Source organism: Cannabis sativa, chromosome 2 (genome assembly GCF_029168945.1).
Source record: "Cannabis sativa cultivar Pink pepper isolate KNU-18-1 chromosome 2, ASM2916894v1, whole genome shotgun sequence".
NCBI lineage: Eukaryota > Viridiplantae > Streptophyta > Magnoliopsida > Rosales > Cannabaceae > Cannabis > Cannabis sativa.
The window spans coordinates 79,310,138-79,371,085 of NC_083602.1; the positions used below are offsets into that span (position 1 = coordinate 79,310,138).

At 36.6% G+C, this 60,948-nt stretch overlaps 2 protein-coding genes across 2 annotated transcripts; both read right to left on the minus strand.

The window, feature by feature from the left end:
- Window positions 1-45,371: 45,371 nt before the first annotated feature.
- Window positions 45,372-46,879, minus strand: LOC115720197 (uncharacterized). The gene is made up of 2 exons (XM_030649354.2): window positions 46,784-46,879; window positions 45,372-45,878 (listed from the first exon to the last, which is right to left on the minus strand). The coding sequence occupies exons 1-2, from the start codon at window positions 46,877-46,879 to the stop codon at window positions 45,372-45,374; spliced, it is 603 nt and encodes a 200-aa protein (XP_030505214.2).
- Window positions 46,880-47,319: 440 nt separating this feature from the next.
- Window positions 47,320-52,100, minus strand: LOC115719476 (uncharacterized). Its single transcript, XM_030648538.2, has 11 exons — window positions 50,886-52,100; window positions 50,523-50,725; window positions 50,234-50,431; window positions 50,072-50,143; window positions 49,866-49,961; window positions 49,392-49,471; window positions 49,163-49,238; window positions 48,836-49,046; window positions 48,459-48,758; window positions 48,276-48,365; window positions 47,320-48,171 (listed from the first exon to the last, which is right to left on the minus strand). The coding sequence occupies exons 1-11, from the start codon at window positions 51,487-51,489 to the stop codon at window positions 47,432-47,434; spliced, it is 2,670 nt and encodes an 889-aa protein (XP_030504398.2). The 5' UTR covers window positions 51,490-52,100; the 3' UTR covers window positions 47,320-47,431.
- Between the last annotated feature and the right edge of the window lie 8,848 nt (window positions 52,101-60,948).

Here is a 60,948-nt window from a genome sequence, read left to right on the forward strand (position 1 = left end):
GGTTCCTTTTATCATTATCTTTATTAATTGTTCCAGGTTACTTTTATAGTTACTTCTATAGTGTCCAAAAAGTATCAGGATATTTTTTTTTTACTTTTTTTCACTATATTTTTTTTTTTGTTATTGCTTTTTTTAAGGTTCCAAATTCACTATATGGTCTTAAAAAGTATCACTTATATGACTACTAGGTTACTTTTTTTTTTTTTTTAATATATTGAAAATTAACATTTTATTTTTTTCTTCATATTAATTAGGGTAAATAGCTAAATATATATGTTATTTCATTATGTGTGGCACTAGCAAACTTAAAATCCAAATTTAAAAAAAAAATAAAAAGTTAAGATCAATGACAAAACTTCATAAATATTTGTGTAGAATATTAAAAGTTATAAAAAAACTTTAGAAATTTGTTATTGGGTGTCAAACAAAAAATTAGACTATTACTAATTGTTTCAATAAAAAAGAATTTGATTATTGCTAAAAAAAAAAAAAACCAAAGGAGAAAATCTTGGCTTAAGCAAAACAATGGAAAAAAATGGGGGTTCTCTACTTGCCAAATCATTAGTTGAGAGAGATTATATATATTAATTAGTTATTTCCATATTTTAAATTTTTTATTCATTTTTCCAGATTTTATAAAATTTCTTTAGTTCTCCATATATTTCTAAACTACTTACAAAAAAGCCATATTTATAAAAAAAACCCAAATTTATTTTAGCAATCTAGTCCATTTACTTAGTAAAAACTTAAATGGGCTCCCTATATGTATCTAAGCCCAAAAGCAAACATATCGGCTCACACAGGTCAAATGATTTGGATGGACCCTATCATGTTACTAGGTTTACACAGATGAAAGAAGTACAAAATTTACCTGTTACAAATTATTTATAAGATCTATCGTCAATTGGACTATGATTAAAATCAGATCATTGGATCATGATCTGTCAACAAGTTAATCATAGCAATTTAGATCAGATAAATAATAGGTTTGTTAAAAAGTTTTGAATCAACAATATTAATAAACAAACATTGTCCATGTAACAGATGTGAATCAAGATATTAATATAATTAAATTATTATTCTTAAACTAACCAAATAAAGGAAACTAATTTTAAAATATCTAGGTTTATTTGAATCAAATTAAATTAAATATCTAATAAGATCAATGATTTAAAAAGAAAGAATCTCCAATATCACTTTCAGATCTTATAATTTAATAAAATAAACCAATTTTAAAATAGATTTGGTTAAATAATAATTACCATAATTATATGTCAAAATATCTCAAATTAAGCAATATTCAAATCTCTACAAAAATATCTATATTATTTAAATATTTAAGATATGATTTATAAATTTCTAATAAGGAAAAAATGATATATATAGAAAAAATATTATTTTTAAACTTATAATTTATAAATAATTAAATATTTAACAAAATAACAAATTTTTGAATTTGAAAATATTATGGTAAGTATATCTATAAAAATATTTATGTTAATTTCAAATTTATTAATTATTTAATTTACCATATAAGATAATTTTAATATAATATTTTAAATAAAAAGACAAAGTTATCTTTTAATTTAAAATATCTTAAATATCAAAATATCTAATCTTATAATTAAATAATAAATAAATATTAAAGAACTTAACAAATTTTTAAATCTAACCATAATTGGAAATATTTAAAAAATTGAAAACAATCCAAAATAGAAATATTTAAAATTGGAAAAATTCCAAATTGAAAATATTTAAAATTAGAAACATTTCAATTTAGAAATATTTAAAATTGGAAAAATGAATTTTTGGGAAACAAACCCATGAAAAAATTGGATTTTTGGGAAAAAATCCCAAAAATCGCAATTTTTGGGTTTTTGCTGCCAGTAGGCTGCAATTACAGCCAAAATAGGCTACATGACACCCAAAACGCGCGCGGAGCAGGGGATGACGCCGAGAAAACTCAGTGCTTGCAGGGACTTCGACCGAGAAGCCTCGGTCAGCTGGAGGGTGCACCCCCAGACTTAAGCGCGCGGATGGAAAGGCTGATCCGAGGGTCTGGTGCGCATGAGCACCACCCTTGAGAGCCTTGAATCCCGATTTTCAAAAATTCATATCTTTCTCAATTTTTATCGGAATCGAGTTCCGTAAAAAACAAAATTGCTTAATTTTTCACAAAGAATCCAAATAAAATATTTTCAAAAACTGAAAAAAATATTTTTCATGGAAAACGAAACTGTACAACATCAACATTCATCAAACAACACATAAACCAACATGAAACCATCCAAATCAACACAGAAACATGCAATCATCGTTTTAATTCATATTACATGAAAGTAAATCATTACCATGGCACTGATACCAGTTGTTGGAAATTATTTTACCAGGATCTAGATTTACTAACAAGTATGTTGGATTAACAACCTAATATGAATTCTAAAACAATGAAAATAAACACATATAAAGTTAGAAAACCTTACAGTGGGTGCAGCGGAATAATATGACTCCTTCCGTTCAGATCTCTAGCCCTTGATTCCTTTCTGTAGCAGAGCATCACCAAGATCTGAACCTGGATCTTCTTTTCTCTTTCTTTGATGCAGAAATTCCATAGTCTTCCATACTATGATTGAGATGCCACTTGATGTGTGTGGGCACTACTCATCTCACAAGGATTTCGAAAATTCTCTCTCTTTTCTCTCTCAATTTCGTGTCTTATTGTTCATATGATGTGCAAGAGAAGAGAACAAGGGCTGCTATATATAGGGAGAAGGGAGAGCACAACTTTCCAAATAAAACAGTTTCCTTAATTACTGTGTAATCAATCAACTGCCTTATTTAGTGTGATCCACCACTTTCCTATTATAGCTAGGCTTTGATTAGCAATTACATGGCAATTAAAAATGAAAATAATAATTGGGAAATACAAAGGGAGTGCTCGGCCATAGAGGGAAATGGGCCTCACTTGGATTTTGCAGTTTCCTCAATTTTATTTCTATTTCTCCAAAAATGCCATTTTTCCAATTCTAATCATTTAAATGCCAAAACTAATTATTTGATAACTAAAATAGATTATTAAATAATATTGTCATTTAAAATAATTATTAATTATACATAAAAAGTCTCTTAATTAATAATTAAACCTAGAAACCCTTTTATTTACGATTTCATCCTTAAACTGTGAGAATTCATAAAGTAAACATAGTCTAACTTTTAGAATTATAATTGATTAATTAAAATCAATTAACTGAGTCTTACAAGCAGTATGGCCTCAACTAGTATGGGGACCATGCGTCTATATAACCGAGCTTCCAATAAGTCGAACCGAATTTACCAAGTAAATTCCCTAACTTATTAATTCCTCATTGAATCCACACTTAGAACTTGGAATTGCACTCTCAGTCATATAGAAACGCTCTATATGTTCCACGATATAGACACGTCATTAGTTATCCATTGTTATAACCCTAATGTGATCAATGATCCTCTATATAGATGATTTACACTGTACAGGATTAAATTACCGTAACACCCTACAATGTATTTTATCCTTAAAACACTTAACCCTGTATAAATGATATTTCACCTAAGTGAAATGAGATCTCCACCATTTATCTTCGTTTGGTTAAGCTCGAAGGAAATCATCCTTTACTTCTATTTGCCAAATAGAAGCTATAGATTCCATATTTATGTTAGCGCTCCCCCACTCAATTGCATTACCGTGTTCCCAAAATGTACGTATCACCCTGATACAAAACTAGGCTTAACTAACAAATCAAAGAACACGAATAACACTCTTGAAATTGAGCCTAACCATATCAGGATTTCGATCATGTGATCTAGGATCAACATGTGATATTGAATTGAATAGATATTACGGTAAATTTTAACATATCTAATCAAAGTTCAATATCGGTCCCTTCCGTTGTATACTCCATACATCCGATACTGGTAAACTTTGCCAATGTCCTGGAAAGGACATAACACTTTTCCAAGGTGTAAGAATACCTATCGCTGATTATACCATGTCAGTCTAAATCCAGTGTTCTGACAAATCAGGGAATCAACTTTTGAACATATAATAAAGATTATATTCCACTGTGCTGACAACACTATAATCTTTAACCAACTCATATGTTCTGGACTTAAAAAGAATTCATACATTATATACACATATAATCATGAAATAAATCATGTGAACCATGCAACATAAAATGTTATTTCTGATCTTTATTAATAAGTAAATTTGATTATATGAAATGAGTTTTATTTAGGGCATAAAACCCAACAGTGACAACGTACTTGAAACTCTTATGATCAGTATAAATCTCACACTTTTACCGTAAAGATGATGTCGCCATATCTCTAAAGCAAAACCACCGCAACATGACCTATCTCATGAGTTGAATAGTATTGCTCATAATCTTTTAGTTGACAAAAAGCATAAACTATGACTCTGTTAGCTTGCGTCAGAACACATCCCAAAGCTTGTCTGGATGCATCACAATAAACCACAAACTTCTCTGGATCTGATGACAAAGCTAACACCGGAGCTGTTATCAAACGTTGCTTCAACTTCTGGAAACTTGTTTCACACTTATCTGACCACACAAATCTCTGATTTTTCTTGGTCAATTCGGTTAGGGGCATAAAAATTTTAAAGAATCCTTCGACAAAACGTTGATAATACCCTGCTAAGCCAAGAAAACTTCGAATTTCCGTCACAAACTTGGGCCTCGGCCAATTCTTCACTGACTCCACCTTGTTTGGATCAATCATAATCCCATTCTTCCCAACAATATGACCCAGAAAGGACACCTCAGACAACCAAAATTCGTACTTTAAAACTCCGCATACAATTTGTGGTCCCTAAGTCGCTGTAATACCATCCGAAGATGATGCTCGTGCTTCCCTTTTGATTGAGAGTATGCAAGAATATCATCGATAAACACTATAACGTAGTTATCGAGGAAATCCTTGAATACTCTATTCATAAGATCCGTAAAGGCCACAAGAGCATTAATCAATCCAAATGATATTACCAGAAACTCATAGTGCCCATATCTGGTTCTAAAAGCAGTCTTCGGTATGTCTTCCTCTCGAATTCTGAGTTGACGATAACCAAATCATAGATCAATCTTTAAAAATACTGCCTTTCCCTGAAGCTGTTCAAACACATCATCGATTCTAGGCAACGGGTACTTATTCTTAATCATCAGCTTGTTTAGTTCCCAATAATCAATACACATTCTGAGGGAACCACCTTTCTTTTTCACAAACAGAACCGGAGCTCCCCAGGGCGATACACTGGGTCGAATAAACCCAATGTCAAGCATCCCCTGAAGTTGTAACTTAAACTCCTTGAGTCTCGCTGGAGCCATTCTATATGGAGCTTTAGAAACAGGTTCGACTCCAGATGCCATATCAATTACGAAATCAATTTCTCGTTGTGGCGGCGCGGCAACCCCGACAACTACTCGAAAAACACGTCGAGAAAATCTTCCACCGCCCTGACTGCCTCACGCCCAGATGTTTCAGGTTTCCTGAAATCAATTACCATTGCTAGAAATTCTACACAGTCACTGCATGGTAAATCTCTAACCCTTAATACAAAGATAACCGAGATCCAAGACCCCAGGATTGATCCATCCTAAACAAATGGATCTTCACCTTCGGCTGAAAAAGTTACCATTTTCTGCTTACAATCTATACTGGCCGAACACTTAAACAAAAAATCCATTCCCATTATAATGTCAAACTCAATAAATTCCAATTTTATAAGGTCAGCGCTCAACTTCCTATCTTCGATCCTAACCAGCATAGACTTAAAGCGCCTATTAGAGATAACCAACGCCCCACTAGGCATTAGGGTTCCAAACCCTATTTCTAAAATATCACAAGGCCTTACCCAAAAAGATTAATTATTCACATAACTATGTATGAACGTATAGCTCCCGAATCAAACAACACAAAATAAAAGAAGTCGTTTACAGGGAGCTGACCTGCCACCACAGAAGAGCTCGCTGCGTCATCAGCTTGAACATTAGCATACACCGGAGTAGGAACAAATATCGCTTCCTGCTCTTGCTCTACTTTCTCCACCTGTGAGCAATTTCTCTTAAAATGCCCAACCATACCACATTGAAAACATACTTTTCGGTTACATTCTCCGCAATGGTGTTTCATGCAACGTGGGCACTCAGGGTAAGAATAACCCTGGCGCCCTCCTTTGGCTTGAAACCTTCGAAACCGCTTATTCTGTCTTAAACTCACCACTGATGACGTAGGTTTCCTCTTCCGCTCAATCATGGAGTTCCTACCACTTCCACCATAATCTGGAGTCAGGCAGGTAATATCCTAACCCTCTGCCATAATCTCCTGAGGTCTCGGAATAATTTTCTCAGGGTTTTCAGCCCAAAAAACATTCTTCATATTTGAATCTCCCTGAAGGACTGAAGGTTCATGGATCCGATTCTTTCCATGCAATGATTCCACTTGATTACCAGCCATTCCATGCTTCGCTGGTAATAGCGAATCAAAAATGATTGACATTTGTTGTAAAGATACTACAGGAGACCTTTGTTGCTTCAACCTCTGAATCTCTTCTTCATGTCGTTGAATCACAACTTCCATTTTTACAAACCTTTGCTCCAAATCCAACGGAGCCTGTGATTGATAACCATCACTCCCGTCGGAAACCCTCCAAGGACTTTCACCTTGGTTATGGGGACAACTTGGACTCCATTCTCTCCAACCGTTACTAGCCCTGGCCACTTTATTCTGACTTTCCATATTGCACCAGGTGTCCATTCTATAAGACTAACCTGTCAGTTAGTAAGTCAGTCTGGTCAGGCAATAACCTATTTACATACTTACTACCGCACTTACGGATTTTAAGGCAATGCACTTTGAAGTAATTAATTAGTTAAAATCTATTATGCTTCCTAACATGCTTTCACATTCACAATTATTTAAAATACTAGACAAGTACGGGCTTACTGAACCGTGAACCGAGCTTTCTCTGATGAAGATTGTACATGTCTTAGCAAGCTTCGGTAGACAAACCTGGCGGCTCTGATACCAAAATTGTAACGCCCTAATGCTAAGGCACGCTACAGTGCTTTTTCAATTATAGTGCAATCTTCGCTAATCGAAGAGTTTTCTTGAAAAACATGTCAAATTAAAACTTTTGTATTAATTAATAAACTTTATAATATATTAAAATATTTACAAGTACCGGGATCCCGTTTTCAAACTTTTAAAGGTAATATTTCAAAATACACATTGTTCAGGTCGCACAGCGACTATCAAAATACAATTCCCAGATGTCCCGAGACCGAACACTCCAGGTCGCGCTGCTTTGACATGTACAATCCCATCCGAACTCAAGTTCACTCCAGTTCAGTTATCGCCTTTCCTTTACCTACACATGAAAGTAGAACTGTGAGTCAACAGAGTCAGTAAGAAAAGCATATAACATATCATACAACTTTTGACTTGTAACTAGGCGCCCGTACACCTATTTACAAGGCTTAACAAATGATTAAAAACGTTCTTAATGGTTGGTGCTAATGACCATGATATCACCCACTACTAGCACTATGATCGCACTGCGGGACCGGCACTATGTTCGTGCCGCCATGATAGCATCAATAGCACCCAAGAGTACAATTGGCCATGATATCACTCTTAACCAGTACTATGCCCGTACTGCTGAACCGACACAATTGTTGTGCCGCTATGATAGCGCCAATTAATACTCTCTGGGGTGAATATCACTCTTAACCAGTACGATGCCTGTACTGTCGAACCGACACAATTGTTATGCTGCTATGATATCACCCAAAACATGTACAGTCATACATACATCATGCATATATCTCATATAACACGCTATATACAGTTCTTACCTGTTTTCCGAATTTAAGTGTGCTGGCCGACCTGAACGGAAATTCTCGCACTAGATGGATGCCCTAATCACATTAATTGTAACATTGATGAGTGACTCACTAAATCACTCTCTGGGGACTTAGACTTGAACGTAAAAGTTTCCCTATCGCTAAACAACATGGCAATACTCCAAATATCTCAAAATTGGGGAAAACTAGGGTTCGGAAAATTCTCCCAACTGGCAGACCAGTCCCAACCGGAAGTCCAAAAACTGGACACCAACCGGTCGACTGGTTGGTACAGGTCCCCCAGAACCGGTCGACCGGTTCTGTGCTGGGAACACAAAAACCAACCCCCTTAACTCAATTCAATCCCAAACTTAACCAAATTGTCCAGGGTACCTATACAATGCATAACCAACCATTTCCAACCAGAATTTCACAGAATAAACCAAAGAAACTCAACTTTCCATTAAAGCTCAAAGCTTGAGTTTCAAAACTCAAGCTTGCTTAAAACTAATACCAAGCATTAAAATCAACTACCAGAACCCTTAATCAACCAATATTGAGCATGAAAACCTAACCATAACCATTTGTAAACTTAACAGCCACCATAATTCAAAATCATGCTTGAAACGAAAGTAAATTCAACTAAAAACCCATAACTCAAAAGATAAAGGTTTCTAGGGTTTACCTCACTTACTAAAACCTTGAATCCTTGATAAATTCCAGAGAAATGGAAGAGGAAAAATTGAACCTTGCCCTTGCTTCGTCCCAGTCGAACGGAAGAGAGAGAGAGAGAGTTAAAGAAACAAGTCTCTTTTCCTTTTTTTTCTTTCTATTTCTTGATTTTTCTTTAAATGGAAAAAGGGTTTAATTAACTAATTCATGCTGAGTATTCACTTGCTAGGTGTCATTCACCTAGGGCAGCTACCTATCTCTTAACCAAATAAAATGACTAAAATACCCCTTAACTTAAAACTAGGGTATTTCTAAAACTAGGGGTAAAATGGTCAAATCCCATAACCGCGATCAATCCCGATAATTTATTTTCTCTACAATATTCCCCGTTAAGAAATAAAGTTCTAAACTTACCCATGTGATCAATCTAGCCATCCATCGCATTTTCCGTTGTCGCCGAGCAAAAATTACAAAAATTGAATATTTCACATATTAATCAAACAATACCCCTAGAGTTTAATAAAATCTTCGAAATTGAGAATTACAACTCTAATATTTACTTTTAAATATTGGGGTCCAAAATAATTAAATTCATAAATAATAATAAAATAATAGAAATTAGTGCTAATTGCCTTTTCTAATCCAATTTACTAAGGCGGTCATTACATGTATAGTCTCGAATTAACTTATCAGCTTGATTATTACTCAGCACCGAACCTGACCGAATAATTTTTATATGGATTCTGGTTCTTTTATGCACTTTAGAACCTTATAGGGTGTTATAAAAATCCAGAAAAGCTTTTGTGACTCCCTCTTAGTTATCCCTCTAATTGTTGGAATATATTTTACCTAGATCTAGATTTACTAACAAGTATGTTTATTAACATCCTAAATATGAATTTCTAAAACAATGAAATTTAAACACATATAAAGTTGAGAAACCTTACATTGATTGCAGCGGAATAATATGACTCCTCCCACTCAGATCTCTTACTCTTGTTCCTTTTTGTCACAGAGTATTATCAAGATCTGAGCTCGATTGTCCTTCAGGTTGTTGAATTCTTCACAGTCTTACACACTATTATTGAGTAGTAGACTTAGTATGGGTGGGCATGCACTCACTCACTATATGCTCGAAAATTGATGAAGAACAATGAATGGGATTCGAAATAGAGGAAGGAAGAAGGTGGTCTCAAAACTCTCTAGTTGTTTGACAGAATGTAAACTAAGTTATGAGAGATTAGTTGGATAATGAGACCATCTTATTCGTTTATACTATTTCACTTAGGGTTAGGATTAAATTATATAGAGTAAAAAATAATAAAATAATAGCAAAAATAAACCTTAAGTGGCCGGCCATATAGATGGACCCCGCTAGTTATAATTTTGCCATTTTTTTTCAACTGTTTATCTTTTATTTCACAAATGCCATATTTTCCAATTTTAATCCTATAAATGCCAAAACTATTTATTTAATCATTATAATTAATTATCAAATAAAATTATCATATATATATTATTTATTAATTAGACTCTCTTAATTAACAAATAAACCTTAAATTTACTTTTCTTCACAATTATGTTATTACTTAGTGAAAATTCATAAATAAGACAGTCTAATTTTAGAATTATAATCGATTAATTAAAATTAATTAACTGAGTAGTAGTATTGTCTCAACTAGTATGGGGACCATGGGCCAATATAATCAAGCTTCCAATAAATAGCTTTAGAATTTACCAAGTAAATTCTCTAACCTATTAATTCCTCCTTGCACCACTATAGATTTGGAATTGCACTCTTAATTATATAGAGCGCTCTATATGTTCCACGATATAGATACGCTATGAATTTATCCATTGTTATAATCCCAATAATCAGTGATCTTTTATAGATGATCTATATTGAGTAGGGACTAATTTACCGTTACACCCTTCAATATATTTTATCCTTAAAACACTTAGCTACCTACAAATGATTTTCCAGTAAACTAATATAATCACTGAAATGAGTACTCAACCATTTATCTCTATTAAGCCAAGCTCAAAATCATTTCACTTCTATGTCTAGATAGAAGCTATAGATTCCACATCTATGATTAGTGCTCCCACTCAATTGAACTACCATGTTCTTAATCTATATGTCACGAGAAGATTCATTGATAGACTTTGACGAACAGATTGAAGAACATAAATAATACAACTGAACTGGAACCTAACCATCTCAGGATTGGGATCATTTGATCTAAGATCAACTAAGTGATATGAAATTGAATAGATATTACAGTAAGTTTATTATATCTTATCCAAGTCCAATATCGGTTCCTTCTCATGCATACTTTATACATCCAACACAAGCTTACCTTAACCATTGCCCTAGAAAGGACTTAGCAGTTATCTAAGGGGCAAGTAAACTACATTATAGATTATCTTATGAGTTAAACCCTATGTACTGATAAATCATAGGAATACATTTAATCACACAATCTTGATTACTTTCTACTGTGTTGATATAACAATGAACAAGAATATCATTGTGATAAGGAATTGGATGAATTTATAAATCAAACAAGTGATCACATGAACCAAATAACACATTAAACAAGTAATGAAATAAATCTATTTGTTTATTAATAAATGAATATTCAAAATTACATTGAAATGAATTTTTATTTAGGACACAAAACTCAACACTAATTCCCACCTTGATGTCTGATGGAATAAATTGTGTTTTGCTGCCATCTGAACCTCAAACTTGCATGAAATATTTTGGTATTTTCATCACCATTTTTGAACCAAGAAAGCTTGGTTTTTTGACTAAGATAATGAACATAGTTATTGTGAGAAACAATGTAATCTTTTCGAGCAGCATCTTCCTCTAAAATAAACTCATAATTAGTCGAGTCTTGGTGAATCCTCTACTGTACAATTAGAAAACTATTCAGATAAGTTTGATCCTAGATAGCAACATCACCCTTACCCTGCTTACTCCACTCGTTTGGGCCAGCTTTGAGGGGTTTCAAGTGGGAAATAAGTTGATACATTGGTTGCCCCACAATTTTCTCCTTCCAAATAGTCTTTACAACATCATAAACCCTGTTGTGATAAATCCAACACGCAAGTATACGTATTGTTTTAACAAGTAATACTCAGGTAAGTGAGATCGTTCCCACGAGGACTGTAGCTAAGTATCAATCAATTGAATTCTTGTTTCTATTTGACAGAATAAATAATAAGGCTGAATAATTAAATAACTAAAAATTAAAAAGTAGGATAATAATAATAAGAAGTGTAATTAATTATGGATGAATATTTAGGGAAAAGAATCATGTTGATTTAATTACCCAATTGTTAATGCTAATTACTATTCTCTTTCTCAATGTGAATGACAGATTATAAAAATTAACCTAACTCTTTTTAGATCTTTTAGGTCCTAAATCACATGTTATCTAATCATCTCTGAGATAGATTAACATATAATCAGCATTAAGCAATAATCTAAATGTCACAAAGGCTATGCAAATACTTTCGTTTCACATCAAAACCTAGTTTATCCAATTTTAGCATTCCCAATTCTCATTTTTCAGATTTTGAATTAGGATCATAGAACATGAAGAAGGTGATCAATCTTAAACATGTAATTAAACACAAATATGGATAAATTCACAATCAAGAAAGGAGAAATAGCAATTATCATTAACCAAAAGTAATTTCAATCAACATTCATCATCTCCCTAAATAGGAGTTTAGTTCATAAAATCCATAATAACATCCATAATCAAAAATAAAACAGAAATGAACATAGAAATTAAGAGTTTAAGAAAGAACTAGTTGGTGATTGCATTGCGGATTACCACCATTGCTTCCTCTACCTCCTTCTTTCACTTTTGGATCCAATTTCTGCCTCCCTTCCTTCTAAAAGACGAGCCCCTTAAATAGAAATTAGGGTTGCTACCTCTGAAAAAGTCAAAAACTAGCCAAAAATCCCGTGTTTCGCCCCTGGTCGCGACCACATAAAGCCTAGTCGCGACCATAGGCAAAATACGAAAAAAAAACTTGCTGTCTGGCCTCCTAGTCGCGACCATGGTCGCGACCATGAAAAAGGGTCGCGACCATGGAAAGTGGTGGTCGCGACTACTGGAGCAAAATTTGACCGCTTCAGCATCTTTCAGTAAAATGTGTATAACGTTCACATACGAACTCCAAATGAGTTGATTCAAGATGCGTTAGAAAGAAGAAAAAGAAATCTAAAACTTTTATGTTTTGACTTTTTCCAAAATCTGATCAGAACATAGTCAAATTTAAGCTTGAAGTTTCAGCTTTATTTTCTTGCAGAATTTTACCTATTCTATAGATTGTTGTTTTCTGAAATTTGATCAATTTATACATTCCAAGTGTGAAACCTGAAACCAAAGAAAACAAGCGTAATTCTATTCCAAATAAAATAATAAAGAATAAAAACTACTATAAAAAGTGACCCAAAACGTATGCTAAAAATAGCCTAACAAACCCCTTCCCCCAAATTCTTCCAAAAATTGAAGTATTTGAAGGGTTTTTTAATATTTTGGAGGCTGGGATAAATTGAAAGGATAACTAGGGAGTGATTAAACTCTCCTTCTGGTAAAAAAAGTCACCTCTGCTGTAGTATAATTCTCCAACAAAATTTTTCTAACTAAATATTCTATCAAATTTAGTATACACCCTATCTTTCTCTTCTTGTTTATTATTCCAAGTAAAGAAAGAGACATTATATTTGATGTCTTCTAATCCACAATTCGTAACACAAGACTGAAAATGAATCATATAATTAATATTCCTTCTATAATACAACATCTTGGAGGTATTCAACACAGCGTTGAAGTCACCTCTAATATTTCATGGAATTTACATACCATTAGAAATAGTTTCCATGTCTCTCCAAACTAACTCTCTACCTTTATTATCATTAGCAGCATAAACCATAGTTAAGAAAAAGGAATCTCCTCTTTTTGGCTTTACCACACAGTGAATCAACTGACTAGTTCCTCTCTTAAGTGGCGTTTGGCTGAAAGGAATGAAAATATAGGAATAGGAATGAGAATGAGATAGGAGTCGGAATAGAATGAAATAAAATTTAAAATACATAAAAAAATCATTAAATTTTTTTCTATTGTTATATTGGAATGGTCTTTCCTTCCTTTTTAAAATAGAATAGTCATTCCACCAAAATGGTGGAAAGAACATTCTATTGGAGTGTCATTCTAATACTTTAAAATTAAACCAAACAAAGGAATGAAATGAACATTCTTTCCTTTCCATTCTATTTCATTTCATTATTTCCAACCAAACACCACCTTAATGTCTACTTCAAAGCTACATGGATTCAAGCTATAATAATTCACCTATTTGGGTGATGAGCAAGATTAATAGTGAAGCACCAACCTTTAAGCATGCTAAGGTATATGACTCCCATCTTTTGAGCCTTAACCTTAGTCTCAAGGAGCTCAATAAATCCTATATTTTTGTTATGAATCATATTCATAACATCTCTTCTCTTTGAGGATTTATTGATGCTTCTTACTAGCACTAAACATCGGCCGAGTTTATCGGGTTTTAGATTCGCGGGTTTTGGGTTCAAAAAAATAAAACCGAACCTGGACTCAGATAGGGCACGGGTTGTTGGGTTTCGGTTGGCCAGGTTGACTGCGTTGGCGGGTTGACCCGGTCAACTCTTTAAAAAAATTAATTTTTTATTCAAATAATTATTTCTTTTTTTTTATTTATTAAATTAAACATATATAATATAACAATAAAATAAAAATAAAATAAAATAAAAGTAACATAGTTATATATATAAATCAACAGTTCTTTTCCTGAAGGAGTTCTCTTCAAGAAGCTTGAGTATCGTGCAAGAAAGTACATGTGGAACATAAAATCCAAGTCTGGCAATGCCACAATATAACTATGTTAAAAATAACATTGACCAACACAAACTGTTTTTTTAGGAAACACAATCCACTAACTTTCACTAGAGTTACATAAATTTCCATTTTGCTTGGGTGGAAGGATATCTAACAGCAAGGAGTTTGTACAAGAGAATTGACAATAAACCTTTTCCATAGTAAAATGTTAAGGAATAAACAAATACCCATTTTGCGAAAGTACAAGAAATTTGTGATGAGGCACCAGAATTGATACTGCTTGACAACTAGTTTAGGATTCAGATACAAATTGTAAGGAGAGATTATCTACAAATTATTTCCCTGTGTATGAACTATGAGGCTATGCCTAGGATTCAGATACAAAATTATTTTTTAATTAATATACATATAATGTAATAAAAAAAATAAAAATATACATCTAATATATTAAATATGCGGGTTGGCGGGCGGGTTTGGGTTCAATCCGAAACCCAGTACTCCTAAAAACTGAACCCGCGAACCCGCCCGAAGGGTACCAGATTGAACTCGACCCGCCCGAACATTTTTTTTTATAAAAAATTATGGGTTCATCGGTTCGGGTTCGGATGGGTTCCTCGGGTTCAGGTCAAACCCACTCAAAATGTTCAGTCCTACTTCTTACATTCCAAACGAACACTTTATCCATTTATCGGTGGAGGATCTCCCCCTTCATCAATAATGGACTGTATCTCACAAAAGACCTTTCCCATTTGAACTTCATGATCATCCAGCACATTAAAAGAATTTCTTGTGTTCACTTTGGAAGGGCTTGTAATCTTCACTCCCTTCCCTTTAACTGCTATGAAATCTTGTTAATCCTCTTTAGCTTTAACTAGCTCTTGATTCTTATTCGGCTTTGTCTTTTCTTTCGGTTTCAAAATCTTCTTGGTTTGTTCAACTATTTTCACCTTCTTGCAGACATTGCTTGTGTGCCCTATACTCTTACAAACTTCACACTTATTAGGTCTCCCTTCATAGGCCACCTCCAAGTAAATCAAATTGCCTATTTCATCTTCGAATCTGATCTGATTCAAGAAACCTTTTGAAACCTTGATTTCTATCAGAACTCTAGAAAATTCCAACTTGTCTCTATTTGATGTAGCTTAAACTTGTTTAATCATTCTTCCCAAAGTACTCACTATTTTCGCCATAGATCTTCTTCCCAATACATTAATTCAATTTTGCAGATCTGAACCCATATATTGGGACTTTCCAATCCTCTTCCCTAGTGAATCTCACATCTTAATAGCTCGAAAGAGTAAGAACATGAAGAATGAAAAGAGAGAAAAAGAGTAAAACCAGATCTTTATTGAATGAATGATCTCATTTGATACAAACACCAATGGAAGCTACTTATACCAGTAGCTTTGAAACAATACAGCTAAGCAACCAACCAACTAAATAACTAACATCCTAATCGACACTCTAACCAACTAACAATTTTCATAACCAATCTTGATACTCCCCCTCAAAATGGAGAAACTATATTTTTCAGTCCCATCTTGACTTTAAAATTGTTAAATTGATTAGGAAAAAGAGGCTTAGTTAGGATGTGAGCCACTTGATCTTTTGTAGAAACATGGACTGTCTTTATCACACCTTATTGTACTTTCTCTCTAACTAAATGACAATCAATTTCAATGTGTTTGGTTCTTTCATGAAAAACTAGATTTGCAGCAATATGTTGGGCTGATTTGTTATCACAATAGAGTAGTGCAGGCCCTTCATGATCAATCTTTAATTCTTTGAGTATAGAGAGAAGTCAAACCACATCACAAGTGGTGTTAGCCATAGCCCTGTACTCTGCCTCTACAGATGACCTTGATAGCGTGTGTTGTTTCTTGCTTTTCCAAGAAATAATGGATGTTCAAACAAAAATACAAAAGCCAATTGTGGACCTTCTTGTATCTGGGCAAGCAGCCCAATTTGAGTCAGTGTAGACATGCAACTTCACCTCTGAATTGGCAACAAAAAAGATGCCCTGTCCAAGAGTACCCTTAACATACTGCAGAACTCTTTGTGCAGCATGTAGATGAGTGACTCTAGGTGTGCATAAAAACTGGCTTAATTTTTTTATTGAGTAGGAAATATCTAGCCTTATAATAGTCAAATATTGCAACTTTCAACCTATTCTTCTGTACAATGTTGGATCAGCTAACTTTTCCTTCTCATCAAGTCCAAGTTTGAGATTTGCCTCCATTGGTGTGCTTACTGTTTTGGAACCAAGGTACCCCAGATCCTCCAACAGTTGTAGTGCATATGGTCTTTGTGAGACAAAGATCCCTTTCTCTAATCTAGCAACTTCAAGAACTAGAAAATACTTCAAATTTCCTAAGTCTTTTAGCTGAAATCTAGTGTAACCTTGCTTGTAGAGCTTCAAGTTCCACTAAGTTGTTGCTAGCAAGAATCACAACATCAACATATACCAATAAGAATATGAAACTGTTGGGTCTTGTGCTCCAAATAAAACGCATTTGAATATAATCAGATTTACTAATTAATAAAGATCAGAAATCACATTTTATGTTGCATGGTTCACATAATTTATTTCATGATTATGTTTAATGTATAAATTCTATTAAGTCCAGAACATATGTATTTGTTCATGATTATAGCGTTGTCAGCACAGTGAAATATAATCATGATTTTATGTTCAAAAGTTTAATTCTTTGATTTGTCAGTTCACTGGATTTAGACTGGCATGATAATCAGCGATAGGTATACTTACACCTTGGATAAGTGTTATGTCCTTTCAAGGGCATTAGCAAAGTTTACCAGTATCGAATGTATGGAGTATACATTGGAAGGGACCGATATTGATCTTAGATAAGATATCATAAACTTACCGTTATATCTTTTTAAGTCAATATCAATGGTTGATCTTAGGTCTATGGATCTAAATCCTGACATGGTTAGGTTCGATCTCAAGAGTGTTATTTGTGTTCTTTGATTTGTTAGTTAAGCCTACTTTTTGGTCTGGGTGATACGTACGTTTTCGGAACATGATAGTACAATTGAGTGGGAACGCTAATCATAGATATGGAATCGATAGCTTCTATCTGGACATAGAAGTGAAATGATGATTTCCTTCGAGCTTGGCTTATAGAGATAAATGTTTGAGATCTCATTTCAGTAATTATATTAGTTTATTGAAATATCATGTATAAGCAGCTAAGTGTTTTAAGGATAAATTACATTGAAGGGTAGAACGGTAAATTTGTCCCTATTCAGTGTAGATCATCTATAGAGAATCCTTGACTATTAGGATTGTAATAATGGATAATCATAACGTATCTATATCGTGGTACATATAGAGCGTTCTATATAACTGAGAGTGTATTCAATTCCAAATCTATAGTGGAGCAAGGCAGAATTAATAAGTTGAGAATTTACTTAGTGAATTCTAGATCTACTTATTGAAAGCTAACTTATATAGGCCCATGGTCCCCTCACTAGTTGAGATAATACTTCTTGCAGACTCATTTAATTGATTTTAGTTATTCAATTATAATTCTAAAATTAGACTATGTCTTATTTAAGAATTTTCACTAAGCAAGGGCTTAATTGTGAAGAAAAGAGGTTTTGGGATCAATTTGTTAATTAAGAGACTTTGTATGGTCTAATAATTTTATTTAGTAATTAATTATAATTATTAAACAAATAATTTTGGCATTTATAAGGATTGAATTGGAAAATATGGTATTATTGAAAGGAAGATTAAGTGTTTGGAAAAAGTGGCAAAATTGTAACTAGAGATTGGCTCCATTAAGTGTACGGCAATAGTTGATTTTTGCCCAATATTTTATCTTTTTTTAATTCATATAATTCAACCCTAAGCCCTAGTTGAAACATTATAAAAGGAACATGATACTCTCACTCATAAAATTAATGTCAACGTGACTATTCAACCAAACCTAGATGAGAGAGTTCCTTTTCACCTCCTTCATTGTTCTTCTTACTTCGGCCTATAGTGAGTGAGTGCCATGCCCACACATAGCAAGTCAAGTACTCAATCATAGTGCGGTGGTAACCAAACCTGAAGGAGAAAAAGAGATCCAGGTTCAGATCTGGATAATGCTCTGCTACAGAAATGAATCAAGGGCTAGAGATCAGAACGGAAGGAGTCATATTATTCTGCTGCAACCAATGTAAGGTTTTCTTAAACCCTTATGTGTTTATTTCATTGTTTTAGAGAGTTCATATTTAGGATTTTAATGAAATATACTTGTTAGTAAATCTAGATCCTAGTAAAATATTCCCAACATCTGGCCTCAGAGCCATTGTAATGATTTACTTTCATGAAAGATGAATTTAAAACGATGAATATTGTTTGCATGTTGATTTGGATGTGTTCATGTTGGTTTATGTGATTATTTGATGAATGTATGTGATTTACGAACTTTTTTCATGAAAATAATTTTATATTCAATCTGAAAATATTTTATTTGGATTCTTTGTGAAAAATTAAACAACTTTCGTTTTTACAGAACTCAATTCCGATGAAAAATGAAGAAGTTATGAAGGTTTGAAAAATCGGATGCATATGGTGTCAATGGTGCTCGCAAGCACCAGATGCTTCGAACAAGGAGTTGACGCGCGCGGAAAAGAGACTCGATTGTTGTCTGAAGCTGTGTGCCTTCAGACGCAGAGGCTGCAAATCGTGTGCCTCCCACCATACAAGCGCCGAGAAAACTCGGCGTGACACCCTGCAAACTCCCCTTCTGCGCGTGCGTCTCATCCATTTGCAGCCTGTGATGGCTGCACGTGCAGCGTTACTGCCAGCCAAGACCCAATTGTCGATTTTTATGGAATTTTTCCCCAAATTTAAAATTTTTGCATTTTTTAAACCCTAAAATTAAAATAAAATATTATTTTTAATTTATTTAAACTTAAATATCAATTTTCAATTTATAATATTTTTTTTAATAGATTATTATTAATCTTTGATATTTTGAGGTTTAAATTTAAAAATTGATTATTTTATTTTTTTTAATTATGGTCAGATTTAAAATTTTGTTAATTTCTTTAATATTTATATATTACTTAATTATAATATTAGATATTTTGATATTGGACATATTTTAAATTAAATGATAGACTTATCTTTTAATTTAAAATATTATATTAAAATTATCTTATATGATAAATTAAATAATTAATAAATTTAAAATTAACCTAGATATTTTTTATAGATATTCTAACCATAATATTTTCAAATTCAAAAATTTGTTATTTTGTTAAATATTTAATTGTTTATAAATTATAAGTTAGAAAAATGATATTTATGCTATTTATATCATTTTACTTATTAGAAATTTATTAAATTGTATTTAAATATTTAAATAACCTAAATATTTTTGTAGAAATTTGAATAATGTTTAATTTGAGATATTTTGACATATAATTTGGATAATTGTTATTATTTTTATTATTTTATTCTTAAAATAATAATTGCCTAACCACATCTATTTTAAAATTAGTTTATTTTGTTATTTTAATTTTATTATATTACAAGATTAGAAAATGATATTAACAATAGCTATTTTGTTATTTTTAAATCATTTATCTTATTAGATATTTAATTTAATTTGATGAAATAATTCAAATAAACCTACATATTTTAAATTAGTTTTCATTTTTTGAATTTTAAATTTTGATGAGATATTTAAGGTTGGTTTTAACAACCCTAAATTTTTAAAATTTAGTTGGTTAGTTTAAAATAATAATTTAGTTATATTAATATCTTATTTCACATTTGTTAAATGGATATTGTGTTTGTTGTCTTTAATTGTTTATTCAAAAACTTTTTTTAACAAACCTATTATTTATTTGATCTAAATTGCTATGATTAACTTATTGACAAATCCAATGATCTGATTTTAATCATAGTCTAATTGTCAATAGATCTTATAAATAATTTGTAACAGGTAAATTTTGTATTTCTTTCATCTGTGTAAACCTAGTAACATGATAGGGCCCATCCAAATCAATTTGACCTGTGTGAGCCTATATGTTTACTTTTGGGCTTAGATGCATATAGGAAGCCCATTTATTTCTAGATATTTAAATGGACTAGGTTGCTAAAATAAAATATCACCATTGATAGTTTTATTTAGGCCCAATTAGTATTGGGCTTATCCAATGAATAACAACTATTTAATGAAAGGTTAAATTCCTCTCCTTTGGGCCTTGTGTGAGAGTTAGGGGGCCATTAGTATTGGGTACGACATACTGAACCCAGCCCTCCCTCACATGAACATCCCTAATTGTGAAGGTTCATTTGCCTTATTTAAATAATTGTATTAGGCCAATTATACTAGTTTAACTTAATTAAAATTGAATTAGCAACATAATTAATTTTAAAATAAATAAAATTAATTTTTCATTAGATTATTTTAAAATTAATTTAGATAAATACACTTAGTTTAATGAAATGTTCTAGATAGTGATTTCTAGTAACTAATTTATATTTTATAATATTTAATTAAGTAGAAAAATATATTAAGTTGAAAATTAAATATATAATTAATTTTGGACCAACTTAAATTAGAATATTTTTCTTAGAGCTTAAATATAATTAATAATTAAGTTGATTCTATTCAAGATACTTAATTATTTGTTTCTATTTCATAAAATTTAATTAATTAGAAAATATATTTAAGTTAAAAATCATTTTTTTAATTAATTTTGGACCAACTTAAATTGGAATATTTTCTTAAATATTAAATTAGAATTAATAATTAAGTTGATTTTATTCAAGATAATTAATTATTACTATTTTAATGAATTTAATTAAATAGAAAATTATATTTAAGTTTGAAATTATTCTAATTTAAGTTTATATGAAATTAAAAAATTAGATTATTCTAATTTAAGTTGGTCCAAAATTAATAATTTTCAGGGTATATTTTATTTTATTTTAATAATCATTTCCACTTAATTTCGAATTGCATTTATTTATTTATTTTAAATGCAGATATTTCGAAATTTTTTAATTTTGAAAATTAAATTAAAGTTGAAAATTAATTTTAGATCGACTTAAATCAAGTAATTTTTATTAATGATTTAATTAAAATAAATAGACTAAAATATATTGTTTTTTTTTAATTAGAAAATTAGTAATTAGCTTATGAATTATCTAGATAGATATTTCTTAGGTAGACTTTTTGGTATTGTTCTAGATATATTTGATTAAATTAGAAAATTAATATTTAAGTTGATTTTATTCTAGACACTTAAATATTTGATATTTTCTTCAGAGATTTAATTAAATAGAAAAATTATATTTATGTTGAAAATTTATTTATTTAATTTTAGACCAACATGAATTAGAATATTTTTTCCAGATTTATTTTATTTTATTTTTTATGAATTTCGAAAAATGTATCTTTATACATTGGATTTCGAATTTAGTTATATATTTATAGAAAATTAAATTTGAGTTGAAAATTAATAATCTAATTAATTTTGGACCAACTTTAATTAAGTAATTTTCATAATATTTATTGAAAAATTAATACTGAGGTTGGAAAAATAATTTATTTTTATTTTTTCAGATCTTCCTAAGGTATAATTTAAGAAATATTAAATTAAAATTTATATTTAGAGTTATCTAAATTAGAAATTTTAATTAAATAAATAGACTATAATAAGTATCAAATGAAAATACAACTCTTTAAAGTAATGAGCTTTAGTTATAAGGATATTCGATCTCCATAGTTGGTCCTACATGGTTAATTTGTTTTCAATATAACCTCGAGACGCTAGACTTCGTCCCCCTAATGGATGGTTATTCGTTGAAGCATTTAACACCGTAACGATGTCTTATGATAAGTATTTTGTAAGTTTTCGTCTCTATTAGAATCTCCCCTACGATGACTACTTAGAGATAAATTTATGAAGTATGAAACAATGGTAGAAATTCATAAAATAAGAAGAACCTTGACTCTCGCCTACCGGGACAACGTTGGATTCTTATTTTGATCGAATAAAAGGTTGTTAGAATTGTTTCCATTTTAGATGAGCTGACAACTCTATTCAATGAATGATACTTTGACTCTCGCCTACCGAGACACTGTATTAGTTTGTTGGAAACCTTGGAAATTATTTAAGATGTGCTTGTTTTGTATTTTCACATGTCCTTGTTACTTGTATGATAATTTCTAAATTGTGTGTGAATTTATATTGAACCATGTTATTTTTTGTTATTAATTGTAGTTGTAAATTTCATGTAAAAATAAGAATAGCTTTGACTCTCATCGTTGGATTCTTATTTTAAATCGAAATTATCCTTTAATTATTCCTCTTAGCTTATTCATTTCGAATTTGCTTAAATAGTATATCATTGGATGAATGGTTTATAAATCATCTGCTTATGATGTCACTCTAATTTCTCTTATGAAATTGAATGGCGCAGATTACTATATTCCCCACATTCTATCCCAAAATGATATAAATCCTCGATCTTAGAAATCTCCTACTTGTATATGCTTACTTTAGGCAAATTAGACTTAGAGTTAGATTAGTAGTGGTGGTCCAAGCTAGAATCATTACTCATTGTGTATTTGGTATAAATTTAGGTCTTTGACTTTAAATTTTGGATTCCAAATAGAAATTTTTATTTCAGTTTCCAGAATACAATATAGTTCAACTTTCATAAGTTTTTAATATCCATTTTCTATCAATGGATACAAACTGTATGTTAATGTATGGAATTTGAGTTTAGTATTCTGTGACAAGGATCCACTTGGACTATTCTAAGAACTCTTTATTGTAACTAGACCTAAGTCATCAAAAGACCACAACCACATTCTTATATATCTATGGCATTTGCATCTTGTTCATAGTGGTTTTGACAAGATCATTCTCTGCAAAGAGTCAATATGCCTATATCCACTGAAAGTAAGATCATCTATATTCGAAAATTGATGTGCATTCAGGGGTGGATATGAGTTTTCGTTATATTCTTAAAACGATCACTCTAGATTTTACCTTATGCTAAGAAATTTGAAATGTTTAAGAAATTTCATGAATTTCTAGCAATGTTGAAAACATTAAGGTAAGTGGTTAAAGATCTTGCGAACTGATAGGGGTGGAGAAATATTTGGATATGCAGTTCAAAGATCATTAAGTTGAATTTTGAATTGTATTCAAACTTACCTCCCCAGAACTTTGATTTGCATATTGATGATAGTATAAGGTCTATGATTAGTTACTAGCAGTTGCCTAAGTCCTTCTAGGGAAATAACCTAGTAATAGGAAATTTCAGAATGATGGAATGGTTGTGTACTTAGTGTAACCATTACTAGATTCATGGATGTCTTGATCGTGAACTTAAGAAAGCTAGAACTGTTAACTAAGGTTTGCATGTTTGATAGCTATTCTAAGTGATTAGGGGTGGACCATCCCATAGTCATTAGATAAGAAAGTGTTTGTTTCAACAAATACTACTTTTCTAAGAAAATGACTAAGTTTGAAAACAAAGTAGCAAAGTAGATGAGATATTTTTTTTTATTCCAAAAATTTTCTCTCATCTTATTCGAAATAAGATGGCCCCACTGCCTCTGTTGTCTTGACACAACCGAAGAGAACAATACCATTTAGTGTTCTTAGACAGTAAGTCATGGTACCTTGTCGAAGTGGGAGGGTTTCAAGGAACTCACCCTGTTATGACTTGGAAGATAACAACGACAAAAATCCATTGTTAGTTTAAACATGTAATGGATAGTCAGAATTAGGAACTAAGAAGTACAGCCAAGAGAACTATGGTTAAAACCATTCATATGGAGTTACTAATGATTTTCTATTACAAGGACAAGAAAGGAAATTTTGTTAGTAAGTCTATTCAATGGACTCAACAAAACTTCCTATTCTTAGTATTATAGGTTTGAGCTTATCTAAACCTCTTGCTTGTGGTATGCCTGGTTAATTAATTACTCTAATGCAAGCAAATTACTTTAGTAAGATGCTGGAGCATTTTTCTAATGGCAATCTATAGAAGCTTCTCGACTTCTAGATATAGATTTTACTTATCTAAGGAAAGTCTCAACTATTCTAGAAAAGATAAAGGCCAATGAAAGAATTCCTTGAATATACAGTGAGAGGTCTCAGATATTCTTTGCAATGCATTAGACCAGACACCTACTGTTGAGTGGGAGTATTGAGTATGTATCAGATTGATCCAGGAAAAGAACATTGGAAGACAATCAAGTAAATCTTAAGATCAAGAAGAGGAACTATATGTTAGTCGATAAGTGTGGTATTTAATACTCTTAGATTACACCAAATCAGGTTTCTAGACTTGCCTTAATGCTAGAAAGTCTATTGATGAGATGGTGATTACTCTGGGGGTGGAGTAGTGATTTTGGAGAAGTGTAAAAATCTATCTGAAGTCTCTAAGTCTACCGAAGAGACTGAATGTTAGAGTTGCAGGAAAGATACTTATTCAGTCTAAGGAAAGTTCTATACATTTTTTAACATTGTACCAACATTTATTAACTACTAGTGTTACTTTCTGACTAACGTAGAAGTAGTTGCCAAAAAGTAAAGAATGCAGTATCCCTAGAGGAGTAGACATATAGAGAGGAATTTCACAATACCAAGGATTTTGTGATTAAGGAAATGTAATGGTGGAGGAAAGGTTGTATTGAATACAACCTGTCAGATCCTATTATGGAGAGAATACTACAAAATGTATCCAGTATCAGGTTCCTTTTATAGTGTTTCAAGTAGGACTTAGAGTAGACATAGTGAGTAAGATGGTGGTAACCAAACCCGAAGATCTTGATAATGCTATGCTACATAAAGGAATCAAGGGCTAGAGATCTGAACAGAATGAGTCATATTATTCCGCTGCAACCAATGTAAGCTTTTCTTAAACCCTTATGTGTTCATTTCATTGTTTTAGAGAATTCATATTTAGGATGTTAATGAAACATACTTGTTAGTAAATCTAGATCCCGGTAAAATATTCCCAACAGAAACTTTCATGGAAATGTTTGATGAACAAAGAGTGATCAGTTGCTGAATGATGAAACCCTTGATCAGTTAAGGCACTTGAGAATTTTGGAAACCATTGTCTTGAAGCTTGCTTCAATCCATACAATGATTTTTGCAACATGCAAACTACATTTGGCGGTAACTCCCCCTTAGGTCCATACCCTTGAGGTATAGACATATACACATCTTCATGGAGGTCACCATGTAGAATGGCATTATTGACATCCAAGTGATGTAAATGCCATCCTTTAATGGCAGCAAGGGATAGAACAAACTTGACAGTGACTAGCTTTGTGACTGGTGCAAAAGTGTCTGTGTAGTCAATCCCTTCTTGTTGATTGTAACCCTTAGCTATCAACCTAGCTTTAGACCTTTCTACACTCCCATCTGCATTAAGTTTGATTTTGTAAACCCATTTAGAACCAATAACATGATGTCCTTCAGGTAGAGACACAATGATCCATGTATGGTTCTTCTCAAGAGCTTCTATCTCTGTGTCCATTGCATTGTCCTAAATAGAGATCCCATGAGCTTGATGAAAGAACTCTGTCTCAAAGTGACTGGAAATGGCCAGAACAGCAGCTAGAAATGTTGGAGACAACCCGTGGTATCCAATAACCTGAGACAAAGGGTGAGTTGTGACAAAAGACACCTGAGTAGAGTTAGACAAATTATGAGAATCTAAATAGTAGTGATACTCATTAAGATAGGATGGTTTTGAGACTATCCTGCTTGATCTGGTGTGGGGAAAAAACATTAGAAGACACACCAGTTTCAGGTATGTTAACAGAATTAGATGGCACAGTAGACTCACCAGTACCAGGTTCAGTAGACTCACCTGGATCAGGAACAGTAGAAGATTGAGACAAATTATAATTAGGATTAGAAGAAGAAGTACCTAATATGGAATAATCATGGGATTCTGTAATAGAAGGAGATGCAATCAAATATGTCTCATGTGTGGGTGGAATACCTCCAGTAGAAACAAAAGGAAATATGTGCTCATAAAAGTAAACATCTCGAGAAATGAATGTGACATTTTTGTTTAAATCAAGCAACTTATAACCTTTCATGCCTGGAGGGTACCCTAAAAAGATGCATGGAACAGACCTAGGTGAGAATTTTGATCTAGATTGACTCAAAGTAGAGGCATAGGCTAGACACCCAAAAGCATTTAAATGTTCATAGGCAGGAGCTTTAGAATGAAGAATGGCAAAAGGTGATTTGTTTTTGAGATTAGGTGTAGGTTGTAAAGAGATTGCCTGCATTCCGGCACCACCAAGATGTATGAAGATCTTAAACCTTACTTCTGGTGGAACGGAATGAAGAAAAATGTGGTAGAATTCGTATCGAGATGCCTAACCTGTCAGCAGATTAAGGCTGAACATCAGAGACCAGCAGGGTTGTTGCACCCTTTAACTCTACCTGGGTAGAAGTGGGAAGATATCACAATAGACTTTATGGTTGGATTACCTAGAACCACAGGTTTATTTGATTCAATTTAGGTTGTAGTAGATTGATTTACGAAGTCTGCTCATTTTCTACCAGTTAAGACAACCTTCTCAGTGGATCAATATGTAGATTTGTACGTTTGAGAGATTGTAAGATTGCATGGTGTGCCAAAGTCCATAGTTTCAAATAGAGATCGGAAGTTTACCTCTAAATTCTGGCAGAGTTTACAACGGGCTATGGGTACCAAACTGCACTTCAGTACAGCGTTATGTTACGAGCCTGTGTTATGGATTTCGAAGGCTCCTGGGGTAAGTACCTACCGTTGATAGAGTTCTCATACAATAGCAGTTATCAAAGTACGATAAATGGCTCCCTATGAGTTGTTATACGGTAGAAAGTGTAGATTTCCCATTTCACTAGGATGAGACATGGGAGAAGAAATACTCAAGTCCGAAATCAGTGCAACGGACTAACGAAGCAATTTAGAAGATTAAAGTTAGAATGCTTGCATCTCAAAGCAGGCAAAAAAGTTATGCAAATTCGAAACGCAGAAATGTAGAGTTCCAAGTAGGGGATCATGTGTTCCTACGAGTGTCTCCAATGAAGGGGATCAAGAGTTTCGGAAAAAGACGCAAGTTATGCCCTAGATTTACAGGACCTTTCAAGATTATCGAGAAGGTTTGACAAGTGGCATATCGATTAGCTTTGCCTCCAGCTCTTTCAGCAGTTCACAACGTATTCCATGTCTCTACGTTGAGAAAGTACGTTTCAGATCCTTGATAGAAAGGATAAGGTCCTTCGGAATAAGACCATAGCTTTGGTCAAAGTACTCTGGAGAAACAGCAAGGTGGATGAAGCCACCAGGGAGTTAGAATCAGACATGAGGGCTCAATATCCTGAGCTGTTCATATTAGATTTCGAGGACGAAATCCTTTTTAAGGGGGGGATAATTGTAAAGACCGCTTAGCTTTAATTTAGAAATTAGCAGATAAATAGGACTTAATTATGAAAAATATTTATTAGTATTGAATTATTTATTTATGATGATATATTTGAATTCAGAATGCATTTAATATGTCACGTATGCTATTTTATAATTTTGCATGTTTTGGTGCCCGACAATATTGGAACACGGTGTATGGCTATTAGAATCAAATCTTAGTATTTTTAGTATAGCGGGACAATAATTTAGACATTGGGAATGTCGGGAATAGTCGAGATTTTAGAATTTCCCAAATTACCCCTTAGTGCTATTTTATGACTTTTAGTGTGGGAGGGGCAAAATGGTCATTTTGCCATTTATGTTTTGTCTTTTGTGGATTTTTAATTTAAGTTAATAATTTATTATTAACCTATGCTTTGGCTGAAAGTAAAATAAGAAAAACCTTTTCTTTTTATTCATTTTTCATAAAAAGATTTAATTAGACAAAAGAAAGTCTCTTTGTCTCAAGCTCTCTCTCTCTCTCTCTCTCTCTCTCTCTCTCTCTCTCTCTCTCTCTCTCTCTCTCTCTCTCTCTCTCTCTCTCTCTCTCTCTCTCTCTCTCTCTCTCTCTTTTCGAACACTAGAGAACCATTTAGGGTTCTGGATTTTCTTCCAAAATTCAAGTGATTCTCAGCAAGTTTTTGTAATCTCTAAGCCAAGGTAAGGTCTTAAGCAACTTCCCCTTTTATTTCGTGATTTTAAAGAAAGTGAGTTATGCATGCTTTATGTTAGATTATGTTGATTTAAGCTTGAATTAGTGGTTGTTAGTAGGTTTAACCAAGTTTTGAGTTTTAGAACTCAAACTTGGAGCTTTAATGGTAATTTTAGATTCTGAGCTTGGGTTATTGGTTTGTTGCTTGGAAATGGTTTATTGGGGTGTAATATGCAGGTTTGGAAAATTTGATTGAGTTTGGAAACGATTTGGTTAAGGTATGAAATTTTGTAGGTTTTCTGGGTAAAACTGGCTAACTGGTTTTACACTGCTTGTAAAACCGGTTACCCGAATTTTGCAGCAGGGGGAAAAACCAGTTTTTCAGCTTGTCGTTTCGTGCCAATTTCAGGTTTCTAGTTGGTTGTTTCCCTGCTAGTTTGGGATATTGCCATATTATTAAGTTGCAGTAGATAAGGTTTTGGTTTTAAACCTAGGTCCCGGTTGTGATTTAGCGTATCACTTATCCTCGTGGTTATCGATGTAATTTAAGAGCTTGTGATTCGTCGAGAAGTTGTTCCACTCAGGTTGGCCGACACACCTGAATTCGAAGTTGAGGTAAGATTAGTATAATATCATGCATATGTGATTACATGCTTAGCGTACATGTTAGTTGCCGTCAGAATAACATATCAGGGTATCAGTGTGGTGTACATAGAGTTGCACCGAGATGCCAACAGATATATGCTAGGCTATAAGATAGTATGAATTATCTGCTACCACATCAGTACGACTAGAGTACTGAGTAGAGGCTGGATTCGCAGTTAGTTATACTTTGTCGAGAACGTTCCTGACTCAGTTAGGATGATGGTTGGGTGTATGGGCGCCTGATCTTAATCCGGGTTATTATTATGTTTTATGTTATTCTTTTCTTACTGAGTTTGTCGACTCACAGTGCTATTTCCATGTGTAGGTAAGGGCAGGGCTAAAGCTGAGGAGCCGTGAGAGCGAGCAGGTGAAGATTGTACATGTCAGGGTTAGGCCTGGAGCGTACGATCTTTGGGACATCGAGGCTTTTGCTGTATAGTCCCTGGGCAAAAAACTTTTATTTATGTATATAGTAAACTTTGAAAAAGTATTTTATAAATGGGATCCCGAAATTTTATATATGTAATACTTTAAGTTTCTAACTAAATAAGCAAATTTTAATTATTCACGATTTTCAATAACCTCGTTGATTAGCAATGAGCTGCATGTTGGGTTTTATGCCCTAAATAAAACTCATTTCAATATAATCAGATTTACTTATTAATATAGATCAGAAATAACATTTAACGTTGCATGGTTCACATGATTTATTTCATGATTATATGTACATAATGTATAAATTCATCTGAAACCCTTTTCACATACTTGATGCTGTTTATTGTGCCGTCAACACATTGGAAAGTAAACATGACTATGTGAATAAAGTTTCCTAGATTTATCAGACATAGGGTTTTACTGATATGATAATCTACAACAGAGTTTACTTGCATTTGGAGAAGTGCTATGTTCTTTCCAGAGCATTGGTTAAAGTAAAGCTCAGGTTGGATGCATGGAGTATGCATCGGAAGGGACCGATACTGAACTTTGACTTAGATTTATTAAATTTACCGTAATATCTATTCAAGTCAATATCGCCTAGTTGATCCTAGATCAAATGTTCTTAATCCTGTTATGATTAGGCTTAATCTCGAGAGGCTATTCGTGTTCTTTGATTTGTTAGTTAAGTCTCCTTTTAGGTCAGGGTGATACGTACATTTTGGGAACACGGTAGTGCAATTGAGTGGGAGCGCTATCATAAACATGAAATCTATAGCTTCTATCTGGCGAATAGTAAGTAAAGGATGATCTCCTTCGAGCTTGACCAAACGAACATAAATGGTGGAGTACTCATTTCACATAAGCTGAAATATCATTTATATGGGGTCAAGTGTTTTAAGGATAAAATACATTGTAGGGTGTAACGGTAATTTAATCCCTTTACAGTGTAGATCATTCATATAGAGGATCAGTGATCAAATTAGGATTATAACAATGGATAACTAATGATGTGTCTATATGGTGGAACATATAGAGCATTCTATATAACTGAGAGTGCAATTCTAAGTTCTATGCGTGGATTCAACGAAGAATTAATAAGTTAGTGAATTTTAGTGCTAAATTCTTGATCTACTTATTGGAAGCTCGGTTATATAGACCCATGATCCCACCACTAGTTGAGATAATATTGCTTGTAAGACTCATGTAATTGGTTTTGATTAATCAATTATAATTCTCAAATTAGACTATGTCTATTTGTGAATTTTTCACTAAGTAAGGGCGAAATTGTAAAGAAAGAGTTAATAGGGGCATATTTGTTAATTATGATACTTTGTATGGTTCAATTAATAAATATGATAAATGACAATATTATTTAATAATTATTTATAGTTATTGCTGCCCCTGATTTCACCCAATATACGTGGACCGATCGAACAGGGACACGTGGATCAGATAACTTGTAAATATTTGCTAAGTCTTTGTATGCCACAAGGAAGCACCCTGGGCATAGGTCCCGGAGGAGGCACCCGGAGTGAAAGGTGCTCCCGGAAGCTCGCATAGCATAAAGCCTCTCCGTGAGGTGTCAGGCTTCTCCTGAGCAATTAAGTCGCATTTAATGCTGCATGGGAGGAAGCGTGTTGGGACTGCAACACGCAATAAAGTCTGACGGCACAACCTCCAAACAGCAGCGCCACAGTAATGATCATTTAAGTCTAGCGACGGCTACTCTGCGAAGAGTCACATCAATCGCAAGGCAAAAAGGACATTCCTCATAAAAACCCTACAGCACCTAGGGATTTGACCATGCATTACTCATGGTATATTCATTGGGAATACCCAACTTTATGGATACTTACAGATGCGTTTGTAAGAACAATTCTAGGGATTACCCCACCAAAACACTATAAATACCGCCTCAAAGCTCATTAAATGGGATCGAGAATCTTGGGCTGCATATGAGCAAGAAGAGTAAATACTCACCAAGAACATTCTCTGTATTTATAAGGGTGACATTCCCCCAAGTGTGGAATCTGTATTAAATACATCCATCAATAACAAAGACTCGTGGACTAAGGCTCATTATCGCCCCAACCACGTAAAAATCCTTCTCTCGCTTTCTTACAGCTCAATATTATAATCATATTTTAGTAGTTGCCGAAAATCTCGGTCAACATTTTGGTGCTTTCATTGAGAGCTGAAGGAAGCTGCTACACAACAAGCATTCGACTTCACAAATATGGTGGAGACAAGAAGTACACGTCAGCCTCGCCCTCTGGAAGATGCTCAAGACCCAAACAAGGAAGATGTTGCCTCAAGAGCAGCAGAGGAGTCTGAGGAAGAAGAAATAGTCCCCGATGAGGACTACGAGGGAAACCTCGACGAGTACGCCTATGACGAAGGAAGTTACTCAGAACTGGTGCTTCTCAGACAAAAAGCTATCGATCACGAAGCCGAGATCGAAGCTCAGAAAGCGCAAAACCAGAAAATGCAGGAAGTGATGCTAGCCATGCAGAAAGCCATGGAAGCAGCTGGCATTCACGTGCACCCCAAGGCAATGACCGCTGGACTCAACAGGGAGCCAGCGACATCTTCGCCTAATTCCCAGCAGCAGAAATCTAGGGAACCTAGCCCTATAAGATATCCTGCTGAGGGAAATCAGACAAAAAACCCTACTTCTACCCCTGGGCGAAAGAAAAAGGTGCAGGATCCACGAAAGGTCCGCTCAGATTTCCCTAAAGGGAAAGGTCCGCAGAGGGGCAAGCCCCAAAAAGGGAGTCTTGGCCCTCAGGATCGAGGGGACCGAAAAAGCGTTTCTGTGCACCAGGAACCAGGGGGTAGAGGGAGAAGAGGACAGAGATGTCCTCCCATTGATCTGAGAAATCAAATCAATGGGAATCAAGGTGACCTCCGGGATCACCTTGACCAAAAAAGGTACGGACCCGTGGTTTCCTCGGGTACGTTAAATGAAGGAATTATGGCGGAACTCGCCATACTCTGAAAAGACATTGCCCGAGTCTCCCGGAGGCAGAAGGGAGACGACTCCGATTCAGACAGCGAGGATCAGGAACCATGTGCAAAGCACATCTTGGAGGCGGAGCTCCCTAAAAACTTCAAGATGCCTGAAATGGCGGCATATACCGGGAACTCCGATCCCAGCAACCACCTGTCACGGTTCAACCGTGTCATGACGGTCATGAGGGTCAGCAATGACGCCAAATGTCTGTGCTTCCCACTTACCTGAGTGGGTCCGCGGAGGAATGGTTCAAAAAGCTGGAACCAGGATCGGTGGGCTGTTGGAACAAGCTTCAGACCAACTTCCGGAGACAGTTTGTCGCCGCAAGAAAGGTCAACTTGGAAGTCAGTGCCTTGACTAATATCAAGCAACTGCCCACTGAGACCTTGAAGAATTACATCAAGAGGTTCCGAGAGGAAGCCTCGAAGACAAAGAAGGTTGATGACGGACAACAACTTGCACTTCTCCAAGCAGGAATCTGTACTGGGACTCCCTTCTGGAATGAGTTGCAACAAGAAGGGGCTGCTAGCCTCCAGGACTTCCAGAAAAGAGTCCAAAAATATATCAACCTCGAAGAAGCCCAAATCGTGGCCTATGGAGGCTATTATCCCACCGGGATAGCAGGGTACATGTCCGGAGTATCACCCTCGGGTACTGCCCCGACCGCTACTCCCCAAGTGAGTGGCATACAATTCTCTGCTACCCCCGGGTATAGCCAGGGCCAAGCTTTGGCGCCAGCATCTTCTCGTTTTGGCAACCCGTCCAGGGTGAATGGGCAAGCTCCTTCACATGCTGCCCCGACTGCTAGCTTAACAGGCCCTTCTCAGGGGTCGAGGAGTAAAAGGTCCTCCAAAGGCAGCACTCGAACGGGAGAGAAGCACCAGAAAAAGGGGTACACCCCCCAATATACACAATACACGGAGCTATCGGACTCTCAGGAACGTGTGTACTTCGCCACTAGGCAAAATACGCACTACCGGAGACCACAGCCGTTGTACAAAGACAGCTCCAGGAGAGATCCGAGCAAAAGATGCGAGTACCACAACGACATTCGTCATAGCACCAATGAATGTAAGAATCTCAAGGACGAGATCGAAAATCTAATCCGATTGGGCCACCTCTATGAGTGGATCAAGAATAGGCTGTCCCACCTTAATCCGGGTCAGGTGGCTGGGGGTATGCCTCCGAAAACACCAGGGGGTACGGCAGGAGTATTGGCTCCAGCTGCTCTCGCAGGTGACGCCCAGCATATTCCCGGACAGTCGCCCCGGCCTAACGGGCGGGTAGCCATGATCTCCGGAGGTCCCCATATCGGAGGGAACACTCGCAAGGAGCGAAAACGATACGCCAAGGCCGCGAAACACAATGAGATATGGGAAGTTACTCAACTCCCAGCTCAAAGGCCTCGGCTGATGGACCAACCCATCACGTTCACGGAAGAAGAAGCCAAGACGGTGTGCTTCCCTCATCACGACCCGTTGGTCATAGAGACCCCCATCGCGAATAAAGTGGTGGCCAGAGTCTTAATTGACAATGGGAGTTCCGTGAACCTGCTCTTCAAAGAAGCCTTCACCGCGATAGGCTTGACCGACCGTGACCTCTCGCCTAGTGGGTCCCAGCTCACAGGGTTTAACGGGACGACGCTTATCCCAATGGGAAAAGTAAGGCTCCCGGAAAGGTAGCTGCATTAAGCCGTTTTATCTCACGATCCACGGACAAGTGCATACCCTTCTTCAACGTGCTAAAGAAATGCCAAAAGTTCGAATGGTCGGACGAATGCGAGGAGGCATTCAAAAGGCTAAAAGATCACATGGCCAAGCCTCCTATCATATCGAAACCCGTCCTTGGAGAAGACTTGTTTCTTTACTTGGCCGTCTCCGAGCACGCGGTCAGCGCAGCCCTGGTCCGGGAAGAAGAGAAAACTCAGCATCCCGTGTACTCTGTCAGTAAGCGCATGATAGGAGCCGAGACAAGGTACCCGGTCATTGAAAAACTAGTATTTTGCCTCCTGATGGCGTCAAGGAAGTTAAGGCCATACTTCCAGGCCCATCCGATCAAGATTCTGACAAACCATCCGCTCCGGCAAGTTCTCCAAAAGCCTGAAGCGTCCGGAAGACTCCTCAAGTGGGTGATGGAGCTAAGTCAATTCGACTTGCACTACGTCCCCCGGATTTCCATAAAAGGCCAAGCCTTGGCAGACTTCATTACTGAATGCAACGAAGCCGAGGCAACAGCAAATACGCCGGTACCACCAATCCCCACCTGGAGGGTATTTGTAGACGGAGCTTCTAATGAGAACGGTTCAGGAGCCGGAGTGGCTATGATATCACCAACTGGACTGCGACTCCAGGCGGCCCTCCGATTTGACTTCACAGCTTCAAACAATGAGGCCGAATATGAAGCCCTAATAGCAGGGCTGAAATTGGCAAGAGCTGTAGGAGCCAAAAGAGTGGAAGTCTACAGTGACTCCCAACTGGTCGTAAACCAGGTATCCGGAGAATACCAAACCCGCGGCGAGCGGATGGCCGCATACGTAACAATAGTCCGAGAACTGCTCCACGAGTTCGCGGACTACAAAATAGAAAGAATCCCCCGAGAAAAGAACGCTCATGCGGACTGTCTGGCTAAGTTAGCCTCGGACAGCGAAATCGAAGAGCTGGGGGTAGTACCAGTGGAACGCTTGGCAGAACCAAGCATCAAAATAAAAGAGACCACACTAACGGTTGGGCAAGAACCCAGCTGGATGGTCCCCATCATAAAATACATAACAACAGGTGAGTTGCCCCAAGAGAGGGCACTGTCTCGAAAGATTCAGTATCAGGCTCATCGTTATGTAATGATGGACCAAATTCTCTACCCGAGAGGACTCAACATGCCTTATTTAAGGTGTGTATCGGACCCTGAAGCTAGACAAATCATGCTGGAGGTCCACGAAGGGTTCTGTGGAGATCATACGGGAGGACCCAGCCTCTCAAAGAAAATATTGAGGCAAGGGTACTTCTGGCCAACAATGAAAAAAGATTGTATAGACTATGTCCAAAAGTGTGACTCGTGCCAAAGGTACGCGAACATACCGAGAGCCCCTCCAAATGAGATCACCCTGATGACCAGTCCCTGGCCCTTCGCGGTCTGGGGAATAGATCTCATCGGGTCTCTGCCAACAGGAAAAGGAGGGGTAAAGTATGCAATAGTAGCAGTAGACTACTTCACCAAATGGACAGAGGCTGAGCCTATGAAGACAATAACTGCCAAGAAAGCATTGGACTTTGTTATCAAAAACATAGTGTGTCGATACGGCTTGCCTCACAAAATAGTCTCCGACAACGGAAAGCAATTTGATTGCGAGGAATTTACTGACTTCTGCAACCAACACGGAGTAGTGAAGAGCTTCTCCGCGGTAGCCAGGCCTCAAACAAACGGCCAGGCGGAAGCAGTCAATAAAATCCTAAAGGTCACCTTGAAGAAGAAGCTGCTGGCCTGCAAAAACAACTGGCCTGAAGAATTGCCAAGGGTATTATGGGCCTACCGGACGACCCCCAGAACCACGACCGGTCACTCGCCTTTTTCAATGGCGTACGGTTGTGAAGCAATGGTCCCGGTAGAAACATTATTCCCATCCCACAGGAGGACGACTTACGATCCTGCCACGAATCGGGCACTGCTTCAAGAAGCTTAGGATCAAGTCGAAGAACTCCGGGATAAGTCTCAAATACGGATGGCTGCTTATAAAAAGAAGGTGACCAAGTACTTTAACTCTAAGGTTAAAAACAGAAAATTCGCTATTGGGGATATGGTCCTAAGAAGGGTTTTCCCAGCCACCCAGGAACCCGGAGTGGGGGTACTTGGGCCAAATTGGGAAGGACCATATGAGATCGAGGACGAGATCGGTTCCGGCACTTACAAACTAAAAAGAATGGACGGAACCACCGTGCCAAGAGCCTGGAATGCCGATCACCTCAGAAGATATTACCAGTAGCGAAATAAAACTTAGACTTTGTTCAAAGGGTTTGTACCGTCCAAATGTATACCTCCTCTGCATGTTAAATAAAACTGAGTGCCTTAAAAACAAAGTTTCTACGCCACTCAGGGGGGTACTAGGGTATACCGCACGGACAGACAGAAAGACAAACTAAGTAAAATATGCTGACCCAAAGGGCAGGTCAAAAAGGTCAAAAAGTATGCGCAAAAAGAAAAAGCATAAGTATAAAAACCCTGATCCAAAGGACAGGTTAAAAAGCATAAGTATGTGACAAAAGAAAAGATCACATATAAAATATCCTGACCCAAAGGGCAGGTCATATACATATAAATGGCCCGGGGATAGGCCTTAAAAAATATTGTCTCCCCTTCGAATAAAAACTGCTACCTATATAAATTGTTCTAAGGCAGCAGCAAATATGTACAAAAAAAAAAGAGAATAATAAAAGAAGCGGGTGGAATCTTGGTTATACTGGGCCAATCATACAGCAGCTCAGTCAATGCGCAGAGGAAGGCGAGGTCCAATACGTGCCTCTACCATGGAATCAAGCTTCTTCTTCTTTTCCCGGAATTGGGCAATCATTTCCTCAGGTTTGGGATACAAGGTAAGCTTGATATTTTGGTCGTTGGTGGACCAAGCCATGTAGACCCCATCATCGAAGCGCTTCGGACACCGGGCGCAGGAAACAGGAGAAAGGAGCTCGGCTCTTTTTGCCTTCTTGATAGATTGCTCCTTGAAGTCCCTGAGCTCCTTCAGCTCCGCAGCTAGAGCGGCCTTGGACTCTATGTTCGCCTGGTGAGTTTCCTCTAAGGATCTCACCTTGGCAACCATCTTGTCCAAAGCCTCCCTGGCCTCCCGGAGTTCCCGCCTGGCCTTATCAGCAGCCTCGCTTTGTGCCCTCAGCTCCTCCTGGTGTTGGGCCTCCAACCTGTCCTACCGCTGGGCCTCGTCCCGGATAATGGCTTCCGCCTGAGCCTCCCTCCGTTTGGCCTCCTCCTCTTTGGCCTTGGCAGCCGCCTCCTGGCGCTCAGCAGCCTCTCGGTAGATCTGCCTCTCCGCAGTAAGGTCCTGAAGAACCTTCCTGACGTCGTTCATGTCCCCAAAGTCAGACAGAACGAAGCCATGGTTTATGATGTTCTTGGAGAGGCGGCCAGCCTCAGCAGCAAGCTGAACAATAACACAAGTGTAAGAAAAAAAATTCCCAAGAAGAAAAATAAAGGGAAAAGCAAAATTGCGAAGTACTTACCACGGTTAGGGAATGGCTGAGGTCCTGGACCTGGAAGATGGAGTTCAGGGAGGCACAAGTGGCGAACCGCTTAGGCGCGCATCGAGTAAGCTGAGAAGCGAACTCGCCGGTCATCTCCGCGGCAAAGGGAGCCAAGGTGGGCCCAAGGAAGCGACGGAACCAGTCCGATAAGGGGTCCAAGTTAAGGTCCCACGGATCCTGGTACTCCGGGTTGTTGATACTCGCCTCTACCTCAACCCGAAAAACCCTCCTAAGGGCTTCCACCTCGGCATACCCCCGGGAATACTCGTCCATGGCATAGTTATGCTTGGCTATCCGAAGCTCTTGCCTCACCTCATCCCCCGGGACCGGAGTTAGCACGATGTTGGGAGGAGCAGGATTTTCTTCCATGGGGGAAACCCCGCCGTCGAGACCATGGGCGGGAGTGTCGGCTCTCCGAGGCTTCTTGGGCTCGTCCTGGGCAATCATCTTGCCCTTGCGCTTACGAATCAGAGCCACCTCAGGCTCCTCTTCGCCTTCTTCAGCCTCCTCCGGAAGGGCTCGGAGCTCTCCCGCACCCTCGGCGACTTCCTCAGAGAAGCCCCACTGCTTTCCTTGGCCTTCTCCCGGAAGCACCTCCTCGTCGTCCACTAAATCAATAGTGTCAGGGGGAGCGCTAGAAGAGACCTTCAGGGAAGGGGCTATGGGGGAAGAGGTAAAGGCCGGAGGAGCCACGGGAGTATGAACTCCGGCAAGCTGTTCCAAGATGGCATCCATGGAGACACCTGTTTCACAAAAATAAGCAAGTGTTAGATATCCGTGGGAAACCACTTACACAAGATACAGCAAATAAGCTACTCCTACCCGGACTTCCTAATTCGGCCCTAGCAAAGTCCAGAACTTTAATGCTGGCAGCATCATCTCTGAGGTAGCTGTCCGAAGGCCGGAACCAGCTGGACGTAATGTAAGCTGAAGGACCTAAGGGAATAGGTTCCGGAGGGCCAGAGCCCATCCGGGACCGACCTAGAAAATCTCCTAAGTTTGAAAAGTAAAATTCCTTCAAACGATCCCCCCACCGGGTCAATGGCATCCTAAACCTATGAAGACGCTCGTCGAACCCTACAGGCCTACGACTGGCGTATTCGCCTACGGAAGGAACATAACGAATTATCAAAGGAGACTTACCGCTGGCACCGGAGGTGCTAGCACCAGGAGCCCCCAAATTTGGCTCTGGGACCGAAGGCTGTGGCCTGGGGGTTTTTCTCTCCGAAGAATCCTCAATGCGGAGGGGCCTCTCGGCAGGACGATCCCCAATCTCTTCTTGAAGAATCTTGTCAAAAAATTTAGCCTCGGACTTCCCGGCAATCGCCTGGATCCTTCGCACCACCGGGCTCCCCACGCGAAGTCCCCTCCCAGAGGTCGCCTGGGCCTGAGAGTATGCCTTCTCCTGGGCCTTCCGGTAGAGATAGTCTTGGTATTTTTTCTCTGCCGTGGCGATAATCTCGTCCCGGAAGGTCTCTCCGCGACCGGCGCCCTTACATTGGGACAGATGACCCGTGAGAGGATAGAGTCCTCCACGGATTGATGCGAAAGGATAAGTTTGGCCTTCCTGCAGTTTTCCGTGGTGACCAAACCCCCGACATCGAGATCGGCGCGGTCGTAGGAGGCAAAGGCTTGGGCCCTCCGGAGGAAGGTCTGTTTAGGGGCCGTCCGCTGATAGGGTGGGATCCTCACCCACTCAGTAAGGAGCTCCGGGTGATCCACTGCCCTGAACCCGGAGGAAAAGAAAAAGCGATGGCGATACTCCTTGATGTGAGTCTGCCTATTATACGGGACCACCCCTTCGTTAGCGGGGTGAATCCGGAACCCATAGAAACCGTCCTTAAGTTTGTCCCCTTTCTTGGGGACGGGTACAAGTTCATAAAAATACAAAATTTCCGCCGGGCGGGGAGATCCCCATCCGCGAGCGGCATAAAAAATAAATAAGCCTGAAAGCAGGCGATAAGCTTGAGGAATGAGTTGGTATGGCGCAAGGCCGACAAAAACAAGAAAATTAACAAAATAGTCCTGAAGCGGGAGCATGGCACCGGCCATCAGGTGCGTCTGGCTCCAGGCTCCGAAGCCGCCGTAATTATGGTTAGGCGTCTCCGAGTCGCGAGGTGGCCGGTGATAGGTCCCCGAAGTGGAAGGTTTGATCCCAGCAACATCCACAATATTCTCCAATAGATGGGGACAGGTTAGGGTGGAATGAAGCTCAGCCGCTTCCCACCCGGTTGCTCGAAACTTATACCCTTCCTGGGCAACGGGTCCCAGGGAAACCTCCTCCAAAGTGGCCATGCGTTTCCCGCTCTTCTTCGAGGACTTCGAGCCAGAGGCAGACATTTTCTATTCTGTGAAAAACAAAAAAGAAAGAGAAAATTCCAGCAGTTAGGTCCCATACCAAACCCTAAGTCAAGAAAAAGGGAATGGGGGTCCCCTAACCGCTGGAAAGAGGCCCCCTCCGGACACGTGTCACATAGGAAACCCAAGAAAGATTCCCTGAACAAGTGTCGGGTGCAGTAAAATCGCAGAAGGTGGTTTTACACAGTAAGGGGAACAGAAAGAAAAAGACCCCATTCTATGCCCTAAGCAACCGTTGAACGAAGAACATATGGTTTTCTTCAATGAAAATGCACGATAATAACAGAGGCATAATAATGGCGATCCTACAACTAAAACAGTAAACACAAAACATAACACACGAAGAACCTAAACACTTGCATGCCCAGGAATCTCAAAATGCAAACCCAGAAAAAACAAACAAAGCAAGTAAAAGCATGTCATTACCAAAGGATGCAAGAAACTTACAGTGAAGTGTTGAACCGGGGGTCCTGACTTTAGTCGAGTAAAGACGAGAAGGACTGATAACAGCAAGCAAGGAAAAACTGGGAAAAAATGGCAAAGTGTTCAGAAGGTTCGTGCTGTTTTTGAAGAATTTTCTCTCTGGGAAATTCGAGCAAAAATGGCAAGGAATGGAAAGTAACCGAAATGAAGGAAAGATGGTGGCTTTTATAGGCAAAAATGCATGAGGAGCAGGCGTCACCACCTACCAATCGAACGGTGGGGGAAACGCACGATTCAAATACCCAAAGATCAACGGGTCAGATTGAGTTGCAATAAAGGCGGTGGAAACGTTTGAGTATCCGTCTGACACCATTAATGCGCCGCATCAATCAATGGGCATGAAACGAATCGACCTCTGCAAAAAGCGAATCGCTGCATTTAATGCCATCATTAGATGCACCCTCACGCGCCCCAAGCTCGTGCCGGGAAATCGAGGAGTCGGCCGGAGACACCTCTGCAAAAAGCGAATCGCTGCATTTAATGCCATCATTAGATGCACCCTCACGCGCCCCAAGCTCGTGTCGGGAAACCGAGGAGTCGGCCGGAGACACCTCTGCAAAAAGCGAATCGCTGCATTAAATGTTATCATTAAATACGCCCCCACGCGCTCTGAGCTTGAGCCAGGGAACCGAGGAGTCAACCGGAGGCACCTAAGCAAGCCTTTAATGCTGCCCCTGATTTCACCCAATATACGTGGACCGATCGAACAGGGACACGTGGATCAGATAACTTGTAAATATTTGCTAAGTCTTTGTATGCCACAAGGAAGCACCCTGGGCATAGGTCCCGGAGGAGGCACCCGAAGTGAAAGGTGCTCCCGGAAGCTCGCATAGCATAAAGCCTCTCCGTGAGGTGTCAGGCTTCTCCTGAGCAATCAAGTCGCATTTCATGCTGCATGGGAGGAAGCGTGTTGGGACTGCAACACAAAAAGTCTGACGGCACAATCTCCAAACAGCAGCGCCACAGTAATGATCATTTAAGTCTAGCGACGGCTACTCTGCGAAGAGTCACATCAATCGCAAGGCAAAAAGGACATTCCTCATAAAAACCCTACAACACCTAGGGATTTGACCATGCATTACTCATGGTATATTCATTGGGAATACCCAACTTTATGGATACTTACAGATGCGTTTGTAAGAACAATTCTAGGGATTACCCCACCAAAACACTATAAATACCCCCTCAAAGCTCATTAAATGGGATCGAGAATCTTGGGCTGCATATGAGCAAGAAGAGTAAATACTCACCAAGAACATTCTCTGTATTTATAAGGGTAACATTCCCCAAGTGTGGAATCTGTATTAAATACATCCATCAATAACAAAGACTCGTGGACTAAGGCTCATTATCGCCCCAACCACGTAAAAATCCTTCTCTCGCTTTCTTACAGCTCAATATTATAATCATATTTTAGTAGTTGCCGAAAATCTTGGTCAACAGTTATTAAATAGTTAGAATTGGAATTTAAATGGTTGAATTAGAAAATTGGCGTTTTTGAGAAAATCAGATGCAGAAAAGATAAAACTGCAAAATTGCAAAAAGTGAGGCCCAAATCCACTTGTATAGGGCCAGCCACTTTTGTAGGAAATTTAAACTGATATTTTCATTATTTTAATGCCAAATAATTCAAACCTAACCCTAGTGGAATGCTATAAATAGATAGTGAAGGCTTCAGGAAAATTACACTTTTCTTCTGACACTTTTGATTCAGAAAAAACTGAGTCTTCTCTCTCCCTATCTTTGGCTGACCCTTCTCTTTCTCCTTCCCTCTTCAATTCAAAAATCTTAGTGTGAGAGTAGTGCCCACACACAGCAAGTGATACCTCAATCATAGTGAGGAAGATCGTGAAGAAAGACTTTCAGGAAGAAGGAGGTTTCAGCATCAAAGATTCAGAGAAAGAGATCCAGGTTCAGATATTGATAATGCTCTGCTACAGAAAGGAATCAAGGGCTAGATATCTGAACGGAAGGAGTCATATTATTCCGCTGCACCCAATGTAAGGTTTCTTAAACTTTACATGTGTTTATTTCATTGTTTTAGAAAGTTCATATTTAGGGTGTTTAAATAACATACTTGTGAGTAGATCTAAGATCCTGGTAAAATAATTTCCAACACTGCAAACTACGTTTAATATCACGCTAACACGCCTATGTTAGTTAGGGTGTTACATAGATGTTCTATTAATTAAGTAGGCTGCAGTAGCAACACAATCTCCCCAATGCACCAAAGGTATGTAAGACTGTAAAAGTAAAGCCCTAGCAACATTGAGAAAATGCTGGTGCTTTCTCTCAAGAACAAAGTTTTGTTGAGGTCTTCGCACACATGAGTGATAATGCATAATTCCATGTTCATTCAAGTCTTTGAACTGTAATTCTTTTGCATTACCAGACCTCATACCGTTAATGGTCTTACCAAACTGATTTTGAACAAGCTTGATGAACTGGGGTACAGTGTAATATCCCCGAAAATAAATAATATTTAAATGGACATATTTTATTAAATATGTAATTTCTTGAGAAATGAAGTAGGATTATGATCTTACTTAGGTAATTGTTGAGAAATTAATTAATGAAATACGTTATTTTTGGGCCCGACAATTGTGGAATTTTAGCTATGTGGTTAGCAATGTCACGACATTAAATGAAGAATTATTTTGAGAATATCCCGGATTAAGTTAGAATTTTATTAGAATGTCGGATTGGGGAATTAGTAAAATTACCATAAATGCCCCTAAGTTATAATTTTAGTTTAAGTTTCTTTGAAGGGTAAATTAGTCATTTTTTATGTTTTGACTTCTTGACCTTTGACTTTTTGCTGGGCTGATTGTTAGTTTAAAAAAAAAAAAAAAAAAAAGAAAGGCAACCTTATTTAAGTTGCTTCCAAGGCAAGAAAACAAAAACAAAATTACATAACTTCAAGCATTTTCTTCTTCCTCTCTTGCCGACCCTTGAAGCAGCTGGGAACCAAGGAAAACTCATTTCTTTTCTTCAATTTCTTGAGCTAATCTTAACCCTAGAAGCTAGCTAAGTGGAGGTAAAGGGAAGGCCAAAGTCGAGCAACCATGAGTTTATGGTCGCAGCAGCAATGTACATACCAGCCGTAGGCAGCCCAGTTTACAGGATGCTCTATTTTGATTGTATTTTGGAAAATATAAAGCTTATGTTGTAAAACACTTTGAAATCAGTTTGTAAATATTTTGAAAACAGGGGAACCCCGTAATCCATGTTACTTATCTTTTGTTAAACAGTTTAAAAGTTGAGTTTTAACTATCAAAATTTAATTACCCACACTTTTAGTATAATTACATCTTATATAATTATTGGTATTTTAAATAAATTGCACACACGTGGCGTCCCTGTTGGACAGGGCGTTACATATAGCATATTGAGCATCAAACTTTTGTTTGATGAGTTTGATCCATGTGTATCTGGAACAGTCATCAACAATAGTGATGAAATATCTATACCCTTCAATTGTGCAAGTGTTATAAGGACCCCAAATGTCAACATGAATGAGATAAAATATTTTTCAGCAATGTTATGATTTGAAATGAAAGGAAGTTTTCTTTGTTTTGCATAATAACAAAATGGAACAACAAAATAGGGAATTAGAATCAACATGAAATTTCAAAGCTTTATTCAAAGGGTGAATTTTTACACAAGGTGGATGGCCCATTCTATAGTGCCAAACTGTTTCATTAGAAATCTTTGAGTCTGAAATAGATGGAGAAGTAGAAGCAAATTTTTAATTACAACTTTGATCACAACCCAGGTAGTACAAGTTGTCAAACTTTCTACCCATCCCAATCACCTTGGTCTTGGAAGTGTCCTGGATGACAAAACTTTCATCAGAAAATAAGAAGGTGCAATTAGTTGTGGCTGTTAAAGAGTTGACAGACAACAGATTACACTTAAAAGTAGGCACATATAAGACATTCTCAAGAGTAAGTTCAGGCTTTAAAATGACTGTTCCTATGCAGGAAACTTCTGCATGTAAACCATTAGGCAAAAGAACAGTTTTTAAATTGTAATTGACATAAATATTTTTGAATAAAAGGAAATCATGACACGCATGATGTGTTGCTCTTGTGTCAATTATCCATTGAGAATTATGAACAAAAAATTTCTTACCAGAGAAGTGAGAGACTACAGGTTGATCTTCAGAAACATTCAGTTGTTTTCTTAGCAAGAATGGCCATAAGCTTCTGACATTGAAAACTTGACAAGCTAGAGATGAGGTCTCTCTCCATTAAGGACTCCTCTGGTTTTCCTTCATCAGCTCCTGAAAAATTTACACCTGTTGGCTTCCCTGTATTTTCTTTAGCATCACGATTGGGAAACTTGCCATGGTATTTATGTCCAAGAGGATATCCTTTTAACTTGTAACATCTCTCAATCGAATGATCATTCATTCCACAATGAGTACAATTGTAATTAGATCTAAAAGGTTGAACAACTCCAACAAACTGTCCATTATTTCCTGATGTGCCTTTCAGTCTCAGTAGAAGTATTACCTCCATTAGTTAAACTCCTTTGCCTTTCTTCCTGAACCACAACAGCGTAAGCTTTATTCACACTTGGAAGGGGATCACGCATCAAAATCTAAACCTAACCAAGCTGTAGAAATCATTTAATCCAACCAAAACTTCGAGTAATCGATCCTCTTCTTGATACTCTTGGATCACCTTCATTGCATTACAAGAACAAACAGGTTGTGGTCTATACTCCCTTATTTGATCCCATAATGCTTTCAATTGAGTATAGTATGTAGTAACAGTGTTGGATTCTTGAGTGAGGATTTCCATCATCTTCTTTGCTTCAAAGATACGAGGTGCATTCTTCTCAGTGAAGCGTTCATGTAACTCTGCCCAAATTTCTGCAGCATTATCATGATACATGATATTGTCTGCAATCTCATCAGAAATTGCGTGCAAGATCCAAGAGATGACAGTGTTGTTGCATCTACACCAACTGTCATAATCATCGTGATCTTCATCAGGTTGTGGCAGCTTTCCATTAACGAATTTAACTTTGTTTCTAGCAACCAAAGCAATCAGCATCGATCTTCTCCATGTGCTGTAATTCTCACTGCCTTTGAGAATCTTAGGAACAAGAATAGCACAGGATTATCACCATTCAAAAGAAAATAAGGATTCGAAAGATCGTTTGCAGTTGTCGATCTCGAATTTTCTCCAAGGACAGAGAACATATTCGAATCAATGTGTTCTCTGCTTCACGATTTGCTCGAGTGTGTACTCCTCCACCTCGAACTTGAGCTCTACTGCCTCGACCCATTAACACAAAGCAAAAACCAAATCAAAGAGAAAGTAGAAGAATAAGAAGAAGAAGAAGAAGAAGAGCTCACGAAGTTGGCTCTGATACCATAACAGCTCGAAAGAGCAAGAACATGAAGAATGAAAAGACAGAAAAAATGTAAAACCAGATCTTTATTGAATGAATGATCTCATCTGATACAAACACCAATGGAAGCTACTTATACATGTAGCTTTGAAACAATACAGCTAAGCGAATTCAAAATGACAGTTAAGCAACCAACCAACTAACTAACTAGCATCCTAACCGACACTCTAACCAACTAACAATTTTCATAACCAATCTTGATACATCTAGATCCCAAGCCGTCATTATCAAAGGCTTCCTATCAAAGAACTGGTATACACCCTTTAACAAACTATCTCTATCTTCAATTGTATGAAATCTCACCAGAAACACACCATGCGTGAGTAAACTAATTCAATCAATGTTACTCACGCATGCGTGAGTAAACACACCATGCGTGAGTAACCTACCATGACATGAATTGGACGGTTCGCCCCCAACATATAACAAACAAGGGTAGATTTCCAGTCGTGAATTTCATCTATTATGTTTTCTTTTAGGATCTTAGCACATCCTCCAATATCTCCTATAGCTCAAAATTAAAAAATAGAAGTAGAGTTTTAGGATTACCTACTATATTTTTGGCACTCGCCATTACTCCCATTACCTCTACAAAGAAAGCCTTAACCTCAGATGTGTGGAAGATTTCCTTGTCGGATGATCTTGGCGGAAGCTCTACATCGACACCATCATCTCCAATCATAGATTTCGTAACAATCGTTGGTAATGGCTCTTCACCCAAAATCAAATGTTCTTGTGATTCTTGTTCGGAATCTGAAACGTGAAGTTCTTCATTCCCGATTATATCATCAATCTTCTTTGTTTTCTTTACCGTATCAGTAAAGCTTGGCCCTTTCCTCTTGGTTCCCTCTTAGTCGCCTGAATCTTAGCAGCATCTCTTCGCAATCTTGGTCTCCCCGTCATGGCTAAACCCTAGCAGAGAAGAGTTAGAGAGAACAAGATTTGTTTTAATTTTGGCTTCAAGATTCTCTTTTAATATCTTAAGAAATATGGCTTAAGAAGGGATAGGAGATAGAGATTGGTTTGGGGATTTGTAAATGGGGTTGCTATTATCATTGTAAAAGGGAATCTGAGGTAGACAGATGGAGTTGTTAATAGGTTTATGAAGTAATACGATCTTCCTGAGTTAGAAAAAAAAAGAATTTTATTTCAGTACTTTCAATAAAATAATCGCCTACATGAAAATTTATACTCCCATTGAAGGTGGCTAGTCATCTTCATGTTATGATCTAATTTAAGTTGCAATGTTGAAATAAACTGTGTAAGATTCATCTCTAAAGCTAAACAATGGAGACAAAAGGAAATTTCTTGATGCTCCTTTAGCAACAAAGCTAATAGGATGGTACTTGGTGAGTCCTTTATTCATTGCAAAGCTGGCTCCCACACTTGATGATATTTTCAAGTTACAGCCCAGCTTCAATCTGCCACCTGCCTCATTGCTCACACTATACACAAAGCAACCTTTCTTACTTTGCAACTCTAATGATACTGACTCATTTCTTCCGTCTAATCCAGAAACAACCCGGAAAAGTGATGTAGAAGTTTTGTCATTTGAGGGATCTGTCACTGTGAGGTCATTGTCTTCTCCTTGCTCCATTACAATCATTCCAGGAAAATCAAATGGCTCCAACATTACTGATTTTCCAAAGATGTCCTTGGTTGGGGATAAGTCTGAAGAAGGCGAGTCCGTTATGATGAGTCTGAAAGTGGCATGAAGAGAAGAGTCTGTCCCAGATTCAGGAAGTTTCTCCATAGTGATAAAATTGTTTGAGTTTGTTAAGACGAGTGTTGAGTCTTCATGGTCTTGGGTGAACGACACCAAATAATCATTGTAAGAGGAAGGGATTGGAGTAATCCAATTTGAAGGAGAGCTAATTGATCCAGTTTTTAGGTTCCAATCACCACTGCTATGACCAACAAGTAGATAAGGGCCGTAAAGAATGGCCTGTATTGTAGCATACTCAGGTCGGTCATCTGGATCATTTCCAAGACAAAATAGTCAGCATATATCTATAAAGTTCTGTTGAAAAACTTGGTAAACATGCGAGTTTATAAAGGTGGATACCCAGTGAATCTACCTTTAATGGGGTCTATTCTTAGAGTAATTGGTAGCTGAAGTGTTACTACGTCACCAGGGCTCCAGTTATTAGTAATTGAAAGAAAATTACCTACATTATTATAAAATGACAAAAAGTTAAATTTTAGAAGCTCACAACCAACGCAAACACTAGAAATTTATTTGAGATTGTAATCCACTGAACCTGGAGCTGGTGGAGAAATTTCTTTGGCATTTAAGGTTGCCTTTGCGCCACTTGTGTGTGTCCAACTTGGCACTCGCAGCTTTAATGTCGATGACTTTCGTGACTGCCCAGGTGTAATTGTGAAAGTCACTCGAAGGTAAGGATCCCATGAGTTAACTTGATCAACTTTCTGGTTAACCACAACTTTTCCAAGTTTCCAGTCAAGGGAACTTGGTATGTATTGGATGACATAAAGACTAGGAACTTCTCCATTTTCTTCAAAATATATTGAATCTCCTAGCTTTGAAAATGATTCAATTCCTGAAATATGTTCAAGATCAACACTTTCAGCTCAACCTTTTAATTAAAGAAATTAAGTACTAAGCACAATGCCTTACCTGTTCCATAGCAGCACCAGAAAGACTCGAATGGCTTTCCCCATCCGTGGTAGCTTTTGCTCTTGGAAACTCCGTAACCTAGTGGAAGCATGTAAATCATAACTCCTGGTTCTGTTCCTCTTTGGATTCCTAGCACACCATTTGTAAGAGCCCTCTCATAGTAGTCTGCATATGCCATTTCTTTAGTCCACCTAAACAGATGGCGAGAGACCTGAACATTGTAAACATAATGTACAACACTTAAATTAGCAAGCATATTTTCACCATAATTTGTTGTTATATGTAAGTACTATGGCAAGTTATAAAATTCAAACGAAAATGAGATACCTTTAGCATGTTGTAAGTTGTGCATGACTCTTCATTCTCAGTTTGTAGAGTGTTTGCCAATCTCTTAGGGTCAGACCTGGTCACAACAGATTAAAAGTACATCCATCGAAAAAGAAAAATGAAAAATAAAATAATAAAAACTTCTTAGCTAAAAATGAAAGATTTTAAAAAAAGAAAAGTTATTGTGAACGAATTTAATTTGAAACTTAAAAGGGGTTAATAATAATACCAGAACTCGTTGACTGATGTTCCTCCAGTTGCATAGCTGTGAGACGAGTTCACAACCTCCATGAAGAATGTTCCTATGTCCTAGGAATCGATAAAAGAATATGTTCCTATTATCTTAACACACTTTATTATCTTAACACTTTTTGTTATGAATGAACGAAAATATAGAAGAGAGAAAATTAAAAGAAAATAATTAGTCTTTTTCTTTTGAGGGATGAAAATTGTTTGATGGGGTAGAAACTAGAAAGGAAAGAAAAGTAAATTGTTATGAAAATTCCTATATTACCCTCAAATTATTAGTTTATGACAAAAATAAATTAGTAATTTCTCTCCAAATTAGAGGAGAAATCCATTTAAAATAAAATAAAAAATAATTAGTGGAGAAATTAACTACCAAATGGAGCTATAGAAATGATGTCATTAGCTCCATTGAAAACTGCTGACATATGTTGTAAAATGAATAAAAAGGAATTACCTTATAAAGTGGATCACCAGTGATTTCGTATCGCAATTGCGAACCAACTACAATTGGGATATGTGAATTAGCATGAAAACCAGATATATCATCCGCCTACAATCAAAAGACAAAAATTGGTGACATGGAATAGGCAATTCATTAAAAATATGAAGTTCTATATCCTTAAGTAGTAACAGATATATATACATAAACATATTGCATACCTGAACTGCGAGCAAGCCTAGGAAGCATGGTTTATCAAATAGGTGAGCCAACAGTAAATGCTTTGGATTTGCCTGATCATATTAACATGAAATTTCCTTGTCAAGTTTTTCCATTGTCTTATCACAATAATACAAGTAAATTCCAACCACAGAATTACCTACCGTTATGCTGTATAGTCTATACAGCACATCGTTCATGCCACCAGTTTCTTCATTGAGTGTCCGGTAGTGTCTTTCAACTGTGTATTTGGAGACCACATTTTGAACACGCTTGTAAAAGTAGTCAACCATCCAAGTCATCATTTTGAAAGCTTGATCATTACCAGCTAATGTATATTGATCCAGTAGACCTGCTAGAATCTGTCAAAGTAAACAAGTCAAAAAAAATTATATTCTATAAAATTTGTTTAGGCCTCTTACATCCAGTTTAACAAATCAAGTAAAACTCAACCTTGTGAATAGTGTAATATGGAGCCCAGACCGGTTTTATGGCCTCAAAACGATCAAATAGCTCAGATGGAAAAGCAGAAAGATACCCAGTGCCCAATTTTACTTGACATTCAGATAGATGAGACACTACAGCAGACATTTTTTGTTTGAGAGTATCGTTATGTGTGCTTGCCCACATTTGTGCTGTTGCACTCAAGTAATGCCCTTCAACATCACAAAATCAAGCTCTCTGTTATAAAATGTACAAGTGAACAGAACAATATAGTGAAGAAATATTGACTACTGTATCATAAGACATAATCATAAATATATAGAAATTTTTTATTTTCTATTTTTTAACAAGGGAAATTAAAATAAGACCAACCTACAAAATGACCCCGGAGCTCTTTGTCTGGCCCCTCCCAACCAGAGTATGGATTTCCAGGAGTTGCCAAACCTGCTGTCTTTCTGAAGCTCCATACTAAGCTATCCACATCTAATATCAATAAATACTCCAAATTTGTTTGCTGTGCCATTCCATGTGTCGAAACAGGATTCAGTCTCACATCATGCAAAGATATTTCCTTGAGAAAATTCCCTGAACCATCATGAACACCTGAATTTTTCAGTTTCCTGTACATCATTGTCCATTCAAGTTCATCTTCTTCCTTCAAAATCTTTCTTGGAAGCAACTTTGACCAGGCTGAATCATCTGTTGGTGTCAAATGATAGTGTGAGAACATCTCTTGTCTCCAACTCTCATTCTTGGATATTAAAAGCTCGTATCGAAGACTGTGTGATGAGAGTTCAGTAGGAATATTCGTACACTCTTTACAGTAACCAAATCCAGATAACACAGTAAGTATAAACAAAACAAAAAGCTCGAAAGATGCAAAAATTTTCATTCTCACCAAAAACCCAGATTGGAAACTACCTAAACTTAACCAAAAACCAAATAAACTGAGGTCTAAAATCAATAGATGTCTCATTTAACAAATGCCCAGGAAGCCATAAAGACCCAGTACTGGCAGGAAAACTCAATGAGAACCGATATCAAATACAGAAAACAAAAACTCCTAGTCCAATGAACATGACTGGAGCTGTGGAGAGGAAGAAGAGAAAAAGAAACTGAATTGTGCTTTAAAAGAAGCAAATGGGGAAAATGCCAAGAACAGGTTTTTAAATTTAAAAGTATAACAACATGTGAATGGTTCTGTATACAGCTCTATCCAAGACCATCTCGTGAAAGCTAAGAATAGGCATTGAGTAAAGTAAAATACCCACAAACATCAATCCATTTATAATTAACTGCTAATTAAGATATTTTACTTTGCAACTACTCAACATTCCAGGGCCACTGAGGGAATTAGAGAGAAAAAACAAAAAAGAGACAGGTGATCATATCACGGATACAATGCTTTTTCTCTTGAGTTTGACATTGTGAGATATAGATTATTAGATTGCATTGAATTTTGATACCACAAACTATTTTTGTATAATATTTATACAAATATGAAGACGTGAGTGACCAAACTAAAAGCAAGACGACTCTTCTTTTTCTTTTTAAGTTTTTGCCACTCGCATTCGCATGACTCATCTCATCTTAAGGCACAAAGGATTCTACAAAATTTGATGACCTCCACATCAGTATAGGTATAGCTCAGTAAAATTATTATTATATCAAGGAATTTTTTTTTTAATATATGCACCTTGTATTTTTATGAAAAATGTATTTGATATTTTGTATTTTTAATTATACTTAATCAGTATTATATTTTCAAATTGTTACTCTAAAATAAAATTTAATTTATATAATTTTATCAATTTAACTAAATAGACATAAGTTATATGTAATCAAATAATTAAATTTAAATTTAAAATTCATAAAATTTTAGACAGTTTAATTGAATTGATAAAATTTTATCAAGAAAATTTAAATTTAGGGTATCAAATATGTATAATTTTAAAATATGAAGTACGAAATAAGCATTATTAAAAACACAAGATCTAACTTGTATTTACATAAAACACAAAGTACCAAATAACCCTTAGAATAATTACTATTTTTGTCTTCTCATCCTTTCACATTACCTAATCTTACCCTAAAATATGCAATCTTCTTTTTTTACCATTTAAAATTAACATTTTTACCTTATAAATTTTCACCAACACTAAATTTTGCTCTTTTCCATTAAAAATTAATTTAAAAATTATAATTTTCTATTAATTATGACAAATTAAAAGAAAATTATTAAAAAATCTTATGAAAGTATTAAATAAATAAAAAAAATATTTAGTTTTTTTTTTTAAAAAAAAAATCTAAATTATTCTTAAAATATAATTTCAAATTTTATTTTATTAATAAACATATATCTTAAAAACACATATCAAAATTATTAAAAAAATCCAATAAATAATTTAACAAAATATTTTTTTTCTTTTTTGAGAAAATAAGGCTTATTTATAATACAAACTCGCATCTTAAAAAATAGAAAAATTAAAATTAAAATTCAATAAAAATATATAATTATTTGAAAAGAAATTGGAAATTAAACTAAAAAATATTGATATTTACTTAATCAAATTTAGATTTTTAGAGAAAAATACACTCAAACTTATTCCTATAATTTTTTTTTTAAAAAAAAAAAATTGAGGTTTTAATATACTATTTGATATATAAATGAGTTATTTTTCATTTATTTTTTAAATCACTTAATTAGTTTTAAATTTTGATTTCTATTTTTATTCTTAATCATTAAAAATGATTTTTTTAAGATCTAAATTATTTTTTTTAAGATTTACTGGAAATTAAATATCGAATCTTTGTTATTTTTATTTGGAGTGGTACGATTTGATAGTTGTTAAAGTTTAAGCAATAAATTTAATAATTTACAAATATACATCAGCATTTAAACATAATAATGGGATGAGATCTAACATCAAAACTGAAGTTTTGTAAATACAAAAGTTTATGGAAAATTTTTAACAAGTTATTTTAGGGGGCAAGATTAAATAATGTCGAAAGTCAGCAGTAAAATTGTAAACAGTAAATTATTCATTCATTCAAGTCCTCAACTGAAAGAAACCTAATAAAAAGAAAAAGTTTTATATTGTACACTTTACTTTCTTCTTTTTTATAATATTAAAATACTAAATATCTTTCAATAATTAATAATCTTCTGTTATTTTTTTATTAAAGAAATAATCCGTTGTTAAGACAATCATAAATCGAATAAATTTATCATTTTCATAGCGAAATTTTATTCAAATTTACAATTAATTTAATAAAATCACATAAGAAGTTAGACTATGTCTAATTTATGAATTTTCACTAAGCAGAGGGCGAAATTGTAAAGAAAAGAGATTCTAGGTTTATTTATTTATTAATGGACTTTATATGTCTAGTTAATAATTAAATTAAATGACCATATTATTTAATAATCTATTTTAGTTATTAAATAATTAGTTTTGGCATTTAAAAGGTTAGAATTGGAAAGTTGGCATTTTGAGAAAATAGAAATAAAATTTGTTAAAACTGCAAAATCAAGTGGGGCCCATTATCTACACCTTGGCCGGCCACTTATTTAAGTTTTTCAAATTGATATTTTCATTATTTTAATGCCAAATAATTCTTAACCTACACCTAGTAGTTGCCTATAAATAGAAAGTGATTGCTCAGTCAAAATAAGACTTTTCATTATTCTTTTGTCAGAAAATTTTCTCTTCAGAAAAACTGAGCCTTCCCTTTTCTAAACCTTGGCCGAACCTCTCTCTCTTTTCTCTTCCTAAATTTCGAACCTAAGTGAAAGAGTAAGTGCCCACACACAGCAAGTGGTAACTCAATCATAGATTGGAAGACTGTGAAGGATCACAAACAAAGAAGAAGGACATTCGCGCTTAGATCTTGATAATACTCTGCGACAGAAAGGATACAAGGGTTAGAGATCTGAGTGGAAGGAGACATTAATTCCGCTGCATCAATGTAAGGTTTTCTCAACTTTATATGTGTTTATTTTATCGTTTTAGAAAGTTCATATTTAGGGTGTTAAACAACATACTTGTGAGTAGATCTAAGATCCTGGTAAAATAATTTCCAATAGTTGAGGAGGTTGTACTGTCAGGAGGAGACAGTACAAGACATGTTCTATTTTCCTCAACAGCTCTTTTGGGCTCGTACAATGAGGCTGGGCAGCCCTTGAATAGGCTTGGTCATCCTTCAGTGGTTGGAGTGGACCATGTTCTAGGAAAGGCTACCGAGCCTTAGGTTCTTGACCGATGGATCTCTCCTCCATCCATTATCAGCACTAAGACACTTGACAGGATCAGGGAGAGTGCACTGATAGGAGATGTCTAGTGTGAGCAGCCATCGAGGGACCAACAAGCGCATCAGTTGGCCCTCAACTGGATGGCATGGTCAGAGTACCACATTAAGCAGGGAGCAGTATTGCCCTTACATCCCTACTTTAGAGACATCACTACATACTTCAGAGTGTGCCCGACTCCAATCACCCTAAAAGGTATAAAGTATCTTTCGGCGATGTTCTTTCTCTATGCTGAGTTAGGCTGGCCTTAGCCATCCCCTTATGAGATATGCCAAAAATGTATCCAAAAATGTTTCTGGACAGGATACTTTTACTTTAGCCAAATTGGCTATCAGTGGTTGGGTGATACCAACAGCACGCCATTATCAAAGGTGGGAGGATATGCCGACAACTAATTTATTGCTTGGGACATCCAGCATGTCCATCATTATCACTTTTAGAGAGTGCCAACCTATAAATGCTCCATCCTCACCCTCCGAATGTAGGATAGAGTCAATCATATTCTGTCACTCCTAGTTGATAGGAGGAATATATTGAGGCTGGTTTATACAACCAACTTCTTGTGATATGGTCTATATCCCCCAAAAGTTTGGCGTTACAGGGGCTAAGGGCCCGTCGGGAGGTCCAGACGGAGGAGGCTTGCCCAGGAGGTGGACATACTCCTAAGATGGATGACGATATCCCCCTTTCAAAAATTGTAAAGAACTTGGAGAGAAGAGAGAAAGTCCTCCCCTAACGCTGTGCTCGCGAAGGCACTGTTGACAACACCACTTTGTTGATTAGGCCTGGAGGCTAAGGTTCTGCCAGGCATGCTTGCCCCTTGCTTACATCTAGTGGCAAGGGCAAGGCGGCTACTAGCAGTTCAAATGACTGTTCTTTCGAGGATGATGGTAGTTGATAGTTGATAGCACAAACTTTTCTGCTTTTTTCTTATATTGAATATTTGTAACCTATATTATAACTTTGTTACTTTATATTTGCATTTCCAGGCTCAGAGATTTTGATGGAGAGCCCTCAAGTGGGGCTTCAGGTCGCCCTAGGGCCATGGTGGCCTGGACCATCCGATTTGGTGATGTTGTTGGGTCTTTACTACCTCCCCTTGAGGAAGACCCCACCTCCACGTTGGCCTTCGAGCAAGGGCACTTAGAGAACCAGCCGTGGGGCAGGCACAACCACCAGATAGAGAGTTGTAGAGGATGCTCATAGATGTATTGACATGATTCTACCCATTGTTGGTGGTGAGCTCCAAGAAATTGACGACGACGAGCCAGAGAGACTGTCATCCTGTGGTCTCTAAGACTTGACCTTAGTAAGTTATACATCTAATTTTGCTCAAATTGTTGTTCTGTCAAAAGTTGTCCGACCAGGTATAAAGCTTTGCAAGGTTGACTGACCACTGTTGTAGTATTGAGAAGCTGGCTGGCCAGGGAAGCATCAGAAAGAGGTTGGTCAGCTAGGTCCTCTCTCTGGCACTAACTCGATTTTGCTTTGATTTCAGGCCTTGTTGAAGTTCAACCTTTCTCATGCCAAGACCAAAGGGTCCTTGGGTGCTCTTCGGGAGAAGCTTAAGGTTCAGGAGGCCAAGCTTCTCGTGAAGGGGGAGGCCCTTACCAAGGTAAATGCTTTTGTTGAAAAGAGGCAGGGTTAATTACTTGTTTGGAGCGCATGCTTCATATTAGAAACCAAGAAAACAAGACACTTGCTACTGAGGCCTCCAAGTTGGAGGTGGAACTCAAGAAGAGAGACAAAGCACTAAAACTGGCTCTTGATGGCTAGAAAGCCATTAGGAACGTGTAAAGACCGCTTAGTTTAATTTGGAAATTAGCAGTTAATCATGTTTAATTATGAAAATTATTTATAGCTATTTAAATAATTATTTATACTGTTATTTTTGAATTCTGAAATGCATTTTATGTCATTTAGTAGCTTTCATAAGTTTGCATTTTGTCCTTTAGTGGATTTTATTTGGTTAAATTAAATGTTTAATAATGCTTTTGTTGGCTGAAGTAAAAGGAGTTATGTGGCATTTTCTTTTCATTCTTTTCAAAACTTAGAAAAATTACAAATTTCTCAAAGAGCTCTCTCTCTTTTCCTCTCTCTTTTTCGGCCATTTGAGGCAGCAAGAAAAGTGGATTTTCCTCTTCAATTTCAAGTGATTTTCAGCAAGTTAGAGTGATTCTAGTTGAGGTAATTCTTGTCTAGCTTCTTTACTTCTGTCTTCTTGAAAAATGATGAAAAAATGAGTAATGCATGGATGATTTTGATGATGTTGCTGCTGCTAATTGTTGTTGTTGTTTCTATGTTTAAAATGTTGAATTAAATATGTTTAGTTAGGTTGAAATGCATGCTAGTTGTTCTTGCTTTAGTTGGATAATTTTCTTGTTAAAAGCTATGGTTTTCAAAGTGAAAATTAAGGATTTGGTGGCTGTAGTTACTGCATGAATTAGGGTTTGTTTTCTACAGTGTTTTTATGCTTGATTATGTAGTTCTAAGCTAGTTTTGAGGCTTGTAAGTGAGCTTTAGCCAAGTTTGAGTTTGAACTCAAAGCTTGGAGCTCACATGGTAATTTTTAATTCTGTGCTTTCTGGGCTGTATTGATGCTTTAGAATTGTTCTATAGGATGTTTAGAACAGGTCTGGAAGTTTTTGTGTGATTTGGATTTGATTTTAGTTGAGTTATGAATTTTTGAAATTCTGCCTGCGAGGAACCGGAATTCCGGTTGTGCATCCGGAATTTCGGATGAGTTTTGAAAATTCTCAGAACCGGAATTCTGGTTGGACAACCGGTCTGCCGGTTGGGTGATTTTCAGAAACCATAGTTTTCCTCGTTTTTATGTTATTTGGAGTATTGCCATATTTTTTATCGATAGGGAAACTTTTAGTTCCTAGTTTAAGTCCCCGGGAAGTGATTTAGCGTATCACTTATAGTGTTGTGATTTTTATGGTTTAGGAGCCTGTAATCCGCCGTGCAGATAGTTCCAGTCAGGTTGACCGGCACACCTAAATTCGGAATTGAGGTAAGATTAGTATAACAGTGTGCATATATAGATTACATGTTTAGCGTGCATGTTAGGAAGCTTGTTAGATTACATTAGATATGTATGTTGGCTTCGAACCATCCGACTGTGTCACATCGGTATAGGCTAGAGTATGACTAGCAGCTGGAGTATGACCAGTATGACCGAGTATAGGCTGACACTGTAGCACATCAGCACAGGCTAGAGTATGACTAGCAGCTGGAGTATGACCAGTGTGCCGAGTATAGGCTGATACTTAGGTTGGTGGTTCCGTATTATTTGACGTATCACATCGGTACAGGCTAGAGTATGACTAGCACCTGGAGTATGACCAGTTTGACCGAGTATAGGTTGATACTGTAACACATCGGTACAGGCTAGAGTATGACTAGCAGCTGGAGTATGACCAGTTCGATCGAGTATAGGCTGTTACTTGTCAATAGTACCGTCCCTATGAACGTTCAGGACTCAGTATCGTGTTGGACACGACAGTTAGGGTTATGGTCAGGGTATGGGCGTCTGATCATGACTCAGGATTTATGTATGATTATTATTATGCTTTTCTTACTGAGTCTGTCGACTCACAGTGCTACGTTTATGTGTAGGTAAGGGCAAGGCTAAGGCTGATGGACCGTGAGCGAGCCGGTGAAGATTGTACATGTCGGGGCGGTTAGGCCTGGAGGGTACGATCATCGGGACAGCGAGGCTATTTTTGTAATTAGTCGCTAGGCGACAAGTATTTTGTATAGACAGTAAACTTTTGTAAATGGTTTTGTAATCGGGATCCCGAGTATTTTGTATAAATGTTTTACAAGTTTAATTAAAAAGTAAAAATTTTAATTAATCACGTTTTCCATAAACCTCGTTGAATAACAACGAGCTGCACAGTATGTTTAAAAATCACGTAATACGCCTATGCTAGTTAGGGTGTTACAGAACGAGTATGTTGGCTTGTCTTCGGAGGTCTTGTACGAGGTTAAGCTACGCAACCCCAGTGTTGACCTCTCCTACATGGGAGCTTCTTTCCTTGGAAGAACACTAGCCGAGGGGAGAGAATTGTATGAGAGCAGGATCCAAAAAGAATAGTGTTGGAATATGTTTTACCACGATCTAGATTTACTACCATGTATGTTATTTAACATCCTAAATAAGAATTTTTAAAACAATGTAAATAAACACATATAAAGCTTAGGAACCTTACAGTGGGTGCAGCGGAATATTAATGGCTCCTTCCACTCAGATCTCTAACCCTTGTATCCTGTCTGTAGCAGAGTATCTCCAAGATCTGAGCCCGAATATCCTTCTCTTGATTCTGGATTCTTCACAGCCTTACACACTATGATTGTGATACAACTTGATGTGTGTGGGCACTCACTCTATCACTCAAGGTATGAAAATATGAAGAAGGAAAGAGAGGGGCTGGTTCGAAATCAAAAGAAGAACAAGGCTAAGGAAAATTTTACTGAAGGTGAATTTTCATCATCTTTAAGTGTGAGCCATCACTATCTATTTATAGGCAACCATCTAGGTTTAGGTTTGGATTTATTATGCATTAAAATAATAGAAAAATTAAATGGAAAATACTCTTCAAGTGGCCGGCCAAGGATATGTGGGCCCCACTTAGAATTTTTCCACTTTTGACAATTTTTCCTTATTTTCTCAAAAATACCATTTTTCCAATTATAACCACTTAAATACCAAAACTATTTATTTAATAATTAAAATTAATTATTAAATGAAATTTCCATTTAATATATTTATTAATTAGACTTAATAAAATCTCTAAATTAATAAACAAACCCTAGAATATCTTTTCTTCACAATTAAGCCCTTGGTTAATGAAAATTCATAAACTAGACATAGTCTAACTTTAGAATTATAATTGATTAATTAAATCAATTATCTGAGTCTTACAAGCAGTATGGTCTCAACTAGTATGGGGACCGTGGGCCTATACAACCGAGCTTCCAATAAGTAAAACTAGAATTTACCAAGTAAATTCCCTAACTTATTAATTCCTTCTTGCATCCACCATAGAACTTGGAATTGCACTCTCAGTCATATAGAATGCTCTATATGTTCCACGATATAGATACGCTATAAACATTTAACCATCGTTCTAATCTCAATAATCAAAGATCCTCTATAGATGATTTACACTGAGTGGGGATAAATTTACCGTTTCACCCCTTAATGTATTTTATCTTTAAAACACTTAGCTTCCTATAAATGATATTTCAGTGGGCTAATATAATCACTGAAACAAGAGCTCTTCCATTTATCTGTATTAAGCCAAGCTCGAAGGAAATCATTGTTTCACTTCTATGTCCAGATAGAAGCTATAGATTCCATATCTATGTTTAGCGCTCCCACTCAATTGCACTATAATTTTCCCAAAATGTACGTATCACTCTGACCAAAAAGTAGGCTTAACTAACAAATCAAAGAACATGAATCGCACTCCTGAGATTGAATCTAAGCATGTCAGGATTAAGATCTTTTGATCTAAGATCAACTAGTGATATTGATTTAGAAAGATACAACGGTAAGATTATAATATCTTTACCAAGATCAATATCGGTCCCAGTCCAATGTATACTCCATACATCCGAAACTAGCATACTTAGCCAATGTTCTAGAAAGAACATAACACTTATCCAAGGTGTAAGTATACTTCATCACTGATTATCACATCAGTGTAAATCCAGTGCACTGATGAATCAGGGACTTTGTCTTTTGAAGCTTATAATCACTGTAATTTTGAATGACTATATGTTCTGGACTTACCAGATTTTGTATATATTAAACCATAAACATGAAAACTACATGTAAACATAAATGACTTCTAATCTTTCATTGATAACAAATCAGATTAGATTGAAATGAGTTTTATTTAGGGCATAAAATCCCAACAAATAGACCATCATCCAGCCCAATGAGTCGTCACCAAGCCACTTCAATGAGGCTATGGTCAGCACACCTACTGAGCAGGTGGCCAGCCAAGCTACTGACAAGGTGGCCGACAAGCATACAAAGGCCATGGCTGGCCCATTTTTCTTTGAAGTTTATATTTTTACTTTGACAATGGAATTTTTACACGAGATCATTCC

Bases quoted from the DNA above. Each gene is read 5' to 3' on its own strand.
- LOC115720197 (XM_030649354.2), bottom strand. From the start codon at position 46,879: ATGATTGGAGATGATGGTGTCGATGTAGAGCTTCCGCCAAGATCATCC. The intron at 45,879-46,783 runs GTAATGGGAGTA...CTTGTTCCTAAG, and splicing joins TTAAGGCTTTCTTTGTAGAG to ATTCTCAAAGGCAGTGAGAA.
- LOC115719476 (XM_030648538.2), bottom strand. From the start codon at position 51,489: ATGAGACATCTATTGATTTTAGACCTCAGTTTATTTGGTTTTTGGTTA. The intron at 50,432-50,522 runs GTTGAGTTTTAC...TTACTTTGACAG, and splicing joins CATATTACACTATTCACAAG to ATTCTAGCAGGTCTACTGGA. The intron at 49,239-49,391 runs GTATTATTATTA...TGTTGTGACCAG, and splicing joins ACATCAGTCAACGAGTTCTG to GTCTGACCCTAAGAGATTGG.